The sequence below is a fragment of the Lutjanus erythropterus genome, chromosome 15 (assembly GCF_056507025.1).
Source record: "Lutjanus erythropterus isolate fLutEry1 chromosome 15, fLutEry1.hap2, whole genome shotgun sequence".
Classification (NCBI taxonomy): Eukaryota; Metazoa; Chordata; class Actinopteri; order Lutjaniformes; family Lutjanidae; genus Lutjanus; species Lutjanus erythropterus.
In genome coordinates this window covers 23,274,572-23,335,519 of record NC_139331.1, presented here as the reverse complement: position 1 = coordinate 23,335,519, position 60,948 = coordinate 23,274,572, and the positions used below count along the sequence as shown (strand labels likewise).

The following is a 60,948-nucleotide window of genomic DNA, read 5'->3' as shown; positions in this document are numbered from 1 at the left end:
TATGGAGAGAAAAGCCGGTGACAGGGAGGGTAATCACTGCTGAAATATTCATATAAAGAGACAAGTGTTACGTAATATCACATCAGACATGTGACAGTGTTCATTAGAGTGGATGGTGCTAATGCAGGCAGCAGCAGGGGCGACTTGTTAGGAAGGACAGAGACTGTGGGATGACAGCTCAGCGTTTAGACAAGAGTGGATGTTTCTTTCTACTGTGTTTACAACAAGTGTGTCCTTAGAGCAGCAGAGGCGTGGGTGTTGAATCATTCCGAAATTAGTTTGATAATAAATTAATCATTTAAACTGAGGATTGAAGATTCTATTAAATTCCAGCCCTAATTTATAATTGTGCATTTTTATGTAAATTTTAGGTCTTGTAAGCCACTTACACTTTTTTTATGTATGTTGCTATTTTTTTGTATAGACCTTTTCCTAATGGTGCAAATACTGAGCATAGTTTCACTGTGCAGATTTGGAAATTTTGTGAAATGAATTTTGTTTTGATAGATTGGCTAGAAAAACAGCGGAAAGAGAGAGTCTAAAGTCATACTATCAGGGCTCAACAATAAGGACTGCCCACTTCCCCGAGGCAAGTAAAATGTCATGTCAGGCTAAATCTGACAGTCTGGCTGATGGTTAAAGTAATTTTTCATGCAAAAAATTTCAGAAAATGCTGTTTTTCAGACTTTCAAATACGGAGATTCCCTGCTTTTCTCTGTTCATTATCAATTTAAAATATCTTTGAGTTTCAGTGTGATAAAACAAGACATTTAAAGACATCAACCTGGACTGGGATGGACATTTTTCACTATTTTCTGACATTTTATTGACATTGCAGCTGTAGATTAAACATGACAACTAACTTTAGTCTTTGTTGTTATTTATGAACCGCTAACAAATAAAGCAATTTGTACAGTGGAAAGAAAAATTGACTTTTGGCATGTAAATTTCTGACTCACTTGCATTGTGAGGCTGTATTTAGTGCATGTTAACATGACAATGGTAATATGCTGATGTTCAGCAGGTGTTTTATGGCACTTTTACTACAATAGATTGCAAATTAGCACTTAACACTAAATACAACAGAAACTGATGGTAATGTCATTATGTTTGAAGGTATTTGATCATAAACCAAAGTATTAAATTCTGTCCTGATGATGGCGCGACAAGAAAACTGCTCAAGCCGATCACAACCATTTTAGCTAACACTTACGATTCCACAGGAAGCTGCAGAGAGCATTTCAGACGCAGCTCTCCACTCTGCTCTGCTTCAAATATGCACCCAGTTTATTTTTGATGTAAAGCGCATCAAGTTGCAGAAACCAGATCAAGCTGGGCAGGAAGTCAGACAGGAAGGGGCATGCAATCAGTGTTCAAAATAAAACACCTTGTGCAGATTTCCAGTCATATAAACAGACCATTTAACTTTGTTGCCAACTTACCCGTGATCAAATCAACAAAATCTGAGCAGGTGAACAAAACTGTAGATTTGTGACCATTGGAATCGAGGCTTTACAGATTGATTACATGGTAAACATAAATTTCTGTATTTAATTATGAGCCAATCCAAAAGCTGTCAAGCTACTGAATAAGTAATCATTGGGACCTACTGTTGGCACTAAAGGAGAAGTCAGAGGATCACCAGAGTCATTGGGATTCAGCCTCTGATGGCCAAAAATGTCTGTATAAAATTTCATAGCAATCCATCCTATATCAAAATATTTCAGTCTTCAAGAAAGTGATGGACCAATTGCTTTTTGAGAAATTTTGAATTTGAAATTGGTAATAGCTTGGTTGACATTATCATTGTGTCTCACCTGCCTAAAAAAGCAACACCATGACTAGTCAATGTACTTATATTACTATATAAATAATAGGTTTGTATATGATTTTTAATATTAGTATATATTACGGTGTAGAATGGGGAAAGTAATACTTAAGCCTGTCAGACACAGCGATCAATTCTGAAACCATCCAATTTCATGCATAATGATTTTGACCCAGACATGGCCCAGTGGAACAACTCAACTACAACAAAATTCTCAGAGGTCTTCAGGTTAGAGGTGAAGACTCATGAACCAAAAAATCCTGATCCATCAGGTTACCGCTCGTACTGCTTCTCTCCTAATTACACTGTTCAAAAAAAAAAAAAAAATACACAATACAGCACGTCACTGTCTGCCATCCTCTCATCCTGAAGAGCAGCACAGGTGTACCACACTCAGTGGGGTAGCGAGGCTAATAAATAGATTCACCTCTAATTGGTGGGATGTTTAGAATAATTATCAAACGACAGCAGGAGTAGCGGCAGAGTCACGGAGGCAGAGCAAATGATGGGGAAATGAAAGACTCTAATTGAATGTCAGCAGGAAGCTGCAGGCCACGTTGAACCTCGTGTAATGAGATGTAGGCAGCTGAAGGGCACCCCTCCTATGCTTTGCCGGTAGGGATGAGGCGAGGGTGCAGACTGGGAGGGTTTGGGATGTCTGTCTCTCTGGCACTGCCTCAATGATGTGTTCATATCATGGCATTATGTAATGTGCTCTCCAGTGATGTTTAGTCAGCCTTACACACCCCGAGCCCTGCCAACGAGAGCAAGAGCTAACATGTGGAGCTAACAAGCTAACCTTGTGTGTGTGTAGGACTATATATGTATGTACGCTAGTTATAGAGTTGGAGTTATTTTCACCTGGATGGTGTCAAAATCAATGTGTGCCATTTCCACATGTGGTATGGATTTTTTTCTTTTCCCTTGCATGATAAAATATTAAAGAAAATGCACTGGGAATTGGTGAATGGGACATTCATGACCGAACATGTCACAAAAGGACTGATCAATTGTCAATGACCAGTTCCATTATTATGTAGAAAAGAATCAACTTGTTTTGTACACTGTATTTTACAGACACATCTGCGTATTTTTGCTACTTTCACGCAGACACACAGAAACAGTTTATTCCGTCCATTTGTTCATGAGACATACACAAACTTAATAACAATAATGATTTATTCCATTTATACAGCACAAAATCCAAATCAAAAATCTGCCTCAAAAAGCGTTTTTACAATCAATGCTCTGAACCCTGTTGTATTAGATAAGGAAAAACAGAGGAGGGATCTCTATCTCAGGACATGCAGTGGATTTCGTATACAACAAAAAGTTTTACTGCTGGTGTGAAAGTCTGGATTATCCAGGGGACAAAACTGTTAAAGCCCCCGGTTCACTGTGTGTCAGTTTCTTTGTGGTAATTTGAGGATGAGAATATGTACCACAAATTAGAATATCAACAGAACTTATAAAGCCCTTTACAAGTATTCCATATCGTGTCTTGTGTCAAAAATATACACATACAACTGGTCCTGTGCATTAAAGGCATAATATGTAACATTTCCTAAAAAAAAAAAAAAAAAAAAAAGTACTGACTCATATACATGAGTGTGTGGTGGTGTCTGTATCTGTATAGACCCTATGGCTCTCTGTCTGTATTTTCTTATTTACTCATGTTTTTCTTTACTCATGATGCTTCTGGGTTTCAGCTTCTTTGGCAGTGGTGTGTAGCCCCCAGCCAACAGCAGAATGGTGGTTTGAACTCTTTAAAAATAGCAGCAGCAACAAAATGATTACATCACAATCGCCATCTCTTTCCTCTGCTCTCTGTCTGTGAGAGCTGCAGAAAGAGTTTTACACACATATATACACAGATACACACATGTGATTCTGACTCGACTTCTCTTTTTTTTTTCTCTCCACCCCCACCCTCCTGTGCACATCCAGTGTGTAACCCCCCCAATTAATTAAGACATTAGATGCACTAAAATTAAATAATTTGTTTACTGAAAGATTCACTGCAAAGATTTGGGGAAAAGGATGATATTTTTTTCTAGTTCTATTGGGCCATAAGGTAGGTTAATGAGCCACAGTGATGTAAAGTTAATGTGTTTTGACCACTGACATGTGTTAGAAATGGACAACATGGACATCCTGATTGCCCCTTGTGGCTGGCTGCAGTGCAGGTCATAAATCGTGCCTCCTGTTAATGGGGGAGACATCAAATAAATTCTTCTCTAACATATTTTCTGACATTTCAGGTAGTTCTTGTCACTCTGATGTCCGTCAGTGTTCATTTTTCTGACCAGTGTGTTTCGAATTAGTTATTTGACTATAAAAAAAGGGTGTTTTCATGTGATGATTGATGGCTGAGCTCTGCTTGTGATTGAGTACAGGAGTTCAAAAGTGCAGCTCCAACCCTAATCACTAATGTGTAGACTTTGGCTTCAGTTGGGAGGAAGTGGAACTGCAGCATCCATCTTTATTTATGTCAGTGGTTCTCACCTTCTACACATCTGTCACAAACCAGGAGGTACATGTCTTGTACCATTAAGGTAAGGTTCGCTAACAACCTCTGCTCAGTTGGAGTCACACATGGTGCCTGGTGAGCTGTCTGTACGTTCTGTTTCTCCTCCTAAACTTTCCGCTGAGTTCCTTATTACGAGAGCGCCTTTACACATCACAGAGAACACATTTCAAAGCGTGTGTCAAACCAAAGGCCTGCTCATGTGAGAGTGAAGGGATGAATCACAGCTAAATCACAGTTTAAAGACGCAGAGCAAATACATTGTGACACTCATGATGACTGCTGGGTATTTCTGTTTACTTGACTTAGCTTAGAGATCAAATAAATATTGCACCGGTGTTTACTTTTGCAATTAGTAAATGTCATTTTGCACTGTTACATGATTTACAATCTGCAGTCTGGTGGTTCCCTCTCAGCTGAGTCATCAAAAATTGATGTTTACTTTTCAGACACCTATTATAAAGCACCAGAGGGTAAATAAAATAACAACAGAATCAGTATGTAACCTACTTATTTTTCCTCGGAGGATTGACTCACCAGTGGGAACTTTAGTTATGCAGCAGTGTACTTTCTGGAGGTTCACATTCTGAGCACCCACGAGGTTCAAAGTACATCAAAGCTCTGACTTCAGTGTGGACTTTGCAGCGTCTCCAAAATCGCAGTAATGAGGGTCCAGGCTCGATCCCCAGCTCAAACTGCCGGGGGTCAGAACCTGCCACCGGAAAATTTCCTCTGATGGGTCAGTGGCTGCAGGAAGTGCTCGGGCTCATGAGGATGTATCGGTGATCATCACGCAGAGGAGGACGCGCGGGGAGCCGAGCGGCCTGCGGCTGAAGCCCTCCAGGTCTGCTGGACACTACAGCTGAGACCAAAGCTTTTATTTTAGACAGGGACCCAACATGAGAAATAAATAACAGAGCAACATATTAAAAACATTTGTTTTTGTTTCTGCTGGTCTGTCAGCTTGTGAAGTGTGGATTCTCATTTGCCTCTGACCACTTGGGCATTTCAGAATGACTCTCATGACATGAAGGGTGTGGCCATTGTTGGCAGATTGTAACTGAAACAATTACAAGATGAGGGGTGATATTTTATGTTTTTCTTATTGTCAATAAATCCCATTAAAAAGACAAAAAACAACTAGAAGAATGCACTCAACAGAGTGCAGGACAGTGCCAGGCAACAGATGGTGAAGCACCTACTGCAATGTCACAACAAAGGTCAGATGCAACCAGCGGAGACGGTCAGAGCAGTCAAAAAAAATAGAATTACTGCCTCAAAATTGTATGTAATGTATGTGGATAGAGAAGATTTTGAAAGAATTTAATGTGGAACTTGCCACTAAATTGCCTTGTAACTTTGAAGGAAGTGAGTATAGGGTATTTCCAGTGTAAAACATGCCATCTTCAATTAGAGACTATTTTTACAGAAGGGTACAGAAGACTGATAGGGAGCTGAACATTATGATGTCACAGTGAAGTTGACCTTTGACCTTTTGGACATAAAATGTCGTCACCTCATAGTTTTATTCTATTATATATTTGTGTGTAATTTTGTCATTATTAGTGCATGAATCCTTGAGTTATGACCAAAAATGTGTTGGGGGAGGTCACTGTGACCTTTGCCTTTCACCACCAAAATCTAATCAGTTCATCTTTGTGTCCAACTGAGCTTCCAACTGAATTCTTTTTCAAGAATTCTGAATTACAGAGGTCCTTCAGCATACAGTCATGAATGCACACAGAAAAAAAATAGGCTGATCAGTCCAGTAGTATTTGTGATTAGTTGTGAACAAGCTGTAGGTCCAGTGATCACACACACACAGAGAAGCACTGAGGGGATAAAAAACAAAACAGCTCACTACTTATTATAACTCTGATCTCAACCTCTTCCTGCTCCATATGTCGAAGTGTCCTTGGGAAAGACACTAAAAACCCCAGGTTGCTCCGCAGCCACTGGGAATGCACAAGCCAGTGCATTCCTAATTGCTGGTCCCAGGCCCACAAAAATTGGGGAGGGTTGTGTCGAGAGGGGCATCTGACGTAAAAAGCCTACGCCAAATAATAAAATGAAATTCCTATGCCTTGCAGTTTATCAGCATGATGATCCGCTGTGGCAACCCCTAATAGGGAGGCCAGACAGAAAGAGATGCCTTTGTAGGAGCCAACTGGCTGGTGACTAAAGACATCAGAAAGAGCTGAGAGATGGAATAATACACTCTTAAAGCAACGATATGAATATAACCTGTTCCTTTAACAATTAATGTATAATTACTATTCACTTTTATTTGTTTATATTTCAGTGATTCCATAATAGTGGCATAATCTTTCTGTACCGTGTTCCAACTGAGATTATAACCGTTTATAACTTTTCTCTCATAAAGATATTATTTTTTCATAGCTCCTGTATACATACAGTAAAAAGCCCTTGTAGACATGAAGGGGCATCAGTCTTATCATCATCTATGTATGAGATCTTTTACCATACAAAGAGCCTTTTTTGAAAGGCCACATTTTTGATCAAAGTGTCACAGATTAATTGACGTATTGATCGGGCCGAGGCATGCAGCACATCAGTTTGTGAAGGGAGGATTTATGCAGGCTCAGTCACGGTTGACTTGGCTGACCTGGTTATTGAAGCCAGAGCTATTTTTGGCTCGGCTCACAGTGTGGAACTTAAGATTGGCCAGGATCTATCAGTTAATGATAGAGCAGGTGAGGGGCAGTGCAGATGTCATCGTCTGGCGCAGGTTGGTGGAGGTACGGTTATATGTATGTTTTTCAGGAGTGAGGACGTGAGTAAATCTCTTTAACGGTACAATGGAGAATTAAAGGAAGGAAGTTTGAATGAACCAAAATCACACAATTACACAAACTAACTGATAGAGGCAGTGGTACTCCAGCAACTCTCATGTTCTATGAGATAAAATTACTGTTTTTGTCAATGGAGTCTGGTACAGCCTATTTAACAGCAGTTTTCCACACTTCGAACTCTTCAGAAAACCATACTGTCCCTTTGACAACTGGAAATATACCTTTTATCACTCAAATGCAGAAAACCCAAGCTTTTTGTCACCTATGAAAAAGAACTACCTACAACAAAACAATGAAAATAATGTCTATACTATACTTTACAACTGCTACTACTATACTTTGTGAGGAAAATACGACCCCAATTCCAAAAAAAACCAGGACATTTTGTGAATAAATACAGAATACAATGATTTGCACAAATGTTTTGACTTAAATAGACCTAGACGGGCCTGAACTGGAGGCAGGCCAGTCTTGTACACAAACTCTATAACAAACTACAAAGCCACACTGTTGTAACACACGCAGAATGTTTTTCTGCATTGTCTTGCTGAAATATTGGTTTATAATGCAGCTTATAATGCAGATCGAAGGTCCCTGGCATTTAATTTCAGCCTTACCCCTTAAGTGCAGAGATTTTTCTGGATTGTATGAATCTTTTAATGATATTATAGATTGCAGTTGGTGAGATCCCTAAATTCTTTGCAGTTGTTCTTAAACTGTTGGACTGTTGTCTTCACTCCATGCTTGTGAATGACTGAGCCTTTTGAGGATGCCCCTTTAAAACCCTGTCCCAGATTTTTTTCACGCATGTTGCAGGCATTTCAGAATAAGTGTTAATTTACAAAAAACAATAAAGTTGATCAGTGTGAACATTAAATAACTTGTCTTTGTACTATATTTAGTGGGGCACTAAAAAGTATTTGTATATTTTATATACATTTTATACAATATTCCAACTCTTATGGAATTAAAGTTGTAATAATGAGCAGTAAGGAAGGAATTAAAAAGCAATGAAATCTGATCGGGATTGCCTTGACCTCTTCATCTCATTTATCCTCCCCAAAACAGAGTCTCCACGTCCCACTGACGTACAACACATTAGGGAACCACCGACTGGAAACCAGTGACACTGAAGGTCATCAAATTTGGCCCCAGTTAGACTTTCACTTGACATTTTGCCTCTGTGCCTCAAATCGTCATCATCACGTGTTTCTCTTTCAGCTTAAACACACATCAGATTCACTCCACACTCACCGCTCTTGCAGCTAAATTGCCGGTCAATGTAAACATACAATATTTTAACAAGGTTTGGAAAGTTTCATATGAGGTTTATTTACTCTGGAGTTTGTCTAACAGGGGAAAGATAAGGTCAAAGAGCAGACATTTGAGTTTTGCTTGGAGCCAAACGAACAGCTGGATTCTGTAGAAGTTTTGTGGTGACTCACATTGAGAGCATCACTCATAAATGGAGAAGTTTCCTTAAACCCGCTCACAGCAGTGAACGTGAATGAATAACGGGAGCTTTTTACCCCCAGCTGCTCCGCTCAAGTGGCTCAGTGGTCACCAAGACAAGGCTGCTGTATTTCACCCAGTCTCATGGGAATTTATATGATGTCTTCCAAAAAGCAACAGAAAAGTGACCACTCTGCTATGTAATACTTTTTTGGTTAAGTTTTGAGGACTTACTGTTTGTTAAAAGTCAGTTTAGTCACTCGTTTTAGTCACAACATAGCTGAAAACGTTCAGCATAATTTAAAATGTCTTGCATTGATAGATATTCAAGTTTCCAGTTATATAAAACAGAGAAAAGCAGCAAATCCTCACATTTGCAAGTAAATGTTTGTAAAGTAAATGTTTGCCATGAAAAATGACTTTTCAAACGTGGATGAAGCTGAGAATGTAGAGGAAAAACAATAGAATTTATACATCAAATGAACAATTCACATATTTGTGTAGAAACAATAAAGTACAGTCCTGGGGTGAAGTAAGTAATTACCAGGAAAAGGTAATGAATCATAATTAAAAGGGGGAGGGGTGTGAGCACCACAAGGAAAAAAAGAAGAAAAGAAAAAAAAAAAAGATAAATTGTGGCATTGATAACTGAAAACAACAGGCAAATGACAGTATACTGGAAAAAAAATTCTATCTATGGAGTACAACCACCCATTTCCACGAATTTTGTAACTGGAAACTGGAGTGTAGGGAGGGAGGACCCTTTTTTAAACTGGTCCCTAATGGAGACAGTAATGTCTGGCCATACCTATACATTGGCTGGCTTGGTCCTATTAAGTTGTTGTGCATTCGAGGGATGCTATACACTTGTAAGACCAATATATGAATTATAAGTATTATAAGTAAGAATAATAAGTTATCAACCAAACATTTACTTTCATGCACCATATTTCAACATATATGATGTCAACAACAAATTTTCCCCAACTTTCTTGTCCCAACTGTTCTTACGCCACAAAGTCATTTCCCCCATTATTCCGATGCCACACGAAAATACTATTAGTGTGCGTCTGTGGAAATGGAAGGAAAGAAAAGTAAAAGGAAGACAGGCACCAACTCGTGTAAACAAACAGCTCGGCGTGGTGCACAGACTGTTGAAGAACGAAGGGAAGATACCACAGTGGTGCTGAAAAAAAGGAGAAAGTGGAAACATATACTACAAGAAATACCCACTCCAGCCACAGCCTGTTCACCTGGCGCTGTCTGCCAAGAGATACAGAAGTATCGACTGCTCTACCACCAGACTGAATAGCAGCTTCTTTCCTGAAGTTTTGAGACTCTTCAATTCACCCTCGGCACTTTAACATAACTTTTTTTTTTCATGGCTTTTTGTTTTTCGAGAATTGAAAAAGATGCAAATAAAAAGGGCCCCATGTTTGTGTTTGCCTGAGGCCTAAAAATAACTAAATCTGCCCCTGAATATGACACATGCAGCAAAGTAAAAAAGAAGAGAGCACTCGGTGTTTTGCAGTGAGGGTTAAACTGGGATACACACAATATTTCCTCTGAGATGGGAGGGACAAGGGGAGAGACAGATTTGGACGGGTGGACGGAGGGGGAGGATTCCTCTGGTTGGGAGGGAGGTGATGGAGGTGAGGGAGGGAGGGAGGGGTGGTGCTGAATGAACAGCTCCTGTGCTCATAAAGTAGTCAGAGAGCTCCTCTGCTCCGTCAGAGCAGCACACACACAGCCATGAGGCAGCCGAGCTCCCCGTCCTCCAGACCCGCGCTCGCACTCCGCCCGTCCCCCTGACGCGCCACCACCCACCATGAAGAGGCAAAACGTGCGGACCCTCGCCCTCATCATCTGCACCTTCACCTACCTGATCGTCGGAGCGGCGATCTTCGACGCGCTGGAGTCTCAGAAGGAGACGAGCCAGCGGATGGAGCTGGACCTGAGGAAAGCGCAGCTGCTGAAGACCTTCAACCTGTCCACGGAGGACTTTGACGAGCTGGAGAAGGTGGTGCTGCAGCTGAAGCCGCACAAAGCCGGCATGCAGTGGAAGTTCGCCGGCTCCTTTTACTTCGCCATCACTGTGATCACCACCATAGGTAAGAGGAGAGCATCACTGACAGGTCACGTCTGGAACTTTGACTTTTATTTTACTGAGGGGGGGAAAAAAAGTTGATATGTTGGATTAAACATCATTTTCTGGTTAATTTGAGGGGATTTCCAAGACTGTGTTCAGCATTCAAGATTCCTTTATTATTATATATCATTAAACAAGTTTAACAGGGTGACATTATTGGGTTTGTCTCGTCCTCGTCGCAGCAACAACAGCTAAAAACAACAATATAAAGGGCAGTAAATTAAAAAAAAAACAATACAACAATAATAAATAATACAGTAAATAATGTGCGGTGTGTGTACAGCCTTTAAAAAAACTTAAATCACGTGCAAACCTTTAGGAAATTCAGGCTGTAGTTAACAATCATGTTCCACGAAGAGATCCTAAGAATATTGTAGGAGATACCAAAAAAAATAGCTTGTTTTTTTTTCCATAAATATATAGGGAAACCCTGAAAATCTCGTGTTAAACCCTTATGAAATTAATTGTAGGTTGTGGTTAACCAGTCATGTTTTTGTTACAGTTTTTTTTAAATGAATACTTATAATATTATTATTTGAGTAATAATGACTAATAAACACATATCGAGGATTTTCATAAACTCAGTATCAAGTACAACAGGTGAAAACGGACATACCTGTGAAAATACTAAAATACTAACATTAAAACTTATAAAACTAAAAAAATTAGTTATTGAGTCAAGTAAAAGTGGGACAATTAAAACTATCCATTACAAATTAAAGTCTGTAGGTGGAGTAAAAGTACATAAGTAAATATACTAAATGTACTAAAACTAGCAAAATGTACTAAAAGTATTAAAAGTAAAGAAGCAACACAATATTTATAAACAATATAAATAATGCAGTCTGGTAGGTGATGTATATGTGTAAAATGTAGTTGAGATACCACAAAGGAATAAATCTTAATATAAATATTTATATTGATTGAGTGATAACCACATTTTGCAGATATTCATAAACTCAGTATCAAGTACAACAGGTGAAAAGTGACATACCTTTACAAATATTAATAGTATACAATGGTAAAGGAGGTTCAGAGGAGATACTTACTTATTAGATATTTACTTAAATGTAGCAATATTGCAATATAAAATACTCCATTACAAATAAACATTATGTATTAAACTAGTAACTAGAATAAAAGTATGTAAGTATGATTAAAAAGTACTAAAGTTGTTGATAATAAAAAACAATACAATAATAATAAACATTATAAACAATGTGAAGTCTTTATTAGCTGCTGTATGTGTGTGTGCTTTCTGCAGAATTTTGTTGTTGTATTTGGTCCATTTGCATGTAATCTGAACAATTTTTCTATACCGGTAATTTAATTGATAACAATGCATCTTATTCTTTAAGATCATTATATCTTTGGCATGTAAAATCTGACTCTGCAGAGACAGTAGTTACTGTAACTGCCAGCATGAGTGAATGTGGGGGAGCAGAGGTATAGAGTAAGTACACAGCAGCATGAAATGGGAATACTCATTTAATGTACATGTACTTCAAATTATTAGTAACAGTCCAACACTTGAGTAAATATACAGCCCACAAATAGTGGAGGAAGTACTTCAGTGAAAACAAACAAACAAACAAACAAAAAACAATACTGCTGTGTCAAAATACTCACTTACAAGTAAAAGTCCTGCATTTAAAATCTTGCTTATGTAAAAGTACAAATGTGTTAGCATCAAAATATACTTAGATTAGTAACATGGCCCATATTAGAATACTATATTAACATATTACTTGAATAAAATAACAGATGCACTAATGCATTAATCAGTGAAATGTTGCAGCTGGTACAGTTGGGGATTTATTTTAATTTTACTGCTTGATAGCTACATTTTTAATAATACATCATCATTTATTACTTATAAAAACAACATTTGCCTCCAAAATTCAGTGTAATAGAACAGAAGATTAAAGTGGCACTTAAGTGACACTGACTCTTAAGTAGAGTACTTGAGTAAATATACTTAGTTACATTCCACCACTGCTGAAGAAAAATGTCCCTATGGGTACATAAAACAACATGTCATAATGATAAAAGAGATGTAGGAAATACCATAAAATGTAATTAAGTACAACCGATGTAGCATGAATCCATTAGAACTGTAATCTAAGAATATGGTTCTAATATTATAAAAAGAATGCACCATAAAGTCTTATCACAGTTTTCTAAACTTAATACAGGATTATCTGATTATTAAAGTGGCAGTTAAGAAGTTTAAAAATACAATATATGAGTTAATCTTACATAATCTGAATATTGTTTGACACAGACTGAGCAGAGACATTTTTATAATCCAGAACAGAGATAAATTTGTTTTCATCAGAGCCTTTTATATTTGTTATTTAATTCATCTTTGATTAAAAGTCAGCCAGGTGAAGGGCGATGAAGGACAAGTGTCTGTCCAAGTATGAAATTAAGCTGTTCATGACTGAAGGTTGTCATTGGAGAAGATGTTCCAGGAAACTGAAGTTATGAGACATTCATCTGCCTCTTCTCTTGTGTTCTTACTCATTATTCCTGCTCCAAGAGGCCCTGCATCAACACAAGGCTGCCAGCGCTTTACTCACTTTATTACACAGCCTTCAACATCAGTCTGCTCAGCTCTTTGCATAACACTCAGATTCTAACTTCAAGGTTAACTTTACTTTAATTCTATCTGGATGGTGAAGCCAAAAATAAAAGGATGCACTGCTTGCCTTTGACTTCAAGTATACACTGTATAAATCATGGATGTAATCTGCGTGATGAAACCTGTAGGTTTCTGAAGAGCTATTGTTAAGATCTCAGTCTGGTGGCTCGGGCCATCGCAATAAAATCACAAAAAATGGTTAAAGAGGTGGAGCATAGAGCTGCCCAGAGACTAGACATCTCTCAACTGTACCCACCTGTCACTCAAAGTGGGAATGCCATTAATTATGGATAACTTCTAAGTTTAACTTTACTTTTAACATAACTTAAATGGGTGAGTTTTAGGAAAATTCAATCCTGTACCGAAGTTGCTGATACAATATCAGTTAATTATAGTGTTTAAAGCACTGAAGCTATAAAAAAAGATCTAAGTTCTTGATTAAGACATCAATTCAGTTCAGTCTTTATTGCTCAACCTAAAACTTGTCTTTCAAGCAAACCAGTGTTCAGTGACTACAAGCGATAATTACAGGACAATGGTGCAGTGCATTTGCCTAAATATCTTTTAAATCAGTTGCTTTGAAGACAGTTTATCTGTGGCATGTTATAATCAGATACTCATTATCATTTGTTACACAGCATCTATCTAAGATGTCCATCTAAGATGTCTAAGTTTGCAAGCATTCACTAACATTAGCATCATAAGCTACTGGTCATTCCAGACCAAGTATGGCTGCAGTGGTCAAATACCTAGCAATGGTTGCAAAAAAGCTCTTACCTGTTGATTCCACTGGGCATGTCGCATCTATGTGTGCTCATTTTTGATCTGTCCGCCACACTGCTGCATTTCCTACCAGCAGTATTTCAGAAGCGTAGTGTTTTGCCCCTCTGATTACCTTTACTTGCTCAGGTTTTGTTGATTTGATCATTTTCCCTCATTTTTTGTGCTTCTACCATGGGTAAGTAGGCTACATAGTTAGGTAGGTTCTTTTTTGTCTGTTTTTATTATCACAACTCTGCACAGGGTCTTTTATTTTGAAATTTGATGAGCTTCTCAGTGGTGTTTTTTTTTTTTTATTTTTTGGTGTCTGACTTCCTGATGTGGCTTCTGTTAGAAAAAGACTTGGAAAGATCTGAAGCAGAGTAGATTGGAGAGCCACTTCTGGAACATGCTGCAGCGCTGCCGGTGGAACCACAAGCACGACTCCATTTGAACGCACCAATGGCAACAATCTGTTCTACATAGCAACGGTCTGTTCTTCACAGCAACGGTCTGCTACACATAATAATAACAGACCCTAGACTGTAGTAGTTGACCAATAACAATTGAGTATTTAGCAAAGTCCTGTAATGACTGACAATCACGCTTTATAGTAACATTAAAGAATGATGGGAGTGAAGCGTAACCATGGCAACTGAAGTGCACCTGTGCTGTATTATGACAGCAACTGCTGTGAAAGCCCTTACTCTAAACACGGATGCAAGGAGACAACATCAGAGGCTTCATGCAATGCTCCCCTCAAGTCAAACTTAAGGTGACCGAGTGTAACAGACTGAGAAGTGGTCTATTACGTTGCTTCAGTTTCTCATTTGTAAGAGGGATAGTGTTATTTGTTCTTACAAATGTCACACAGTCTCTCTTTAATGTCTTGTTTTTATCTGTTTTTGAAGCCGTCCTATCTGAGTCTTCCTCCGGTATATAGTGACCGAGGGCAGTTGTCAGTGGTGACCTGTGACTTGTAACCCTATCAGATGCAGGCAACTAATTGCACACTAACCCAACCCCGGGTGTCTGTAACCGCATTCTGTAATTGTGAGCCCACAGGCTGCTACAAACACAGTGATTGGCGTTTCAGCCTGCCATTAAGTATTAATGACAACACCAGAGCCTCGCTGTTCCATTGGCCTTCTGGCACACAACATTAACACTGTAGATACTGTACTGTGCACACTATATTATGCGGCCATGACTTACAGTTGAAGTGCAAATTCTGGGCTGCAATATGAGGATGAAACATCTAATTTATAGATATAATAAGAAGCTAAAGCTGTGATTTTTTCCTTATTTCTGTGATGATTTAAGAGAGGCTTAAAGAAGCAATATGCACATGCAAAAATGAGTACTGCAGTCCAAATAGTGAATTTGAGCCATAGAGGGTATATTAAATAGGTTCTACTTAATATAGAGAGTTGTTTCACCCTGCCTCCTCCTCCTGGTCACAGGAAAGCTCAGGCAGGCTGCAGGAACACTGCAGGAGTGCAAGACAAACACAATGTTGTAAACTGACAATAACAAACGCTGATGAGTCCTACACTGTAAGTTGATCAGCTGTTAATAACTGTAAATTGTCTGTTGATGTGAAGTTAAGTCTGTTATCATGTTAACATACTGCACAATTTAATCGTAATAAACATTTACTCTTTCTATAAGATTCTACAAGAAAAAAAAACTTACAGCTCATAAACAGACACACTGATTTTGGCGAACAATCGACATTCATTTGACCCCCAGTTAATGTGAAACAGAGAAATGAAAACAGTTGTTACAGCTGGGAATAGAAGCTTCAAAGGGGGGAAACTTGGCTGTAGCACTGTTGTCAGAGAAGCCATTATTTCCACTTAACATGTGTCCTTAATCTCTGATGACACGTCATGTTCATTTTAAGATTTATTACAGTAAATATACTACAGGTTTCTCCTTTAAGAGAGGCTTAAACTATCTCTGTCACCAACCGGTGTATAAAAATAGACATGAACCTGTTATTTCCGGTCACATTCTTTAAGATTATAATTAAAGTCATTTTTATAAATGAGGAATCAGGACATTCAAACCCAACACAGGACACCCCCAAGGACCAGAGAGCTGGAGTTGATGTGAAAAAAACAGCGTTTCCAGTATGAAAAATCAAGTTGAAAAGAGGCGAAGAGTCAGTGGACTGTTTTGAAATTCATACTGTATGTAACACACAGCCTGCCGATTCCACGAGGACAAATAACATCCTGGAAAGCTATGAATAAATATACACTTCAATGCCCATTTCTTCTCTGCACAGCCGGCAGTGGAAAACAGCTACTGTAACACACGACAAGGTCTGGCCTCGGCATGCTCTACTAATAATTAAACATAAGTGAAGAAGGGAGGAAAGAAGCTGCAATCAGTGATCAGTCATCACTTTCCAAAGAGGAAAGGGGAGGCGGAGGGCAGGGTGTCCATTTACTCGCCTACTGCGGGGGGGAAGAAAGGTTGGAGCGATGTGAGAAACATCACAAAGAGAGGGGAAAGAAAGAGCTTTGAGTGTGAAAACGTTCTCAAGATGGTGGGGGAAGTCTTGGGCTCTCCTCGTGGGCGAAAACAGTCACCCACCACCGGGGGTGCACATCTTGTCAGTGCCACGTCAGTGTGTATGTGTGACTGCAGTACTCACCATCGCCCATGCTGCAGTTCAAGGTCATCCTGGCCACGCAGAGGACAAACACACAACATGAAAACACTGTCGTACCTATGAGACGTGGCTCATATCCTCTGTGTGTTATCTGATGGGTCATATGACATCTGATAACATGTGAACTCAGGACGTGTTGTTCTTATTGAGCAGCTGGCTTTTGTTTTTCTTTTTTTCTTTTTTTTAAAACACATGTTGACATACAGTAGTATTTGTGTAGCATGCGATACGATATCACAGCGTGTTTATACAAGCTAAACTGAAGGATCACTTCACCAAAATTACTCACGAACACACACGAACCGTATTTTCTCGCTTAGTCCTGGCAGCATTGAACCATGCAGAGAGTTTTAAATTTATTTTGCCAGCTTTTGAGATTTCTTTATCCACTCCAGTGCAATAGAGGTGATTTGGATTTCAGTTGTGGTGCTAACAGCATCGAAAAATAACATTTAAAAGCTCAACAGTAACAGTAAGTAAGTAAGTAAGATGAACGGTTGTATTTCTAACAACTTTCTTGCAGAGAAAGTCTGAAAGCAACATGAGGTCCTCTGATCGGGGCGTGTTGGTTCCTCACTCAAGACATGTTGGAACTCTCTCACTGGACTTACAATCATGTACACTGTTAACACCTTTAAATTACAGCTCTAGACAGACTTGTTTAGACTTAATTTAGTTTTATTTGTGTTTGCCCTTTGTTTTTAGCTTGTTTTCTTCCTTTAAATGTCTGCTGCTGTGTTCCTTTTTGTTTTTAGTGAATCACTTTGTGCCATCTGCTCTTGAAAGCGGCTGTGTAAACAAACTTCCTCTTATTATTAGGCAGATGTTATTTGCATCAGAGGTGCAGTAGCCAGTGTTGCTTTTTGCACTTATGGTGGAATAGCCAGTGTAGCTATATACACGCAAACGCAAGCACCCGAATGTCCGAAGCCAACGATGCTATTTGCACCTGGGGTGTAAATAGCCATTTACACCCACATGGCAGAGAAAAAGCTTAGTGCTTAGTGCCAATGCAAGAAGTAGTTTGTTCTTTGGTAGCGAGGTGGAAAGTAAGGGTGCAGCGGTCAGGTTGGTGGATGGAGGCTGTAGCAAGTCCTGTCTTAGCCAAACTTACCAAACCTTCAGTAGACCTTTACCAGAGTTTTTCCCTTACCTTAAATGTATTTGCCGTGTGTAGGTATTACAGAAAACTGATGTTTTTGTGCAGTGATACAGTTGTGTTTTCCTCATATTGACAGAGTCAAGTGTATTACAGTGAAATTAAAGGGTCAGTTCACCCTATTTTCGAATTACCGTTATCTCCAGTGGTGTCCAGCCAAGTAGAGATTTTGATTTTATTATGCCTCTGCGTCAGCGACAGCCGTGGCTGGAGGCATTATGCTTTCAAGTCTGTCCCATTCTTGCAATATCTCAGGAAAGCCTTGAGGGAATTTCCACAAACATTCACTTGGACTCGCAAAACTGATCAGAATTTGGTGGTCAAAGGTCACAGTGACATCACGCAACAAGTTTTTGGGCACAACTCAAGAATTCATGCATTCGTTTCGACAAAATTTCACACAAATGTCTAACAGACTAGGATAGAGTGACGAGGGGATGACATTTTATATCCAAAAGGTCAAAGGTCAATTTCACTGCGTCATCATAATGTTCAGCTCTCTATCAGCCATCTGTACTCCTGTAAAAGTCTGTAAGTGAAGACAGCCTGTTTCTTACTGGAAATTATTCTCTGGAGTCACACATGCATAGTGAGAACTTCCATTTAGCCCAAAAAATACGACATACATTATATGAGTCTGGACAGAAAGATATCAGCAGTAATTAATGAGATAATATGTAATTTCAGGGGAACCTGCCTTATTTTTTTCACCTTTTCAGCAAATCTAGTTCTTTAATGTTGTGGAGATTTAATACATTGTGACTTCTGACCTTTTGTCTAATATCTAATCTCTGAAGTCACTATCTTCCTATTAGACTCATAATCAGTTACATAATTAAGGAGTTTTGTTTTACAAACAAAACTCTCTCCAAAAATAAGACCATTTAAAATCACCATATGGTTGTAGTTGGGGTTTTTATTATTGTGAATCACCTCATGTTTAATAGTTTTTGTTCCTAGATCATTTGGCCGTTTGCCTCTGGTTGAGTCCGTAGATGTGACCTCAGCGTTTTGCTCACTGTCTGTAGTCTAGGAACAGATTATGGAATCTGGCGGGAGTGAAAGCAAATGCATTCAGGGCCTGCAATCTGTACAAGTCACTATAATCCCAAAAGATAACAACCAGTCAGTGTTAAAGCCTTGGGCTGCGTCAGGCAACACTTTTTCATCACATTAAAAGTGTCTTGGATCAGAGAGCTGAGGCTGCTCTGTCACGGCCAGCGCAACGGTTGTTGATGTACCGGGAAGCTACCACGTCTGGAGGTGCATTAGTGTATGAATGCGAAGCAGGCTGTCCCTGAAAAAGGGCAGGCGAGCTCAGCAAATCCTGTCTGGGTCAGTGAATCTAATGTTTCTATATGTGGACTAACACTGAATAAAATATCTGATCATTTTTCTATTTTCATCCCTGACACAGACTTCAGCGTAGTGGCAGGCACGACTCCATCTTCGGCTGTGACATAATTAGAGGGCACGTCCTGAATTATTAATGGTAATTACTTACATTAGTATCATCATTATTATTCAGTCAGCTTAAGAGGTTAGTGCAGTAAGTGGTTGAGTGCACCGAGAATATAACTGCACGGGCAGCACCAGTCATCACCAGACAGACCGAGGGAGACGGATACTTCAGCACTGCTCGCAGGAGAGGTGGGAGAGTGTCGGCACTGAAATGACAAATGAAAAGGTGACAACACAAATAAGTATAAAGCTGTAATACGACACGTGAATCAGGAAATTGCACAAAGTCAGCTTGTAATAACATTAGTAATGAGACGATAGAAATGCTTTTATGGGTTTTTCTGGATGAAGGTATCAGTGGTTTTCTTGCTGATAAAGGAAGAAGGAGCTTTGTAAGACATTTAAAATCATATGCTAATCTGTAAAATATCTCATGTAACTCGAGCACTGGGTAGAACTTCTACAGCCCACTGATATCATGGTAATAATTAATCAACACGATTCAGGGGCCTGTGATCGATACACCACTACTTATTACTATGTTATGTAAACCTCGGTCTAATATTACCCGGATATATCCATTGCTAACACTAAGCTATTGCCTGGTTGTAAGTTTGGTAATTACATGTTATTTGTTAATTATCTTCATTATCACACTATTACCCCACTATTACCATGTTGTCACCAAGCTGTTAAGTGCTTACCCACATTTATGGTTCAGAGTGAAATGTCTCAAGCCCTGGATGAATATCCGTTAAATCTGATATAGACATTAATTTCCCTGCTCAAGGAGAATTACAATAGTTTGACCTTTTAACTTTTCTTCTACCAAATTTGTGCAATACTTTAGTTTATGATCAAATAACTCTCGTGCTAAGTGGCAAATATTAGGATGCTAACATGCTCAATTTAGATGGTAACCATCATACATGCTAAACAAACACGTTAGCATTGTCATTGTGACCATGTTGCCATGCTAGTGTTTCCATTTAGCTCAAAGCACTGAATTACAGCCTTGTTTTTAGCACAGCCTTACATTCCTGTTTGATTTCTTACGTGACATGTGCAGTTTGTTGTGGTGCTCTGTGAAGAAGACCAGAGTTTGGCTTCTCATTGAGGTTGTTCTGTTTATTTAAACTAGCCAAGAAATTTTGTCGAGGCTTTTGATAATTTCTTCTTTCATAGAACTTTTTTTCTTTTGATGTCAGAAGTGACACATCTCCTAAACACAGTCTTTAAATCTATTTATTTATTATTATTTATTACAGTTTACAGGGACAGATAAAGTATAAACTGAAAACAGCTATCTGATGCAAGTATCATAGTGCTTATCGTGATTACTAATTTGCAGCACTTTTTATGAAATAAGAGATATAAAAAGATAGTAAACTGAGTGCAATAAGATGCACAAGAATTGTAAAAATTGTGAGGATTCTTCATGCAGCTCATCTGTAATGACTCATTTGAGAATGGCTGGTTTATAATCAACCAGAGCAGTTTCAGTTTGCAATTTAATTGAATTGGGGGTGAATTGATCCCGGTCCTGCTGCGGAGCTGCTGCTGTGTTTTAAGTGATTTGGGAGATAAGGTAACTCTAACTCTCCCTGGTGTTTACGCTGAAAGGCCCAAAGCAAAGCAAATTACCTTGTATAACCCAGTGTGATGCTCCTCCTCACTCACATCATGTAGACACACTGAGATATAATAAGACGCAGAGCTGTTTGCGAAAAAAATAAATACATTCTTCACGACAGAAAATAATGAAGGCTTTGTTTTCATTGATGACAACAGAAGTTACAGGTTTAAATGTCCCGAAGGTCACGAGACAAACTGTGCGTGACATATCTGTGCATGTTAGCAATACGTTAATTAGCTTTGGACTCGCAGTCTTTGAGTCAGCTGCTGCGGGGCTGTCACTGAAAACTTAAGGAGCTGAAAGGATGACTAAGCTCTCTTTGTTTGATTTGCCCTGCTCAGTGTCACTAAGGTTACACTGACTTCAAAACAAAGACAAGATATAAATGTGCAGCTGAATAGGACAGTCTGGTTATGGCAGCAGAACAGGTCAGAGAGGAAAGTATTCACCAAAAAAAAAGTTGAAATAGAAATATCACCACATAGAAAAGCAGGTTGTTCTATGGCTCCTCAGAAAGAAAATAAAATAGCTTTGAGCAAGTTGCCATGTTGGCAGGCCTGGATAAATGTCACTGAACATATAGCAGGGATCATAAAGGGGAAGAGGTCCAGTTGTGTTGATAAGTCGGCTTCTCTTTCTGCACGGAGCGCTCATCCACTGATATTTAGGACAGTTGGTCCAAACTGTTTTGGATTGTGACCCTTTAAAGTGGGACAAAGTGAGCTCACAACACCTCATTAAAGGTTACATACTGTATTTATATTAGATACGAGCACTTAAAGCAAGAAGATAATATGGGAATATGAAGAGGTCAGGGCAGAAAAAGGCATAAAATGTCAGACATAACACAGGAGATAGCAGAGATGCGATCAAGTCATAGTTTTACAAGTCCCAAGTCCTAAACTTTGAGTTTCAAGTCCTAAACAAGTCATAGTGCACTCTTCACCAAGTGTAATACGATGTTAACAACAGAGACTCAACTTATTGGTCTTTGAGCAACTCTACATGTCAAACAAAGTTGGAAGTTGTTGCGTCTCCCTCTGTAATATTTGACCTGAATGTTTTCCATACAGCAATTTGTTTCTAGGATTTTTGTTGATTACTGCATAGGTTTTTGTGCAAAATTATCTTTGGCATCATTTTAGCTGCATCCTTGTTGGTCGGCCCACAAACATTTACCGCCCTTTGGCAGCCGCAGTTTTTGGCAGGCTGAAATTTGAAGGTCAAGTGTGTGTATGAAGGTGTGTGTTTGTTTTCATGCCAATTGTCTAAAAAAGGGAAAGGTAATGGGAGTAGCCTATCACAAAAAGGCACATAACTTCGAAATGGATTCACCGGCTTGCACAAGATTTTGTGGCTGGTCATGAGCCAAAGGACAGCTGATTAACTGGGGGTGCGCATCAATGGGAGTTGCCTGTAACAAAAAGGTGCATAAACTCTAAATAGATTACTGTAACACGAACAAACTCATGACCGGTTTGCCGTAGACTCTTGTGGGAAGCTTCACTGCACTTGGCAGATTTCCTTCATCATTAGTAACTTATGCCACGCCCCTATACTTTAGCCATGCCCCTTTCATAACTCATGAGCCTGTCATAAAGCCTTGTGGAAGGTGTCATTGGACTTGGCTGTGAGTTTCTTTGCCCCTTGGTGTGAATTAGTCCCACTCCTCATACTTTAGAGCATGGAGGTTAAGTGGTTGTATGTGTGAATGCATGCATATCTGAATGCATGGATGGAAATTCGCTGCAATGACTGGTTGCAGCTACTGGGAATTTGTACTCGTTTCCAACTGGAGCTTAGTAATGTAACGTTAGTTCTTCGTGGTTCTCTCCAGCAACTTGATTGGATGTTATTGGATTAGACCGAACAAAGTGGATCTGGGGAATTAAGTATCAGTTTGCAGAGAATGAATATTAATGTTGGTTGATTCAGGAAATTAAGGAAAATGAATTGATTTGTGGTAGACTTTTTTTTTAATAACATGCTTTTTAATCTTTGGGCTTGGAGGAAGGTATCAGGTATTATCAAGTCAAAAAGCTCAAATCCAAGTGAAGCCTTAACAAAGTACTACAGTACGGTACTTACAGTACTTCTTTTAACCCAAAGTATGATCTAAACCTAAACCTAACCAAGTTGTCTTTGTGCCTAAACCTCAACTAACCTTCATGATGGTGTTCCCACATCATAAAACAGATCTTAACCCATCAGATCTTATAATAATCTTTATTTAGGCGATGGAGCACCTCTCTACACCCACGTTATTACAAAGTGCTTCACACAAGGCAACAACTTCATTACAAGCAGATTATTAAAACAATCTCTCAGCAAATAAATAAAAGGACAGTCAGTAAAAATCATAGCAAATAAGACAAATAAAACCCATAAAGGACAGTCAACTAAAAAAATCAAGTAAAATCAGATCAGGAAAGGCTCTCTGATAACTCCTTGTGTTTATTCCTCAAGGACTAATCTTTTATTCTGTATTTTAGCCCTTCGGTCAAGTTAATTCCAGTTCTATAATCTTATTATATCTGTGATTCGAGCTAATGAGCCTTGTTTGCCTGCTAACGCTGAAACACAATATGTTATATAATGGTAGGCAAAAAGTGAGAACACTGTCCGACCAATAAATAAAGAATAATCCCACTAAAAGAAAAACTGATGTTTTGCTCTCAGGAGGCCATAAACATGATGGATAATTAAAGTGTCATCTTCACACTGTGGTCAATGTTTAATGTCTGTGATTTCATAAGACCCTGCAACCGTCACTAGAAACCATCTGATGTCAGATGTCATGTAAGTTACCAACCGGCTGAAATTCCAGAAACTGGTTGAGGGTCTTTCTGTTCGAACCTGAAACCAGACCCTTTTTTTTGACTTTTAATTCAGCTTTATCTTTGACTATTCCCTGAAATTACTGTTGTATTTCATGGTTTTATACTTGATGCAAAGAACCCTGTAAGTTAAAGTTGTGGTCAGTTTATTTTTTTTACATCAGTGGGCAAAAAAAATCCATATCAGCCTTTCAGCATATTGTAATTCAAGTAGTCTGAGAGAAAATTAGACTTCTGCTCCTCATCTTGGCTCCTTTCAAGCTTTAGAAAATCTAGCCTGTGAAGGGAGACAATCACAGGTCATTTGAGAGAGAGTGTTCCTGCTGGCTGCTTTACAAAGGCAGATGTGCGCGCTCACCTCTTCAGGAGGAGAAAGCCCGATTTAACGCAGAAAATCCTCCAATTTGTCATAAATTTTCAATAATTACTTTGCCACAACAACATTTGTGACAATTCAAATAAACCTTTCTAATTATATAAACTTGATATAATTCAGTTTTACTTGTTCAAGATTTTTGAAACATGTTCAATAAGCTTTTTCATTGTGTATGTTCAGTTGTTGCCTGCTGGAGCTTTAAGACAGACATCGAGAGGAGAAGCTGCTCACATGACGTTTCAGTTTTAGAGAGTTTAATTATAAACCAAATTCCCACTTCTCTGTTCTGTTCTTATGTAGTAACTTTCTTGTTCTTATGTTTGTTGGAAGTTCACTAAAGTTTCTGAAGTGGACCTGAATGAGCAACAAACTTTAATGAAGACAGCAGCGCTCCAATAAATTGGATTTTAATAGGTTCTTTGTTTTGTAATGGCAATTACTGTAGTTACTGAATAAAATAAATATTGCAGAGCCAGTGAAACACACACAGAACAACTATTTAAATAATTAGACAGAAAACAAAAACAAAACAAACTTGTGTCAAACAGTTTAAAAGGATAGTTCGGATTATTTGAGGTGGGGTCATATGATGTGGATGCATACAGTGGATGCATGTCCTCAGTTTGGAGGAGCAGAGAGGGAGCAGCACGGAAGCTACTGCTTCAGACAGGGTCAGCAGCAAAATGTATTTAAGCCACTTAGAAAAATCAATATCAGTTCAGTATTTTCACTGCTTACGTTGCCGTCAGACAACGAGACAATGAGAAATAGCCGTTAAATCTCTCTCCAAAGCAACCAAACTCCATAAGTGAAATTAATAGTTTTATCTTGCAGATCACGGGAGTCGCTGGTCTACTGTTGCCTAAATCAGTTAGTTAGTTTGTGGTATTATGTGACTTTGGTGAATCTGAACTAGTCACACAATACACAAACTAACAAACAGATTGAAGGAGCGACAACCAGGAGACCAACAACTCCCATGTTCTGTGAGGTAAAATAAGTGATTTTACCTATGGAGTTTTGTTGGGTTGGAGAGAGAGAGATTTGGTTGTATGATGGCAGTTTCCCATCTGTCTGTCTGACAGTCAAAGTAAAGTGGTGAAAAAATTCCAAATATAGAGTAAACTTAAACTGAGGTGGACCTTTTTTTAAGTAGCTGACATTTGTTTTGCTGCTGACTCATCTACAGTTGAGCATGGGTGCCGACCAGCACCAACTTTAGGTAATACACTGAGTACCTTATACCAACCCCACTTCAAAAAACTCAAACTATCCCTTTAATGGATTTTGCATGTAATTTCCAACACTTGCGGCTCTCTTTAATTAACAATAACGCTCTCATTTTCGGCATCGCTGGCCTAAATTGCACTGAGCTGTGGGTCCAAACTGAGCATACAGAGAGAAACATGCACAGCTATTATTGGCTGAGGGAGTTTGTTGCCGTTCTGGATCTGGAGGAGTAACGTCTGAGAAAGTTGATAGAAGCGACTCTCATTGCTGCCGCTGCTCCGTTCACATGGCCAAGCGAATGTTTACCTATTGTACGTCTGCTTTATGCTCCACTGCCTCAATGGAAAGTTGAGTGCTTGCCTGACTCACTAAACAAAACACGACTTTGTATTTATTAGACTTTATAATCCAGCGGGGGCTGACTGGAGTTTAACCAAATAAAATAGTACACACAGTAGTGAGCTCTGAATCTCTCTCACTTGAAGTTTCCTACTGATTCTCTTCCAGAGTATAAATAGACACTGCAGAGCGTGTCAAGTCCCAGCTTCACTGTGGTAAACTGACTCGTGTGAGGTTTATTTGATTAGAAATGAGAACTTTTCTCTGTTTTTTTCTCTGAATGGAAGAATGTCTATAATCTCGTGTCCTGGAATATTGAATTATGTGTGTCTCTCTACAACCCAGAGCTTTTAGTGAGGGCTGGACACGGCCGCTCGATTAATGTCCTAATCCTTCCAGTGGAAATTTGAGATTAACTGAGATGTGTCCCAGCGCTCCAGACACTAAATATGTGTTACAAGTCCATCAGCACTGTAACTGTGTAGAGGAAATATACTGGCTCGGTTTACAAGAGAAAGAATTTGTATAATTACATCAGGATAATTCTGGTGTTATTCTATATTTTTCTTGGTGTCAACAAATCCCATGAAAGGAGTGAAACTAACAATGTGTTACTGCGTCTCTACCTTTGTCTGCGAGCACATTTGGTTCCTCCAGAAGCAACCCTGTCTCCTGCTAATTACATTCGCACATTTGCCTGGATTACGTTCACAGGCATTTCTGTGAAACAATACATTCAATAGGAGGTGGACTGCACTGCCTGTTAAATGTATCCACATTCTGGTATCTGGTTCAGACCACTGAGCAGGATAGATAAGGGGGTCAAAAACAAAACTTTCATAAAGTGTTCGGGGAAAAAGCTGTTGAAAAAGCAAAACAACTTTGTAAAACAGCTAAGCACTCTCATTTTTTAGCAAATGTAACTAAAACTGGACTGAATAATGCTTTTGTTGGGTACTATTTTTAGTAGCGGATTAACACACATTTGGTAATCTAGTAAGTATTTATAGCAGCAGGAGTAAATCCAACGTGGTTTTAACTCCAAATAAATAAGCCTACAGTGCTCATGTTTATATTTATTGAGGGAATATGTCACATGTGTTTTAAATGTATCTTGTCCATACTGATTATATTTACATGCACACTAATTTTCCACTTTTATTCAGACAATAATATTCCAAATGTAGCATTTTCTGATAAATACATGGAATATGCTGATATTATTCAGGTTTTAGGGGCATTTTTTGCACAATTGGAATATGCGTCTATACATGAATATGCAGGGTTTTTTCTGCAGTTTGTGACACGCATCTTCTTGCCTGTTTACGGTCAGCTTTGTGTGTTGTAGACAAACCAAACAGGCAGCACTTTGCAGGCTGGAGCAGAGATGCATGCACAAAAACAGCTCACACTTCTAGTCAGGGGGAGAAAACACACCTACTCTTAAACATTATCAAAGACGTTGATACCAACAGATTTTTGGACATGTTTTGACTATGATATATAATATAAGCCTTAAGATGTATGTCATTTATTAATATCTATATATTGGTACTGGTGATTGCAGATCTGCTGCAGAATGTTTGTTTTATGGAGTACCTCAGGGGTCAATCCTTGGCCCCCTGCTTTTCTCCACATACATATTACCACTAGGAAACATCTGCAAACAGAATACTACATTCCAGTTTGCTCAGATGACATTGTGTTTCTCTACTGTCTTTTTTGGAAGAAGGGCTAAATATTTGCTCTATGGTACATGTTTAGCTATATCACGCTTTGACTGCACAATACTTGTTAATGGGATCAATTCATAATTGGTGTTTGGTCTTTTCATGGGTTTTGTTGGCAGGAAAAGATAAAATATCACCAGACGTATCATCTAATATTGAATAACAATGACTGCTTGGATGTTTTGGAGTATTTTAATGGTCTATATCTGTGTGTATGATCTATTTTTGTGAGATCAGTCTAATCTATCATTAAAACCTTTTTCTCTGATCAATAACATAGACCACAAGCGCCCACTGACTGACTGAGACACAAGGGAAAATGAGATGTGTAACATGCACCTAGATTCAAAGTGTCATGGAGCTGTCTCTCGCATGAGGCAGTGTCACTGTGTTTCTCTTCTCTTGACCTGAAAAGGAAAGGTATTGGAGACTTGTTCAGTGTGCAGACAGTTCGGTCAGGCTGTGATTCCAGGAACAATGATGGTAATATGGCTGAGGCTGTTGTGGCTCTTTGTTGTTACAGTGCAGTGTGCTGCAGAGAGAAATACTTTACAGGGAAAGGCCACGATTTATGTAAACATATTCTACATGTAGTGTTGCCAGGTTGGAAGATTTCCCAACGAAATGGGATACATTTTTGATTTTGGACTGTAAGATGGTTTTGGGCAGCTTGTCATAATTTTGGTAATTGTTTGTACCATTTGAGTGGTTTTCACTGATGAAAGTTAGGCTTTGTTCTATTGATTGATCCTTTCTCTCTTATAATTAAGCCCCTTTCAGACATTAATCTGATGCTGGTCTCATGTCTGAATAAGCACACTGGTCATTTTTATGTAAAAAATATGAGGGGAGCCTTTCTGGTTTGGAATAACAGAAGCTGTAACATAACAGTCTGACATGAATGACGTCAGATTAGCATAAAGGCTGGAGGAGCACATCTCACGTGTCTTGTAATAGATCACTGTAATACATCTATTATCTTCAACACTTATACACAAGGACAACAAAAACAGTTTCTTCTTAAATTAGATCTATTATCTATCTATAATTTAGATATAATCTATTGTCTTGTCACTTGGTGCAACAGGACAATAAACATTAAAAAAAACATACAGCCTCAGTAATTATCTCTACCTACAGTTTTAATTTTCAGCCAGATCAAATGTGTGGATGAATCAATGAATATCTGGCAAAAAAAAAAGTACAACATGTGAGCAAATTGGAATGAAACAAGTCCCAACTTAAAGTCTTGTCATTCAATGCTTCTGTCTGAAACGATAAAACAGGCTGCAGAGTTCACTCTCTAATAACTTCAAAGGATGAAACTGATGCAAAAACGTATCAGTAGATTCACTGTAAAAAGTGGTGGCGAACGTCCATCATGCTCTCAATCATTATTAAGACCTCAACCATCACTGATGCCTCCTGGATAGCTGATTTTTTTAGTCTCTGTCCCAGGACGTCAAATACCAACATTCTGGGTTTGTAAATCGTCCAGTGCAAAATAAGGAAAGAATCTAAAACTACAGGCAAAGGACAGGGTCTTTGCAGATACAGCCACCACCACACACGTCTATGCATTGGTTGTTCTGTTGTGTTTTAGGAAAATGATGAATATTATGCAATTAACAATAAGGTACAGTACGATAAGGTTACTGAGGTCTACATGCAGGTATATTTGTAACAATGCTGCATGTATTATTTTTACAAAACATCATTATATTTGCAGACTTGGAAATATAAAATAAGGCTGCTCTGATTGGACTATTTCCTGTCCGTCAAGTCTAGCTATGCTACCCTAGTCACTAATCAATGTCACACCCCTGACATTCAAACAAATGTCTTCCCAGAGATCCAGTCTCTCAGAAAATAATTGTTGTTGTTGTTGTTGTCCACACCGCGGCAATTCATAGACTTTAAGAACATAGCAAACATAGCACACCATGTTCATTGTGTGTGGCAAATTATGCAGAAATGTGGGAGAAAGCAATGACAAAAGCATCTAGACGTTTTCCTTAATGATGCTTAAGAGACACGGTGTTATAGCCACTCTGCGCTGCAAATAGTCTGCATTCATTTCATCAAGAAATGTCTGAATGCTGATGGGATATTTGTGCTGAGAAGCTTGTTATGTGTACATTGGTATGTGTGTGTATCTGTGTATCTTTCTATATCTTATTGTGAACCCTCCGAACTCTATTTATCCCCTTAGACAAGCATTAGAGCTACTGCACAGATCATTTGAAGTCTTTGTTGAGGTTTTTAGAATGAAGTTTTGAATTTCTGTTGTCATATTTTATAATCATCAACCTAAAATAAATGACTAAATGAATAAACATTTGTACACATGCATGTGTGTATGATCAGTGGACCTGCAGTTTGCCTGCATCTAATCTCAAATACTATTGGACCAATCAGCCTAATTTTTTGTCTTCGCTATCTACGTGACATAAGTCTCGACAGACCTGGATGTAAACTATAACTTGACTGGTTGGTGGAGACATGCAACTGTGAGACAGTAAATCTGTTTTTTTGACTGCTTGTTTTATACGACCACTGACTCTGACTTGTCACTCTTCTTAACCAACTGCTACACCTTAAAATTTTGTTTCCGCTCAGGACAATGTCTGTGGAGGTCATTTTAATGTTGGCAGAACTTTGCAAATCACCGCTGGTTGCGTCTGACAGTTGTGGTGGCATTGCAGTAGGTGCTTCACCAACCTGGCAGGAATTGAGTGACCACTTCTGGTTGTACATGTATTTTGTAAACTCTGTGGGTCTCATGGTTTCACAGCAGCATGCCCAGATGTTTTGTTTCTGATCTGTTAGGTATCAAGTTGTCAGTTTCATGTATCTAAACTTGTTACTGGCTTCAAAGTCAAAATTTTGTTATTGTGACACCACTAATATCTGATGTCACATAACATTTGTCCCTAAATATTAAAGCAAAAACGTACTAGTTGAAGCTCTATGTAGGCTGCATTGTGGGGCACAAAAACACAAAATTACATCCAGCCTCTGCAGCTATAAAAAGCAGATACACAGCCAGTCACACGACCACACCAGAGAAACTCTCCCTGAGGAGCACAACAGTGTCATGAAACACAGCTCTCTCACACGTTTCTCTGAGACGGGAGGCAGGAGGCAGGAGGGGAGGGGGGGGGTGGGGGGTTGTACCAGCCAGCTGACGGTTGATTATATGCCCACAGCACTGAGCTGTCTCTCGCCAGCGCCCAGAGATGGTGGAGCCTCAGTCGCCTTTCTGCCTCAGTACATACATGCGCCAAAAGGCAAAAAAAAAAAAAAAAAAACATTCTTTCCACATCAAGCATGGTCGGCTCCTCAGCAGTGTGGAGAGTGTCTAAACACTGAGGTGAGAGGTGAGGAGCTAATACTGTATGTTTATGGTTCACAGACAAAACAGAACGCTCTCATCACCGTCCTTATCATAACAACCTGAAGTGATTTTCTCACAACTCACGGCCTGCTGACGGCTCCAACCTTCAGAGACGGGGACTGTGTTGAATGCTTTGGTAACCCGGGTGTTGTATTAGCTTTACTGTTAAAGGCTCAGAGTGCTGGAATGATTCGGTCCGACAGCACCAAGCAACTGTAGCTCGCCCGGCAGATATACGCTCTTAAAAATAAAAGTGCTAACTAGAACCACAAAGGGAACCATTCTGTGTTGTAATGGTTCCACCCAGAACCCTCTCAGTGGGTTCTATCTAGGACTTGACTGTCAGATAACAAGAGCCCACCCAGGGAACATTTTCACAATGATTTCATCTTGAACCCACCTAGGGGTTCTACCAAAAAAAAACCCTTTGTATTCCAACATTTTTTTTTTTTTTTAAAATGTCTCTTTGGATGAAAAGTGTTCTTAATGGAACCCGTAGCAGAACCCTGGACTAACCAAGTCTTCGAAAACTAACCGAAAATATATACATACACATATATTTATATCTGTATATATACATACTGTCTTCCAAGGGAATTTGTTTCCAGCATCTGCTTAATCTCTCAACAAGCCAACCTGGATGAAGTGGACTGTCACACACTGAGGCCTAATGATAATAACAATAACAGTGATAGGTGAGTCGTGTTTACCCCTGGGGTGCTGCGATCAGAGCGCGAGCTTATGAGTACACATTTAATATCCATACGAAAAAGAAAAAAAAAATCATCCAGTGACAACCTTGGGCTAAAACAACAAGCTGCTAACCTATTTTCTCTGGAATAATCCGAATATCACAGCTGTCAGCGATGATGTGTCTGCTCCCCGTCCACATGCTGGATGTGTGAGGGAGGAGAACAGTGGCAGAGTGTTTATTGTTCATGGCAGTTTACACTGATGAACATGAAGCAATCTTAATTGGTCAGATATGCATTTCGAGCATCCCAGCTGTGCTGGGAGCTAGATGTTTTATTTTGCATTAAGCATTGAGGCGTTTGTTATGTGTAAGATCCAGCTCTACGTCTTCAAGTCTAAACATTTGGTTGAAGGAAGTAGTGTGCTTTTTCTGTAAAGCAAGATTTGAAGTTAGTGGTTGAGACCATAGTGGGTGTTCAGACCAGAAACAGTCCTGCAGTGGGCTACGGTGGTGTTGAAGTGGTACTTCAGTTCAATGAGAATTGCTCGCCTGCCGCATACACCAAGGTTTCTAGCTTCCAGGTTCAGTTTGCTGCCTGTTGAACATGTGCAGTGGTGTTTCCACCCTTGCCTCTGCCTGCAAGTTCCCGCTCAGTCCATAGCCTTTACGTTGTGATGATGTCACAGATTTTTAAATCCTTTTAGTGGCTCTGAACAAGTTTTAAAAATAAAAAATATTCAAGAAATACATAAAAGAAAGGGTGATAACTGATCATGTTTGCAGTTTGTTTTTAGTCTTGTCAGCAGTTGGGTTTCTTTATACTGTTGGCTTATGGGGAAAAGGCTGCGCAATTTCTTTATTTTACATTAAAGATATTGTAAAGCAACAATAAATGTGTGTTCTGAGTTTGTCACGCCACAGAAACATGTTATTAACCACCCAGCCAAATCGGAATGATAAAAATAGCCAAATATATAAAAATCGTGGTCTCAAAATCGTGAAAAAAATGAGCAGCTTTCTTTCTTCTTCTCTGTCCGACCATTTCTATAACTTTCTGAAACCAACAATCCAGCTTTCCAGGGTTTGAACTTTTCTTTTCAATAGTTTCTATTGTTTGTCATTTTTATAAAAAAAACACTGCAACAGTGGAAAGTTTTCCAGGAAAGATTGTCTTAAAATGTGTGCTCTTAAACTATTATCACATCATACTCTATATGACAGACAGCTCACCCCACCTCTGAGTGTGGCTGATCATAACACCTACACATCCTTTTTTTCTGTCTGACGTGGTCGCACAACACTTTGCATGAACTTTATATTTCCTAGAATAAACCGACCCTCAGGGTGCGGAGGTTGGAGTGTTGGATGGGCATGTAGCACATTCAAATGTCATGCAGGAGACTGACGTCCATATCACGTCAGAGACCTGAAATAAACGTTTGTCTTTTTATAAACCATAAACACAATCTGTTCCCAACCTTAAATGTTTTAGTTGCCCAAAGTTACAGCAGCTGTAGTTTGTGTTTAACATAAATCAGGGCTCAAAATTAGCACCAGCCAACTGCTGGTAAAATATGCAAGTGGTTGGTGGTTTTGCATCACTGACCAGCCAAAAAAAAACCCCAAAAAACAAAAAAACAAAAAACAACACCAACGATAATCAATTGGCTAGTAAAATTTGAACATTCACAAACCATTTGACCAATGGACAAAAAAGTTGATTTTGAATCCTGATCACAATCTGCTCAAACCCTAATTATGCCATTGTTGCACTAACCAAAAGTTTAAGACCATTTGCACGTGATGTAAAAGAATATATATATATATATATATATATATATATATATATATATATATATATGTATATATATACATATATATATATATATATATATATACAACAATATATATATATATATGTATATATATATATATATATATATATATATATATATATATATACATATATATATATATATTGTTGTTGAATGTAATCAGAGGGTTTTGCGTAATTGTCCCATAACATTCACATTCTCGTCTGGTAACAGGATTGCTGTGAACACAAGCATTGCATAACAGGCAACCATAATAGCAAAGAGCCATGCTTATGATTGTGATTGTGGGTATAGGATTTGATGATGATCAGTACATAAAGAATGTCCTCTTGGGTCGACTCATCTCTGCCCAGCACTGGCTCACCATGTCTGTTCCTGTAAACTGCAGATTACTTAATGGGTGCGAACTAAGAATAGAGCGTTTTACTGTGAGGAACTGCTCAAGACTTACAGGATATTTTCTACTCTGTCCAATTTTGGTCAAATTGGATTGATAAAGCCTCTGAGTAATGTATGTATTTGTTTTTACTACACTAATGAGGGAGTGCTTCCCACTTTGCAGTGATCCAGATACAAAGCAGAGAGCTTTTGAACTCCTTCTTTGGTGCTGGAACAAAAAGACATCACCAAAAAGACATTTACGCTAGCTTGCCAGAAAACCTACCAGCTATCATTGCAACATTAAAAAGTAATTAATATTGATGTTTACAGTATTATGTTACAATCAGAGAAAACAAAAACTTATGTACTCTAGTCTTACAATGAAAAGACGTCCCAAATGTCCCTACACAAGCTTATCTACAAGGTTTTTGCCTTTCAGAAACTCTAAATAATAACTGGTGTGTGTGTGTCACAAGGTGAGTTTCAACACTATCTTTTGTTTTGTTGAATTGTCATCATCTGGTGAGTCAGTGGGACAGTCTGGCTGTTTGGGCTCCTAATGAATATCAGGCTGGAATATAAAGTTGAGTGAAGTGACATTTCTGTGTCCTTGTTATAGTGGCTTAAGTCTCTGTAGGTCTCAGACTGTCTGAATTTGCCATGTAAGAAATATCACTAAATATTAGAAAGATTAAATCAGAAGAAGCCAGTTGCACACATTCCGGATAATAGTGTACATACAAGATTCGTGATAATAAATACAGTTGTATTATTTGGGGGGGGGGGTCCAGTGAAATCAGTGGGGTCAGTTTTGCATTACAATTTTCATATTCACTAAAAACAGCCTATTAAAATCACGATGATGTGATATTTATTGAGCTCTGTACCAAACAAACATGTTTTCTTTCATCTGAAGAACAAGATTTTTAGGCCAGGTCATCTGCAGCACTACAGTACCTCATTATAATGCTTCTTTAAAAACTGCGATTTGCTTCCGGTCTGTGATTTGGATATTGCAATTGGCCATATTGCAGTTTTATTGCAGTTATGATTAATTGTGCAGCTCTAATTATAAATGGTACTTTTTGTATAAAATGACCTGCTTGGTGCCACCATTCAATCAATTGTGATGCCACCCACTGGTTTGTGGACTACTGTTAAAAGCTTCAAGTTCGGCATTACGGGTCTTGTGATCTTGGTTTTTCACAACCAGAGGACTTGACATACCAATGATATTGTGGAGCTGATGGGTGCTCATTTTGGCTGGCAGGAAATAATGGCAGCCTGCCTGGCCCCATCTAGTTTTACAGTTTGACCTGAGTTTTGGGAGGCTGTTTGAAACACGATCTTTTACTTATTACAGATAAAAAGTGCACTAAAAAATTTAGCAAGAAGTAGAAAATGCAATACCACAGTCTTGCTTCATAATTGATCACTGCTATCTAGTTTCGACAGTTTGATCTAAGTTTCATCACTGAAAATGATCTGATCTCACAGTAGCCTCGTCCTAAAGCATACACTGCTTTATTGTCTATTTTACTGTAAATGGGATCATAAATTAACATCATGCTGTATTGACGAAGACTTTAAACTAGCAATTTAGACCATACACTCATTTGGAAACTGTCCACTGAGGTTGTAAATCAAGTGAGAAGAGGGGTCTTTTTTCCATATGGGCACATACAATCAGACTTCTTATCGCAACCAGTTGAGCTGCCCCCTGCTGGCCATTAGAAATAATGTAGGTTTATGACACTAACGCATTGGCTTCACTTTTCAGACACAGCCATGTCTACTATTTAACATACAGTCCATAGTTGGCACATAAGATAGTCCTCAGTAAAATGTATGTAAATCATAGTTGTCCAAGTAGGTTACAACAAATGCTCCGGACGGATTTGCAGGTACTGTGTGACCCAGGTCTGGTGAAGTGAGGCTGCAGATTGAGCGGAGGTGGAGCGGATGCACCGCTCCCTGTCTTTCTGCTCCTGCCATATGGGCCGCCCGAGGCAGCGGTTACCTCACCAAGGTGACAAGGAGACCCGGCGCACAGTTAAAACTGGATGGTCATACAGCAATAATTTGGACAAAGTTCGGACACTCTACATGTTTACAGTGGGAATTTGCCAGCACAAGATTATGGACTGAGAGGCAGAAGAAATGGCAGCCAGGGCTTCAAGGTTACTTCAATAGTCTGACTATGAAGATCACAACTACAGATAAAAAAAAGTCTCTGACAGTGTATTTACCTCATACCACTACAAGACTGCACATATTTTAGCATCGCCAGAAGACAAATTTGTCTTTACGTTTGTTCATTTTTTCTGATGTGTCAGGTTCAACATCACAAATGCGCAACAATAAAGGGGAGGTCAACAGTAGAAAGCAGCATGGGGTTACGTGGTCACTTATCTTTTTCTTAAGTCTCCCTTCCAAACTCAAAGCTGACTAATTGGGAATGATGTTAGAACTAGAACGGGGACAGATGGGATTTACAGCTGAGATGATAAAGTGTCACAGAAATGAACAAAGGCCAGAAGTCGCATAAGCACACACATTCTTTATTCAAGCAAAGGTACAGATACATGTGTCAAAAAAGACTGATAAAAGTAGAAGTACAACTTTTTTACTCAAGTAAAAGTGGAAAAAGTACAGGCTTTGAAATGTACTTAAAGTATAAAAGTTCTTCTACTGACTGTTTCTGCGTAGACCTAGCTGAACCTCAAGTTTTCTCCACAGACATGTGTTTCTCACTTGTCTGTTTCATCTTGTTACGTCTGTCGTGTGTGATATGCGCTAATATACTCAAGAATCATCTTTTCTTGTGCCGCCGTCTCATCCATTTAGGCTGAAATCTTGATGTCGGGAAGGAAAATAAAAATAATCAATAATTCCCATCAAATGCTTTAAAACTAAAGTAACAAGCCTATTTTGTAAGGAGTAGAATGTTATTTGATATTTGTTTTAAAATATTGGGAGTAAAAATAAAAAGTTGTCAAGTACAATTATGAAGTATTTGTACTTTGCTGCTTCTTGCCAATGGAGGCAACAAGCTTTCAACCATCACACTGGAGCCATTTGACCTGGGAATGAATCCCATTGAAGCCAAAGCCAGATGTGAGTGGGTGTCTTTTTTATTGTTTGTTTGTTTTTGTGCAGCTTAAAAGGGGCTTTAAGGATTGCATGAGTGATTGAAGAAATTAAGGAAAAACACAAAAAACGTAAGAAACATGTTGCAATTGAAAAAGCAATTTGTCGCTATTGCAGACCCTTGTGTTACCATGATTTTTAATGTTTGACTTCTCATGTTTTCCAGCCAATTCAATCAAGGCGTTGGGCGCATGCTGTGAAAGACAGTCGAGACTCTTATGAAACAGCATTAAGTCAAATTGCCTTTTGCTCTTTTGTTCAGATTGCTCTGTCAGTTTTGCTCCAAAAAAAAAAAAAAAAAAACAACAACTAGGAGATAAACAACAGACATTTTGTTCAGTACAGAGGAGGCTCAGGAGCAGGGGACAGTGCAGTTAGGGGTTCATATGACACCTTAATAAGATCCATTACTTGATTTAATTGCAGCTGGTCATTAAGCCAGGTGCCAGCGTTCGTCTCTTGCGTCACATGACATGACATATGATAGTTTTAAAATGTGGCAACGAGCCCAGTCAGACGGCTCAGCCGGGACAGGACGCTGATAGGCACTCATGTCTCCTGTAGAGAGCTATTGTCAAGAGACCACACACACGCCTGCCTTTGTGAGAGCGTTGATGTGTGCGCTGTGAGTTGCAAAAGCACCCACACACATCCTTGTGTCGGTTTGTGCTGGTGTGTGTATCTTCAGTGAGAGTTTATGTAACTGACCATATTTCATAAAGACATTGTCTTCTACGTCTTCTTACTTACATTCTTAAAGGAGAGCAGCTACTAACAACCTGAAACACAAAAACAAACTATTCACAATATTACTAAATATAAAAATACGTTCAATGTGTAATTAAAGGTATTACGTAGATTTTAGCTACAGTATTTTGCAAAGTTTCCAACACTACAGGTTGAATGCCATGAAAATAGAAAAGTCATAAATTTATCTAGACATATTCTGACTCAGGTAAAATTATAGTTTGACATTTCAAGAGGTAGAGATGAGAGGCTCAGTACCACTTTACCACTTTAAGGAGACCGTTAGTGTTGTGTCAGTGACTTTGACCTTTGACCACCAAAATCTAATCTGTTGTCCTTGAGTCCAAGTGGACGTTTTTTTGCCTGATGTAAAGAAAGCTCCTCCAGGTGTTCTTAAGGTATCGCATTCATGAGAAAGGGACGTGATGTGAGATCACAGTGACCACCAGAATCTTTTAAGTTCATCCTTGAGTCCAAGTGGACATTTGTGCCATTTTTTTTGCGCACTTGCTGTAGCACAGTTTGCCCTCAGGGACTAATAATAAAGTGACCTGAATTAAAGTTTGAAGAAATTCTCTCAAGGCATTCTTGAAATATCATGTTCATGAGAATGGGTGGACGGATTGATAAATTCAACTTAGTTCATCCCTGAGTCCAAGTGGACATTTGTGCCTGATGTAAAGAAATCCCCTCCAGGCGTTCCTGAGATATCATGTTTACATCATAGCGACCTTTGACCACCAAAAGCTTTTGAAAGCATCCTTGAGTCCAAGTGTACATTTGTGCCAATTTTTTTTACACTTGCTGCAGTACAAATTGCTCTCTGGGACACATAACAAATTTAATTGAATTGAAGTTTGAGGAATTTCCCTCAAGGCATTCTTGAGATATCGTGTTCATGAGAATGAGCAGACAGATTGGCAACCCGAAAATATCATCTGTATTTATTATTATTTTATTTTTTTTACAATAAAAAGTATGCAATGTGGAACACAGCTAGTGTTTCTAAATTTCCCCAGTAATATCTTTGGCATGTACAGGGGTTTCTTGTTATTGACTGGTCGGTCTCTAGTCCTGAAATCTTTCCCAAACAGTTTTTCCTTAAAAAAAAAATATTGGTTACACTAACTGCTTTTGCAACAACATAAGGAGGACAAGAACATAATGTTCCCTGCAACATGTACAAGATGTAATTTCTGGTTGCATTTTTCAATTAAAATTCTTTGTATAACCACCAGGCACTGATGTTTATCATTAAGCCTACGTGCTCCTCTGTCCTCTCATTTAATCCTGGGATTTTCCATATTGTCTTCCTTTTTGCTGAGTAAACCGATCCGTGTGTGTTATGTGCCAGACTGCGTACGCCACCCCTTCACCGGCACGTCAGTTTGGAACAGCATCTGCTCCCTGAGAGCAGCTGAACGAGCTGAGCGGGGGCCAGAGCGTGTACGCATATATCAGTGGCATCAGGTGACAGAGGAGGCAGGTGACTGTGCCGCACAGCCTGCACAGAAAGAGCAAATACATCTCTTTGAATTAGAGACTTGGTAGGACAGAGAAACATAGAAAGAGGAGTGCGGAAAAGTCAGAACTGGAAGGAAAATAAATGTGAGTGAGGGAAAAGAGGAACAAGATAGCAAGACAAGCAGCAGCTATTTTTAAAAAGAGCATTGAACTGAATAAAACATGCATTACCCTGCTGCAGTCCAAATTACCAGAAATCTCAAGGCAGGCGTGAAATAGCCATGTCAAATTAAAGCAGGCTTGTCACATATGTTTTGTTTTTTAGTGACACCAAGCTGGACCGTTTTCACATGCAATTTCTCAAACACTGGACCAGAGAGACCCCCTCCAGTGTGTCGGGATTAACAACCACAAAATTGATGTTTATGTTACAGCATCAGCTGTCGCCGCACCGTCCGCCACGTGCGGCAAAAAACAAAAAGCCGTTTGGAGATCAAACGCATCAAAGGCAGTTAATAGTGTGTGAATTTTGGCGATCGTCTCCTGATTCACACTTGGCCCAGTTTCTAGCCTAGATGTAAGTGTGTCTCTGCTCTTTTTATATTCCGCAGAAAATTATCCTCGTCATCCTCACCACCATCATCAGCACTGACATCTGTGTCTAATTATGCAGACTGTAGTCTAGGCAAGTGCTTCCCAGTGTTTTTTTTTTTTTTTTGTCTGGTGTACTCCCACAGCCCTGTCAGATGAACTCCTTCAACATCACATCACGTCACTTTCTAATTTGTTCTTTTTAACTGATGTTACAGCAGATAATATTTAACACCATCAATTATATAAAAGCCGATATTGTTTAATTATTTACTTTTCAAACAGCTGGACTGAACCTTTAATATTTAATTCAGTTTGGTTAAGTTTGCATTAGTATGACTACGACTTGAAGAGGCAGAACCTGGATGTTACAAACATTTATAGCCATTTTAGCTGTTCTGAACTTTATATTTCAACTATTTGTACACTTCTTTTATTTATTTCAAATGTTTATCCATTACTTTTAGCTATTTTAAATTGTTTAGCCATTAGTTAGCCTATTTAAACTGTTTATCCATGACTGGAGCAACCAACTTAAACAAATTCATAGCCAAAGTCACGCCGCGTCCGCTGGACCACCATGGGACCATACATGAGAAAAAATATGAATTGTAGTCAACGGTGAGCGACAAATTATTTTTTGATCCCGTTTGAATTGGGTCATGAATCACACATATGATTGGCAATTTAAGAGATAGATTTTCAAGTCAGGAAAGTTGCCTGTGAAGATGTGCAATGTTAGAAAGACTACAGACCCACAAGTCACTACTTTTAGATTTCATCTATTAGCATTCTGTAAGTCAGTTATTTAAATGGTTTATTAGATACTTTTAGCTATCTATTCAAACCAATCACTACTTTTAGCTTTTTTAATTTTTGTTTGTCAGCTTTTCAGCCGTTTATCTCTTAGCGTATCTTATGCATTTCAAAGAGCTGTTTACTTTAGCTAACTAACTTCTAGCTAACTAACATTTATCCATTATTTCAACTATATTTTACCATGTCCATTACTTTTTACATTTATGGTTTATCCATCAGCCTACATTTAAATAGATATGTGAACTGTTTATTCATTATTTTAGCTAGCTGTTGTCATTAGTCCATTTTTTAGTTAATGTAATTTTTTTTAAAACTCTTAACTGTTTACTCAGTTACCCGTTTTAAAATGTTTCTAACATAATTATTTTAACAGTGTATCTTTTCTCTGGACTAACTCGCTACTTAGCCTGGCAAGCTAACATCAATATCACCTCACCTTGAAATGGCGACCAAGATCTCTTTTTATTTTGTGGATCCACTCATGTTGAAGAGCCAGATCTTTCAGGAAGTGGAAGGTTTGCCTTTGATAAGATTTATTTCTCTTTGGAACACAGCAGTGAGGCAGCATTGCTGCAATGCAAAGCTACTTCTGTTCTCCACAGCCTCGTTTTGATTACTAGATGATGACGTAGGTGAATAATGCGATTTTTCTATGCATACTGTGGCCACTCATGGTACTGCAGCAAAAAATGTGTTTTCCCCATTAATCACCATTATAAATCAGACGTCTGTAAAACTAGTGACAGGACACATCAAACTGCAAACAATTATGATTCTTTCTATTATTAATTTTCTGTTGTATGGAGGATTTATATTATATACTTTCCTAGAGCTGAGAAAAGTGATTTAAAAATCTGTAACATCAGCACAATGTAAAGTCTATGCACAGAGTGGGAAAACTTTATTGGCACGTGCAGCCGGTGTGCAATTGTTTTTGAATTGAACGGACAGCATCTTCCTATAATAATAGATCCATGTTATGAAGGCCGTTGTCAGATAATAGGCCACAATGGCTCAGCAATCATGTCATTACACTGTCTAGTTGTTTTGACTTAATGTGTTATCATTCTTGGCAGTGGAAGGAAGGTATGATTTGCACTCCTGCCAGCTGTTTACCGCAGGGAATAAGCCTCTATACCCTAAAAAAAAACTATTTGAAATTCCAGTATCATATTACACAACATGTTCTCGCTTTCTCTTTACTCGTTCTCTCTCTTCGTGCCCACACAGGCACACTTTTAAAGCAGATAGCCCAAATGGAGCACTTGAAACAGATACGTCTGTTATTTGAGTTGACCTCCTAAAAGCCTGGTAAGAAATCCCAGCTCAGAGTTCCTACATTAGCAATGACTACAAATTAAAGACTTCCTACCATCTAAGTTTTAAAGCGTTCAATGTGTCTTGCTTTTTTTTTAATATAAATTTACTGGAGTGAAATCTCTGGTTTCCTTCAGTTTTTTTTTCTTAACCTTTCATCCTCTTTATTTCCCTTCATATTTTATCCCTCCTGTCCTCTCCTACCCTTTCCTCCTCCTCTTTCTCCTCCTGCTCTCCTGTTTGTATAATAACTGCATATGTGAACCCCCTTTAGTCCAGCTGTGTTGTGAGTCTTATAACAAGTCAGTATCAACTGTGTATCAGGTACATAAATCACGTGATTTATTTAATTAATCCAATCCTCCCAGAGATCTCACACTCCGCTTAGAATGCCTTGCTTACTGACCTCATGGAAAACTGCGGCCTGCCAAGGTTTCCTCTCATATCCCCTAAAAAGGAACCTAAGGAGTACTTTTGGAAATAGACCCTGATAGGGATTTTTTTTTCACAGTGAAAGCAAAACATAAGACTGGGATGGTCGGACACACACAGACACAGATTGGTGCTTTTGTTGGAGGATAAAGTGCTTCTGCAGATAACGTGTGAGTGTTGCAGGTGTGTTGCGTGATGCTGAGTTTTACTACAACGCAGGTATGTTGAGGGCGCTGGCGGCCGTGTCGCCGCTCTCTGATCTGGTCGCTTTGGTCTGCAGGCTTGTGATGCTTGGGTCTCAGCTGCGAGCTGGACGAGAGCACATGCTCCCAGGCCCGATTTGGAGCCCACACAGGGGTAACCGAGTTAAAGTGAACCCAGACAGACGCTTTGCCAATGCGCTGTCTCCTCTGGCGTTACATCAGATTGCTTGTGATGAATACATCCCACTTTCTCTGTGTGTGTTTCTGTCTCTCTCTTGTACTGGCTGGACAGGCTCAATGTTCGCTGTCAGAGCAAATAATGAAAGTTTGATTAGAGAGATTATTCTCACTATTTTACAGGCGGATGACAGCGAAAAATAGAATAATGCAGAAGATGACATAGCTGACATCAAAAACACTGAATATAATAAGTACATCCTTGCAAATAGTCTGATCCAAGTTGAAAAGCAAATATATACAGTTGTAGAAATAAGTCATATTTCTACTGCAGCTATTCACACTCAACAAAACTACACAAAAAATGAAATTCTAACTTTACAATCTGTAAAATTCTTATGCAAATGTTATATAAAGTAGAATGACGCATGAAAAAAGTAACTGAACACATTGAACACAGAAAAAGTACTAAACCACAACTTAGTTCTTCTAAATGTGCTAATTAGAATCAGCTGGCTTTGTGCATGTTGGTAAGTTAGAACTTCCAGTCTTTCAAAAAGTGTTACCCTCCTCTTAATAGAAGTAATTAAATCAGTTGTTATCAAACTGTCACGCAAGAAACGTCAAGACCTTTGCAACAACATTATGGTACAGGTTACGTATTTTTCAACTCCACAGTCATCCTTTTTCACCGTTTTGGCCATTATCAGCAAGTGGAAGGAACTCGTCACTCCACAGTGAACTAGGGTTGGGTACGGAACTCGGAACAGTCGGTATCACAGAGTAAAAACAAAAATAGAGGGAGAGAGCAAGCAGCAACTTGTTCAGTCACAGAGTGGAGTGAGTGAGTCAGGACAGTAGCGAACCAAAAGCCGTCCCACGTGTGGTTAAACTTTTCAAAACTCAACACAGGCAACACTCGCTACAGCATTAGTAATATGAAATGCAAAGCTCACGAGGTCAACGCTGCTAACTAAATACAAAATACGGTATATCTAAAGGCTCAAGAGTGCACCTTTTTCATAGCCTGGAAGGTAATTCCCCCACAACAGCTGCAGCTAACGTTAGCATGCCTGCAGCCAGCGTCTAAACAGTGTAACTAAACCCTTAATGAAAACAAAAACCTTAGGTAAGTGACGCATCGACAACTTAATCAACATCTTCAGGTGATTAATTATCATTGGATAAGTTGTTGAAGATAACTGGCTTTTTACTAGCTTGGCTGGCTTAGCATTTTACTAGCGTTAGCCAACGCTCAGCCACTGGCTGAAACTGAAACTCCTTACCAACATATTTTGTATGACACAGCAGCGTGTGAGATTTATTAGTGTGTCCAAAACCTTATTATGAAACCAATATTTGTAAATCGCAGTCTATCCATGGGGAAATATTACAGTATGAAGCACAGCGGTGCTAATGATAACAACATAACAGCAGGCAAGTCATTTGTGTTTCCTCGGCAACATATACAACAGCGTTGCCCCGGTAACTCATTGACAGGCTGCAGGTTGTAGAGACAGGATTCATATGGGAGAGGGAGGGATTTTGTTTTGTGTGTTGTATAAAATGCTCTAATTAAATAATCAACTATTCAAAATAAATAATGTTAAAGCTGACAAATTTGGCCTTATTTTTGACAGTTGAAATCATGGAAGGGAGGGGTTGCAGTTCAGCGGGCTGAGGATTGCAAAGCTGCTTTTTGCAGATGATGTGGTTCAGGTGGCATCATCGGTGTGTGACCTCTAACGCTCACTGAATGGGTTTGTGTCCGAGTGCGAAGCGGTTTGGATGATGAAGTCTGAGACCATGGTTCTCCGCAGGAAAAACTGCTGGATTGTCTACTCGCCACGTGAGGGAATTCAAGTATGTCAGGGTCTTGTTCTGGTCTTGTTTCCTCGCACCCTTTGAAAGAAGCAACATGTTGTGAATTCTTCATGTTATTACGGGGCAGAAGTCACTGACGATGTGCTCTCTGGTTCACATTGCTGGATTCTCTCTCTGTACTACAGAATTGAATTGTTTTGTTGATGTTAAGTGCAAGAACTCGTTTAAGTAATTACCCTGCTTGGAAATAAGCCTAGTCATTCCCTTATGTCGCTATCCCACAATTCCACAATGCCTTGTGAAGCAAATTACTCATGTTGCGTGTAAACTAGTAGTAAACTTTGTGCCACGTTGCATCACGTTCAGTTAGGGTAGAAGTACAGTAGATCGTGGGGTCAAGAAGGGATATAAGAGCACTGTTTGGATTGGTTTATTTTAACTACTATTTAAATATATTTTATGTCCACAATGTTCTCCTAACTGTAACCAAGCAGGGATTTAACCAAACCTTAACCACGGAAGTGACTGACCAGAAAATTAGAATTTTGAAAGGAGCTGTTTTGGAGTTGTATTCAATATATCAGGACAATTTAACTTGATTAACTGTAATAACATAAACCACATGTTGTTAGTCATCATCACACCTCTGCATCTGAGCACCACAAGGAAATAATTACAACAGAAAAAAAGGCTCTCTCTCTAATCCATAATTCACTGAAAACAAATGAAGCAACTACGCTTCTTTTTTTCCCCCTAGATTCATGTTTGCACTCACTGACTTTAAATATTGATATTTTCTTCCAATAAAACGTATTCCCAGAATTCTTTGCTTCCACAAAGATGGACATTACACAGCAGCTGTCAGCAAGGCCTCGCGGGTCAAAAGCCGGACGGAGTAATGGAGGAGGTGGGAGGGCCAGAGCTGTGTTTGAGTGCCTGAATAAACAATCGTGGGGTCGTCTGGAGTTTGAGGTGTCTGTGACTGAGAATTGATGGGGGTTTACGGGTCCACGTCTTAGACAGAGATAATTCGTGGGAAATACAGGATTGTGTAATGCAACATCTTTGGGTGTCATCCATGGAAATGCTTGATGCTTACAAGTGGACAAGAGTTACCGCTTGTCGGGTCGTGTAATGATATCTTTGGCCAGACGCAGCTGGAGATGAAAGCAAGCTGTGGAGAAGGCATGCTGGGAAGCAGAGCGGGCTGCTGCTCAAAGACAGCCTGTACCAAACAGATGACATGATCACTATTTATTTACACAGTCGTACAGAACATTCCCCGATCTGCGCAGCGTTTCAGGGATGGCGTAAACGCAGATAAGAGTGACGTCACGCTGGGATGGCTGCGCAGGCCACCTGTATAGTGAAGAACTAGGCCAGCCATATACGGCTGAATATTGTGATTGTGTGTTACACCTCTGAGCATTGCAAAAGGAATTTGTTTACTTACCGCCACAGCAATGCACACTGATATTCATGTCCTCTAAGTACAGCTGCAAATTATTACAAGTACTCCAGATACTGTGTGGTTCAACAGGACTTTTTTAGCTGACTGCTAATGTGAAGAAAAGTTTGTGCTTGTTTTTAAAATTTACTGGAATAGTTTATTTGAAGTGGATTTGCATGAAGTAGTTATCGATACCTGCAAAAGATGGAGATCGGCAAACCCCTAGTTTCGGGAAGCACCAGGACAAGCTGGGCAATGAGCTGCTGTGGACAGAGTCAGCAGCATAATGTGTTTTAACCCCCTAAAAAAAGATCAATATCAGTTTAAGTGTGCACTAGAATAGTTTCTCCACTTTAAATTGCCTTCAAATAACTTTTTGAAAAGCCAGATGCTATATGCTGAAGTAAAATTAATGATTTTCTCAAAGGGGTTTGGTTGGGCGAGGCACAGCAATATTTGGCTAATATAACAGCATTACATTGACAGGTCAGTCAACCCTGGTGACTCACCTTTAATTTAACCAGAATTTGTGTATTCTATATTTCTGTGTTCGGTGTTTTTGTTTTTCAAATATATTTAACATCAGTGCTTCTCTCTCAAGGTCATAATTTCCCCGTCCGTCCCCCCTCACCTTTGTGGTTTTAGTTTGATTTACTCACTTCAATCTCTTTAAACAGTGTCCTCATACTATATAACTGCCATAATCCAGATGAGAGAAGCTCTGAGTTGATCAGAATGTTGCCTTCTGGTATTACAATTCACTCACAGCAATAAGCTTTACAAGCAGCAAATGCTGTGTTACAACCGCAAACAGTTTGAACATAATTTACTTAAATGCTAGATAATTTGCGTTCGGTATGTTACAGGTTTAATGTTTCCCTCTGTTTGTTGTCCTCTTTGATTCTCTCTTTTTTTTTTTTTTTGTTAATACTGCTGTCTGGTTTTCTTATAATATAAGGGATCTGACAATGTTAGGATCCACATTAACTCCACACAACTATGCACATTAATTTTACAGTCAATTTGTGTGATACAGTTTGGAAGGCAAGTTAATCTATATATAGCATCATTTATACACATGGGAAAATTGTGTGGTGAGCATATAATTTAATTTTTGTTAAGGAAAAAAATAAACATACTGATTCCCCTTATTTTGGCCTTAGTTAGCTTTAAGGTCGGAAAAATGTTATTTCACACAGTCTCACAGTAGCATTAAACAGCTTTTTCCAGCTTTATGATGTTCAGTAAGTGACATGTACTGTATTCACACCAAAGACCTCCACGGTATTTCAGTGGCTGCACCATTAAATTAAATGCTCATCATTTCACCCTGATGTACTTGGTGACTTTGGAAATAAAAGTCCGCTTAAGTTATTTAGGTGTGAACAGTGTTTAGATGCACAGCATGAGTTTGCAATATGATAAAAGCAGAAGAATACAAGACTAATTTACACAAGAGTGACTGTTAAAAACAAATAAAAAACATTATAATGTGTCAGAAAGCTTCACATACAAGAAATAGTTTGTTATTTTCCCATCCTTTTTACGCCCAATTACAAACACTGTTAATTTTCCAAAAGTAATTAGCCACATGAGATGCGATCTTCTCATTATACCTGTGCAATTATGCAAAGACAGCAGTAATCCAGCAGGCTAGTGTTGTGTTTTCACCTCTCAGTCTGGAGTGAAACCCTGCACCGCACACACTGATGAGTGCACTATACAGCGTGGCACTGGCTCGTCTCCAGGGTGCAGAGATGTCTGAGGACATTATCAGTCACCAGTGAAGCCCAGAGAGCAACGCTGCCACCAGCACTTCTGTTACTGAAGCCACGTCCTGAAGTTTCCTCTGTGGAGACTTTCCGTCTTGTTACACACACTATATGTGTGTATAACACGCCATGTTTCATAACACGATTCATAACCCCAGTCCCACTGGTGCTGTGCACATACTGACACCTGAAAAGATCTATTTCACCTATATAATCTTTTGTTTGCATGTTGTAAACACGTGATTTGTTTTTTAGTCACAGATGGCTTCCAACCAGTTATTACAGTTTTGTATTTTTCATTCATTTTTAATTTTGTGTTGTTTTACTTGTAATTTTCAATTTAGTCAAGTTTACTTTAAGTACATATCTTGTTTGATTTAATTGTATTTTAGTTTTGACTTTAATCTAACATATAGTTTTAGTTTTTACATATAGTATGCTAATTTTTATTTCAGTTAACTAAAATGATTTTTCACACCTAATTTTTAACTTAGTTTCAGTTCACAATAATAATCTTGGTTCCAAGAGCTTTTCCTCTTTCTAAATTCCAGATAAATTAGCCCCTGATAAATGCACCTCCTCGTTGAGAGTCCTCCTGCCCCATTAGGTGAGGTGATGTGCTTGATGAATAGGTTGTGCTCCTCGTGTTGTTGGCGAGTACAAATTGTGCCTCGTAATCAATGAAAATTTAATTGAGTGACAGAGAACTGGAACCGTAACAGGCACATTATGCCTTTCTTTGATGTATTTTCAAAGCCTGTTTTTATCCCTACATAATTAATCAGTATAATGAAGACTTTGGATGCAGTGGGTGATGTTGGGTTTTAGAGGCAGGCACCACAGGGACGGGTCTGAATACACTGAGCTGCCGTCTTTGGACACAAACTAGCCATCACAGGACAAAGAGGTGAAAGTACAGCCAGCGCCGATGATAGCATTTGCATTGCTACATATGAGCATGTGTTGGAAGATAACAGACATTTAATTTAGAAGATCTGAGTGAGGGTTAAAGGGACAGTTTGGATTATGTGATGTGGGGTTGTGTGAGGTACTCGAGTCAGTAGAAGAAGAGAAGGGCACCGGCACTGAAGTTAAGCAATTAACTGCTGTGGATAGGCTCAGAGATTTCTTGACATTCAAAATGCTGTTGTACGAGCCAAATATCGTTCTCTCCAAACCAACCAAACTCCATAGGTGGAATCAGTCGAATTATCCCTTAAAACTCCATTGATTTCCCCAGTGGAGTTTGGTTAATTTGGAGAAAGTGATATCTGGCTTATATAACAGCAGTTTCCTGCCAGAAAAGGCTGTCTGACAGCAAACTTAAGTGGCAAAAATATACCAAATATAGTGTACATTTTAACTGATATTGATTTTTGTAGGTGAACCTTTGTTTTTTTCAAGGTGGCTAAAATATGTTTTGCTGCTGTCCCCGCACAGCCCACAGCAGTTTATCTAGTGCTCATCTTCCATGATAGTGTTCCTCTCTGCTTCTCCAAACCAGCATCTACTGTTGCTAATTCACTGACTATAAATACTTCATTCAGCTCCACTTAATAAAGCTGCGCGCCCATCTGCTAAAACGACTATGAGAGAGGATCCAAAATTATGAAACGCATTAGAGGGTAAATATGTTTGAAGTCTTGAAATTAAATCCCTAAATTACAGTCAGTGTTTTAGACCGCAAACATATCATGAGGGAATATTTCTCCTCTCTGTGAAATGATTATTAAATTAGGACTAGCCTGTTGCTAGAGGCTTGAGCTTAAATGATTGGCTGTAAATTGATTCTCTAATGAGAGGCAGCAGGGAGGAGGGAATTAGAGTTTAGAGTATGGTGCACCTGTGTTGTGCCGACATGTATAAACCTCCCCTGCTTGTTAGTTTTGCTAATAAGTCTTTTAAAGGCTCTTATCGCGTTTCGCTGTTCTGCAGATTTCATATTTTCTTTCTCATGATAATTACAGAAATTAGGTTATGAGACAATCGGCCCCGGGTGGCAGCAAAGTCTTTGATTCTCCTTTTATGCATTACAACAATCCCTACACAAATTGAGAAACTGAGCTAATTTTAGAGGGAATTACCGTTTCCTTAGGAAAAACCTGATATCCTGTAATTTCCCAGACGTCTCCTCCGTGTTTTTCCCCAAATATCCATGAAATATGTGTAAATATCTGCAGCCACACATGTGCAGTCTTAATGCTTTGGTATCAGACAGCCAGTGAAAGAGTCTGAGGTTTTTCACATGTCAATCAAACCTCTCTGGTACGTTGTTTTTTTCACCTTTCAGAGTGGTGATGCTGCACTTTTCCTCTGCCAGTGGCGATGACTGTAATCCATGTAAACAGAACGAGTGGTCCTGGTGGCTTTATCCCCTGCGTGCCAGGACAAGCCGTGGAGACGTCCTGTCTCATGATAACTTTAGTCACTGTTGTGGGGGGCAGGAGAGGAGAGAGGAGGAGGCGGGGTGGATGAGCTTGTCATGCGGGCCTCTCCGCTCCCTCACACGGCGGCGGGACTGCTGGCCTTGTCGCCTCCAGCTCCTGCGTCTGCGGTTGACGAGCGCCGCTGTCACTCCGGTCGTCCCCATGTCTCGATAAGCTGCTGCCTGCTGCTGACAGCTCCTGACAGGCCTGCAGCTCAGCCTGTGTGCTCACCTGAACACACTGTCCTGCTCTTTCTGTAGCCTAATGAATGGTTAATAATACTTACCTCATTATCTTTCAGGCATAAACTCTTGCATCATAAGGTGATGCTAGAGCTAATAAAACTACACAAGTACTACACAAATGAAACCTGAACACAATAATTTGCAAAATCTTTAAGCTACGTTCAACTGCATACAGTACAAAAACAAGATATTTAATGTTGAAACTGATTAATGTTGTTTTTTGTAAATATACACTCATTCTGAATTTGATGTGTGTAATATTTCCAAAAGGTTGTGACAGGGTCATGTGGTACATCACCTTTTCTTTTAACAACACTCAGTAAGTGTTTTGAAACTGAGGTCACTAACGGTTGAAGTTTTAAAAGTGAAATTCTTTCTCATTCTTTCTTGATATGTAACTTGAGATGCTCAGCAGTCTGGGCTCTCTGTTGTCGGATTTTGTGCTTCAGAGTCCACACATTTTCGGTGGGAGACAGGTCTGGACTGTAGGCAGGTCAGTCTAGTCCCTGAACTCTTTTACTACAAAGTCACACTATTGTAACATATGCAGAATGTGTCTTGACATTGTCTCACTGAAATAAACAGACGGGTCTCTGAAAAAGACACCTGGATGGCAGCATATGTTGCTCCAAAGCCTTAATGTACCTTTCAGCATTAATGGGGCCTTTACAGATGTGACAGTTACCCATGATGCCATGAGTACACCTCCATACCATCCTCCATTCCTCCTCCAAGACAGGACGTCCATGATTTCCAAAATCAATGTGACACTTTTCCATTTTGCCCAGAGATGTCAGCGGTGTTTGTCAGTGGCTTTCGCTTTGAACGGTGGAGATGCAGTTTCCTCTTGAATAACCGATCATGATACTGTCACCTGTTGTCGATTACCTCTTTACCAGTTGAATGTTCAAAACAGGTGTTTTGTGAGCATTCAACAACTTTCTCAGTCTTTTGTTGCCCTTGTTGCAACTTTTCTGAAACGTGTTGCAGGCATCAAATCCAGAATGAATTGTAGTTAGCTTGAAGTTTTGCATACTAAACAGTTGGCATGGTTACCTCGCCTATTGAATAAACAGTTGAAATAATTAGCTAAAATTATTGACTAAACAGTTGAAAACAATTTTCCTAATGTAAGCCAATGGATAAACAGTTGAAGCGAAAAGGTAAATACTTTTAGCTGTTTATAAAACTCCATAAACAATTGAAATGAAAGCTTAAGTAATGGATTGGAATGTCCTGTTTCTGCCACTCCAGGTTAAAGCCTAGATTGTTTGATTGTATGAAAAAAATAGTTGTAGCAATTAAACACAACTGATAGCGTTAAATATTACCCACTTCAAAATCAATTCAAATTAGGAACATAAATTGTTGTTAATGAAGGAACACTTAAGTTCATTTGACAGAGCTGTTTGGGAGCACACACAAAAAAAAAGGCTGAGAGGCACATCTACAAATACCAAGGTTATCTTTAAGGTTATCAATTGGCCAGAGAATCAGTCTCTCTCTTAAATGAATTCTACGAAATTGACTACCAATCAGTCATCTTTCTGTCATCAGAATATGGGATAAATGTCTTTGTGGGGACGAGACTAAGAATAGACGTTGCTGCTAAGAAGCGCAGTCTTTCTTTGCTTGGTGGACGGGTCAGGTTTTTCCTTTCACGAGGAGATACATCAGTTGTAATGGCTCTCATTTTGGCGGCACAACTGGGAAAGCTTTAAACAGATTTGGCACCAGACAGACAGATGGCTCGACCGCACGGATCAGTGTGACAATAAAACCAGAGCCCAAAGAATTAAATCAAGCCTGGGAGTAATTACATTCAAACTATTGGTCAACCTTTTCCATTTGCTGATCCCATTGTTATCAGGGACATCATCTCTCAGCTCCTGTGTGCAACGGGTCCACGTGTGGGGAATATATTTCAGGCGGTAATGATGTTTCATGTAAGGGCGTCATAGCGACAATAGGATGGAGAAGATGACGTTATGAGACAGAAGGTTGACACTTAACCTGAAATGTGCCGGAAGGAAGCTCAGATCCACCCTGAAATTCATGAGCTCTACAGTGTGAGTGCATGCAGAGTCAGTATGAGTCATGCCATATCTGAAATTGGCTGGTGGTGAGCACTCGATAGTATTCTCCACACACACAAGCACAAGTCACTGACAACACAGAATGTCTGCAGAGTAGACAGAGAGTATTTATAAATAAATATATGAAAAATTATTTTTAAAAAGTGTCATGGAGCTACTTATACCTTATATGAGGTACTTATCAGTGTATTACCTGTAAGTAGATGTGGTCACACCCCCAGTTTGGAGAAGCAGAGAGGAGAACAGAAGCTAAGCAATGTACTGCTGTGGACAGGGTCGGCAACAAGAGGTATTTGGTCACCTAAATAAATCAGTATCAGCTTGTGCACTATATACAGTGTACAATATATCAAGAATATTTTCAGACAGTCTTTTCTGGTGGGAAACTGCGATTTTATAAGCCAAATATTGCTTGCTCTCCAAGCCAACCAAACTCCGTTGGCAAAAACCTCACCGAACACAGGAGTTGCTGGTGTTGTTGTTTGACCCTGTTGAGTCACACATTAATATAAACAAACGTGCACACCAAGACAGTGTTAGACCAACAACTCCTGTGTTCTGCAAGGTAAAATTACTGTTTTTGCCAAAGGGGTCTGATTGTTGTGGAAAGAGCTGTCAGAAAAGGCTGTCCGACAACAAGGTAAAGCAGTGAAAATATTCAAAATATTAGGTACGTTCCTGGAGACTAAATTCCCTGTTCATTTAACAGAAATTTTATTTAGACTAGTCTACTAGCCTAAAAGTAAGAAAACACTCAGAAAACTGAACAGGTTATTAATTAATAAAAAATAAACACTGTCCAAAAAATAGTGTATTAAGCATCATTTGATGCCATTAGTCACATTCTTAAATAACTGAATTGTTTTATAAATACTGCTGAAATGTGTGGCACTAAGCGCAGTGTGTTAAGAACAGTGTACAACAGCTGACTATGATGATGATGTTATCCAGATGCTGACCTTCATATCTCTGCTGACTAGCAAGGGTGGCAATATTTAATTGTTTAGTTGACTAATTTCGCACATTCCTTGTAAATATAGTGTAAAAAAATCAAAATCAGTTTAAACTGATTTTGATTTTTTGTGTGTGTGTTGGTGGCTAAAATATATTTTGTTGCTGACCCTGTCCACACCAGTACTTCTGCAGCTTCTTCAAACCGGGCCAACCACCATCTACTGTAGGCAACACACCAACTTTGGATAAATACCTCATAAAACCCCACTTCAAATAATCCAAACTGCCCCTTTAACTCTGAGTTCTGTGGGGATATTTTTCTCATTCGTCTTTTTGGTCTGTGTCACTGTTCAGTGCACTCAGTGGAGCGCACACACAAACAACACTGCTGACTTTTTTTTTATTGTTCTACAGGGCTTTTGTAATCTGAAAATTCAAAGAGCTGCAGACCAGATAGTGATTTTATTACATAAACAACGTAAGCCCTAATATTTGCAATGCACCTTATACTGTCCTGTTTATTTGGTCTGGAAAAATGTAGAGGACTAATTAGGTGCAAATGTACTCATTAGTTGGAGCCACTCCACAGAGACCAATTGTCAATGAATTATTCAGGCTCTCTCGCCCATACACGACATCAATACTTGGCCATTCCCGCCACCACACTGCCGTGCATTCTCCTCCTCAATTGCATTCTGCTGCTGTGAAATGAAGAGTCTTTGAATTTATCAGAAGTGCTGCTCAAAGAATACAAATCATTTATATCTGTCTGCTCCAGGTTTGACTATCTTTCCCAGCAGCCTCCAGCCCTCTTTTCTCAGACCCCTGTCCTCCGCACTGTAGATTTAATTAGTTCTGCCCCAGTAACCGTGCTCCTTTCTCCGTCTCCCCCTCAGGATATGGCCATGCAGCCCCCAGCACAGATGGAGGGAAGGTGTTCTGCATGGTCTACGCCCTCCTGGGCATCCCTCTCACCTTGGTCATGTTCCAGAGCGTCGGTGAGCGGATCAACACCTTCGTCAGGTACTTGCTCCACCGCTTGAAGAAGTGCCTTGGCATGAGGCGCACAGAGGTCTCTATGGCCAACATGGTGATCATCGGCTTCATATCCTGCATGACTACGCTGTGCGTGGGGGCCCTGGCCTTCTCCCACTTCGAGGGATGGAGCTTCTTTCATGCTTTCTACTACTGCTTCATCACGCTCACCACCATCGGCTTCGGGGACTATGTGGCTCTGCAGAGTGAGCACGCTCTGCAGACCAAGCCGGACTACGTGGCCTTCAGCTTCATCTACATCCTGACGGGCCTGGCGGTGATCGGGGCCTTCCTCAACTTGGCAGTGCTGCGCTTCATGACCATGAACGCCGAGGACGAGAAGCGGGATGCCGAGCAGAGGGCTCTCCTCGCTCACAACGGTCAGGCCGGTGGACACCTCCGCTGCTCTGCAGACCCGGCCTCCACCTCCTCCACGCCGTCAGGGTGCGGCGGAGGAAATGCAGTCGGAGGCAGTGGGGGAGGGACAGCGAGCCGGGGCCTGCGAAACGTTTACGCCGAAGTGCTCCACTTCCAATCCATGTGCTCCTGCCTCTGGTACAAGAGCAGAGAGAAGCTGCAATACTCCATACCCATGATCATCCCACGTGACCTCTCCACCTCAGACACCTACATGGAGCAGGGAGAGGCGTTTTCCAACCCCCTGCACTCCAACGGCTGCGTGTGCAGCCTGCAGCGCCACTCCGGCATCAGCTCGGTGTCCACCGGTCTGCACAGCATCAACACCTACAGAAGACTCAATAAACGTAGGAGCTCCATCTGAGCCAGGAGGACTTCATGGGTCAGGGTCAAGTAAGGGAGAGTCCTTCTGCTGTGGACATCAGGGAGACACGACTCCAGTCCTAAAGAGACACAACCTCCTGATGTTTGCTTCTTTCTGGCACTGAAGAGCCTGGTACTGTAGCCTCCAGACTCCTGCCACATAGTTAACCTCCATTAGCAAAGCACAAACCATTTAGGACTAACATCGTCACTGATGTCACTGAGAAATGACGCTAATGGTTGTTTAAGGAACATTCATTACACAAACTCTGAAACTGTTGCTGTTAATGATAATGAAGACAGGGAAACAAAACACACGTGCAGCTCTCTGCACCTCTGAATTCTAATATTAAATATCATAATATTGAATTCAGCATTTTCTTTGTTCATAAGACAGAATTTCATGTTCTAATATGAAAAGGGACAAAGTACACTGTGAGATATGTTTTTAAGAGTGATTAACTGTATATAAAGCCCCGCTAAGAAATATTTTATTGAGTATTCTTCAATCCACTTTTTTCCAAAAAAGACTTTCCAAAAGGACTCTTTGGTTGTAAGTATCAAACTCACTTCAGTGAAATTAAAATCTGTATATATTTGGACACTTCACTAGAAGGAGTTACTGAGGGAAAACCTATTTTTTCAGCGGAAGTTTTCCAAAAAAAAATGTTCTTAGTGTCTTCTGTCCTGTGTGTCTGTAACTAAAGTTCAGGTTCAAGCCAAACTTTCTGGTCTGTTTAATCTTTTTTCCTTTGATGGGAAAACTCATTTAAATCACTGATTGTTTTGATCGAGAATGATTAATCAGGTTTGGCTTAAGGGTTAACTTTGGCATTTTTCAGTCTGGACCACTTTTTCCCATGTTGTGCTGATTTGCATTTCTTTTACCACTTTTAATGTGCTGAGTTGTGCCTAGTCGTGTCCAAGATGTCATTACAACCTGTTTCCAAGTGGGTTGTGGTGACGTCTCCATCGTGGACAACCTACCTTTCTCCCCCTCCAACAAGCATGTGTTGCGAGACTCAACTCATGTCTTTGCAGGAGAGCAGAGAGAAAAACGTTTCTGTTCAGCTCTCAGTACGTTTTTAGCTTCTAGCTAAATCTATGTGGTTGAAGTTTAGTTTTTCTCCTGAGTTGCTATTAGTACTTTCAGGTATCTGCTTTATTTTACTGTTTCATGTCTGGGAGTTGTGTTAAATTACTGCTGCTGAAAACCCAGCATTTCCTGGTATTGCTGCTTCATAATAAAAGCTTTTGAATAACAAAGTTACATGAGACTTTTATTGTGAAGAAATTGGGAAATGAAGTTTTATAGCTGCTAAACTCGAGCTTCATCAAGCTCGTCTTCAGTTAAAAGACACACCTTCAAGTAGGTCGTCCTGCTGTAATGGCGACGCAAATCGCTACCATACTGAGCCGATGGAGCAGAGTCAAGCCAGGCCAGCTCAGGTGTACAGAAAAAGGGCAAAGGTGACAACTGGGGACAACAATTTTTGAAATTGGTCCCAGATTGAGTAAAACCGCTGCCCCCACCAACCATGAAACAGTATTATCCTTCAGGGGCCGTTGCGTGCCGTCAAAGTACATCCACTAAAAGAGAGTGAGATATAGAGATAGAAAAGATTATCACTGAGAGAGACCTTTTTTTTTTTTAAAGCGTAAGATCCATTTTGTTTAACCTATAAATAGATGATTTATTGCTCTTGCTAAATCCACCACACGTAAATTTACAGTCATTTTATCACTCTCAATGTCAGCTTCATTCAAACTCAACAAAAACAATGTGATGAATTAAGGGTTTATTTCAACCAAACAACCAGAGCTGGTGATTGTTGGAACAGTGGAAAGACAAACCAAGATGTTTTTGGTGAGCTTGAATTAAGTGCGTTTCACAATGATACAATTCCTATTTCTGTAAATGGAGTTTGGTGGGTTTGGTGAGTGATAAATCATCTGTTTATCATTAAATAAAATGTACCTTTCAGGTAAATCTCTGTGGTTAATCTTGTCAGACACTTAAAATAACAATTTGAGCCTATCAGTGGCAAAAAACAAGCACCTTTAGTGGACAAACTTTGACAGTTCGCAATTGCCCAGCTGCAGCACTCTCGCTCAATACTGGACCAATTTCAACAGCTGTTCAACAGACACAAAAACATGGGAAAATATGGTCCAGGTGGAAAAATACCCGCATTACTCTTTAAATGTCTTGCTGAAGGACATAAGTGTTGTTGGCGTCAAACCTGTGTCAGTGTCTCTAACCACTAGGCCTCCACGCCGACCCTTTCAGACCTCACTGTTGTATTTTGTACAAAACCATCACGACAAATCTATTTTTCATAGTTTCTTCCTGTACATCGAACTATTTTCTTTACTTGTTACTCGTCATATGTTTTCATATAGCACAACTATATTCTGATAGTTTAACTAAGAGCATGTACGCTCACTTTGTGCATAGTAGAGTCATATCTTATTCACTGCTGCACTTCAGAAAACTGTTGTATATGCTTTAGGACACTGGAATTCAGTGCATTATTTTGTTTTATTTTATTTTTTATTTAATGGAATCACATTATGTTTTGTTATGTAAATGATACGCCCTGAATAATTCTTTCTTGTGTCATCGGTCTGATATGTTTAACTTGATACTTTGTGTTAATACTGATTGAGAATAATAGCAGTACACCTCACTAATAAATGGCCTCAGAGTTTGCACCTCATGCACTTAGGGGGTCTTTGCTCCAGCCCCACCTAAACACACTTGATTCAGCCAACTGAGGTCTTTATGCATTGTTTGTTCCTGTTTTCTTACATAATCTTTATTTTATTTTTGTAGTTTTACTTTACATTGTCTCAATATTTTAGTCGTATGACGTTCATTTCTGTCACATTTTCATCCTTTTTTTTTTCTACTGGAACATTCTGACATTAAACTGCAATATGCCTGTTAACATTGTTCAGCATCTCTCATGAACTGACGGAGGGACTGCAGTTGGCTCTGTGTGTGGCTATACATTTGCAGTATGTTTTTTCTTTCATCATAATAAAGTATGATTTAATTTAAAACAGAGCGTCAAGTCCGAGTGTCTAATAAATCTAATCCTGCTATTGTTTATTTTTTTATTTTATTTTGTCTATTCTGTATTATTAGTGTTAAAGTGATAGTTAGGATTATCTGAAGCTGGGTTTTATGAGGTATTTATCTAAAGTCAGTGTATTACTTTGGTGAATCTGGAATAACCCTCTAAAACACTGAAGTCACACAATAACACAAATTACTAACAGATCAAGGCAGCAGCAGACCAGCAACTCCTGTGTTCTGAGAGGTAAAATTTTTAATTAGAGTGTGGTTTGTTTTGGAAATATTTGGTTAATATTAGGGTTTCCTATCAGAAAAAGCTCTCTGTCAACAACAACAATATTCTAAATATATCACTTAAACCGATACTGATTTTTTTTTTTTTTTTTGATGTGGCTAAAAGATGTTTTCCTGCTGACCCTGTCCACAGCAGTATGTTGCTTTGCCTCCTACATCAGTGCTCCTGCTGCTTCTCCAAACGTGTCAGCCACGATCTGTAGGTAATACACCGACCATGAATAAGCACCGCATACAGCTCGGCTTCAAATAATCTGAACGATCCCTGTAATTCTTCATCAAGTCTTATTGTAGGTGTATTGAATATAGCTGTTCAATCATTCGATTTGTTGAGAAACCTGATTTAATGAGTGTTCAAATAGAGTAAAGGTCTGCTGAAAAGTCGGGGGACACCAAATATGCTATTTTGCAGTCATTTTAATATCAAGTATATAGTAGTTTAAATTATAACTGTCATCTGTATTTGATTTTTCAAAATAAAAAGACAACTTAATTACTGGTGTTACTATCTTGTTTCAGAGCAGCACAGTCTCACGTAAAGCTTGTGACAGATCTGCTGATCCACTAGAGAAAACTGCTCAGTGTCATGCGTTGCCTGGCATGACAAGTACATGCGTGTATGAAGGTGCGGTACCATAAGAAGGTGATAATGACAGGAGCAAAAGACAGAGGTAGCATAAGAAACAGGAAAATCCACATATCAGCGGGAGTGAATGGAAAGGTAAATCACAGAACTGACAAGTATTTCAGACAGAGACATACAAAAAGAACACAAACTTTTCTATTAATTTAAAGACAGCACCATATTTTCTCTACAACTAACAGTTCTACACGTAGTGGCTTTAATGGTGTCAATGAGTGCATTGACATGTGCATTGCTACAGGTTTTTGTAATATTCTGGCAACTGGGCCCTAAAAAATATTAGAACATTGGGTAATTTTTTTTTGTCTATATTAAATTATTAACCCATATTTTATCTACAGTGTTTGGTTTGGAGGGTTGGAGCAACAGCATGTCTCACATTAAAGACAAATCTGGCCTCCAAAAACAGAAAACAAAGAAAGAGAGGAGAGAGAGGAGAGAGAGGAGAAAGGGCGACAGTACAGCATGTCACCCAATTTGTCAAAAAGAAAGGTGGGTTTATTCCGTGTGTGGTGGAAAATAATCAGTTTTGGCCATAGTGAGATAGGCTATTGTTGCTACCCTGAAATTAGTTACTTAATATTTTCACAGAAAATTCTGAGCGCTTCATTTCCCTCCTCTTTTAGCCAACATTTAATCAATGCAGGCAAACTATTCATGCTGAATCAGTTGTCCCCGCTGCCCCTGGTGCCTGGTGGTCCCACAGATGCAGACTCAGCTTCAGGCTCAGCAGCTCAGTGTCTCCATCCCCACCCCCTAAATGAATCTGCCCTACTCTCCTCTAGGTGAACAGCATTTTCAAAATGTCATTTGGCATAATTGCTGGGGTCTGAGGCAATTTCTTTTTTATTATTATGAAAAAAAGAAAAAGAAAAAAGAATCTTTTTCAGTGAGAAGAATTCAAACAATTTAATTATTTTTCCACATAATAATTATTATTTGAAACAAATAATATTGTACTGGATGCTGGACGGCTTGAAGCATCGAGTGACTGAGTCTGAGTGACAGACAGTTTTAAAATAATGCTTTAATAATGCAGACTGAAATGTGTGTGAACACTCCAGTTTCAAAAACCTGGATAGGACTCCAACAGAAACCAGCATACTGAGGTATGTAAAGACTTAATCCAGGTTTCTGGACAGTCAGAACATAGTAGCTGAAATGTTAAAGTGATAGTTCACCCAAAAATGACAATTCAGTCATCATCTACTCACCCTCATGCAGATTGAAGGTCAGGTTTAGTTTTTTTAGTCCACGAAACACTACTGGAAAACTGATATAAGGCTCAAAACCTTGGTACTCGTGTGCGTGTAAACACACTCGCTGAGAGTGTAAAAAAAACAGGTGTTCTATATAAAAAGCATGTTAGCTGTGTCCACTGTAGCTCTGCTCTGCTTTCAGCAATCAAAAGAATCTTTCTCTTGTTTGGACACATGCACACACAATCTTCAGCATAATCGACAGTGGTTCAGTAATTGCCTGCAGAGTTACAGATGGCTGATTGCAGTGTGTGGACT

The 60,948-nt window shown here is 39.3% G+C and overlaps 1 protein-coding gene across 1 annotated transcript; it reads left to right on the top strand.

Moving 5' to 3' along the window:
- Window positions 1-10,359: 10,359 nt before the first annotated feature.
- kcnk3a (potassium channel, subfamily K, member 3a) lies at window positions 10,360-56,236 on the top strand. The gene is made up of 2 exons (XM_084737264.1): window positions 10,360-10,731; window positions 54,494-56,236. Exons 1-2 carry the CDS (start codon window positions 10,449-10,451, stop codon window positions 55,411-55,413), a joined length of 1,203 nt encoding a protein of 400 aa, XP_084593390.1. The 5' UTR covers window positions 10,360-10,448; the 3' UTR covers window positions 55,414-56,236.
- The last annotated feature ends 4,712 nt before the right edge of the window (window positions 56,237-60,948 follow it).

Excerpts from the sequence above, each read along its gene's own strand:
- kcnk3a (XM_084737264.1), top strand. The coding sequence starts at position 10,449 with ATGAAGAGGCAAAACGTGCGGACCCTCGCCCTCATCATCTGCACCTTC. Across the intron at positions 10,732-54,493 it reads CACTGTGATCACCACCATAG|GATATGGCCATGCAGCCCCC; the intron begins GTAAGAGGAGAG and ends TCTCCCCCTCAG.